Source organism: Salvelinus fontinalis, chromosome 32, assembly GCF_029448725.1.
Source record: "Salvelinus fontinalis isolate EN_2023a chromosome 32, ASM2944872v1, whole genome shotgun sequence".
Classification (NCBI taxonomy): domain Eukaryota; kingdom Metazoa; phylum Chordata; class Actinopteri; order Salmoniformes; family Salmonidae; genus Salvelinus; species Salvelinus fontinalis.
Window position 1 is genome coordinate 39,311,267 of NC_074696.1, and position 72,089 is coordinate 39,383,355.

At 42.5% G+C, this 72,089-nt stretch overlaps 2 protein-coding genes across 3 annotated transcripts in view; one reads left to right on the top strand and one right to left on the bottom strand.

Moving 5' to 3' along the window:
* Positions 1–11,384: 11,384 nt before the first annotated feature.
* LOC129831309 (paraspeckle component 1-like) lies at positions 11,385–31,525 on the bottom strand. Of its 2 annotated transcripts, XR_008755695.1 has the most exons (12): positions 30,416–31,525; positions 29,599–29,787; positions 29,182–29,483; positions 28,976–29,071; positions 27,563–27,759; positions 27,390–27,474; positions 27,193–27,307; positions 26,989–27,031; positions 26,673–26,767; positions 12,455–12,506; positions 11,619–11,695; positions 11,385–11,493 (listed from the first exon to the last, which is right to left on the bottom strand). XR_008755695.1 is itself a non-coding variant. In XM_055894602.1 (10 exons), exons 1-10 carry the CDS (start codon positions 31,361–31,363, stop codon positions 22,083–22,085), a joined length of 2,184 nt encoding a protein of 727 aa, XP_055750577.1. In that variant the 5' UTR covers positions 31,364–31,524; the 3' UTR covers positions 21,695–22,082. The 2 variants fall into 2 exon arrangements, 1 of the variants encoding a protein (XP_055750577.1); XM_055894602.1 differs by lacking the exons at positions 11,385–11,493; positions 11,619–11,695; positions 12,455–12,506 and adding an exon at positions 21,695–22,196 and having other exon boundaries at positions 30,416–31,524.
* Positions 31,526–58,200: 26,675 nt separating this feature from the next.
* The window catches only part of LOC129831308 (golgin subfamily A member 6-like protein 22), a 42,236-nt gene continuing 28,347 nt past the window's right edge, over positions 58,201–72,089 (top strand). The window contains exons 1-4 of the mRNA XM_055894601.1: positions 58,201–58,336; positions 58,830–58,903; positions 59,357–59,605; positions 64,688–68,916. Coding sequence (XP_055750576.1) covers positions 58,882–58,903; positions 59,357–59,605; positions 64,688–68,916 — 4,500 coding nt within the window. The 5' untranslated portion in view covers positions 58,201–58,336; positions 58,830–58,881. The remainder of the gene's footprint in view (positions 58,337–58,829; positions 58,904–59,356; positions 59,606–64,687; positions 68,917–72,089) is intronic.

Here is a 72,089-nt window from a genome sequence, read left to right on the forward strand (position 1 = left end):
CTTTAGTAGTGGTTTCTTCGCAGCAATTCAACCATGAAGGCCTGATTTACGCAGTCTCCTCTGAACAGTTAATGTTGAAATGTGTCTGTTACTTGAACTCTGTCAAGCATTTATTTGGGCTACAATTTCTGAGGCTGGTAACTCTCTAATGAACTTATCCCTCTGCAGCAGAGGTAACTCTGGGTCTTCCTTTCCTGTGGCGGTCCTCATGAGAGCCAGTTTCATCATAGTGCTTGATGGTTTTTGCAACTGCACTTGAAGAAACTTTCAAAGTTCTTGAAATGTTCCGTATTGACGGACGTTCATGTCTTAAAGTAGTGATGGACTGTCGTTTCTCTTTGCTTATTTAAGCTGTTCTTGCCATAATATGGATTTGGTATTTTACCAAATAGGGCTATCTTCTGTATACCACCCCTGCCTTGTCACAACACAAATGATTGGCTCAAACGCATTAAGAAGTTAAAGAAATTCCACAAATAAACTTTTAACAAGGCACACCTGTTAATTGAAATGCATTCTAGGTGACTACCTCATGAAAATGGTTGAGAGAATTCCAAGAGTGTGCAAAGCTGTCATCAAGGTAAAGGGTGGCTACTTTGAAGAATCTCAAATATAAAATATATTTTGGTTTGTTTAACACTTTTTTGGTTACAACACGATTCCATATGTGTTATTTCATAGTTTTGATGTCTTCACTGTTATTGTACAATGTAGAAAATAGTAAAAAATAAAGAAAAACCCTGGAATGAGTACGTGTGTCCAAACTTTTGACTAGTACTGTATGTAATCGTCTTTGTATCTCAATCATTGTAATGTGGTTAACCTTAAAAATCTAAATTGAAAATGATTCAAATCTAAAAGATCAAATTCAATGAGAGAGCACCCTTAGATCATGGGAAATGGCATCACAATGATCGTTGCACTGAAATCATTCCCGCGGTAAATGGCTAGGCCTCATATGCTATGAACCAACACACACCATTGCAGAGACTTTGTTATTACCGGCCGCAATTGATATGGTGAAAACAATGTGTTGGGAGGCAAAGGCACAGAAACTCACATCAATACCTTTGTCAGATAATATTGTTAAATGAAGAATATATGCAATTGCTAGCAATCAAGAGGAAACTCTGAACGATTCAAAAACTCCCCAGCTAATGCTCTCCAAATGGACGTTAGCAGTGAGGGCCGAGATGCCCATGCATTGACTTTTGTTCGCTATACATGTCGTGGGATGCTATTCACAAGGACATATTGTTATATCTCGCGATTCCCGAGCATGAAACGGCACAGGGAATGTTCAGTGTGCTGCGTGGCTATATTGACGGAAAAACAAATTCTGTTTGTATCGAATGGTAGGCTTTTTCACAGATGGGGATCGATCTATGGCGGGACGGCAGGCAGGCCCCTAAACTATGGTCATGAATGCGTTTCCCTCTGCCTTATGGACGCATTGTATGATACACCAAGAGCAACTGCTGGAAAAACAGCTGAGCACAGAACTCAGAGATCTACTGCAGCAGGTAACTTCAATTGTAAACTACATCAAACCACATCCACTGCGCACACGCCTGTTCGCAAAACTACATGGAGATATGGGATCAGAGCATGACACTGTTCTATTTTAGACCAAGGCTTGGTGGTTATTAAGGGGCATAGGCGGAAATCCCAGGGGGGACGGGGGGGACACGACCCCCCCCATCTTGGGAAAAATATGATTTGTCCCCCCCAATATATCACTGTAAACATAACTATGTAATTTCAATAATATTAATAATACGCAATGAAAGGGTTTGTGCTGATTATAGACACTTAATAGCGCATTTAAATTTCAAAAGATTGCGACCCCCCCCCGCCCTTTGCCTCACAATGGTTTGATCCACTGCCAGTTCTTTAGCTGGCAAGGTAATAGAGGGTTCGTATCTACTGTCCGAAAGGGACATGTACGTAACTGACGTGAGGTTAATCCAGTCAATCCATAGCAGGTCCATAGCAATGTTATTTATTTATTTTTATGTTGGCAGGGTTCACACACTAGTTGAATTTGCAGAGCTAGCGCGCAAACTAAAGCAAACATTAACTATCAAGCTAGCTAGTACCTATTCCATTTATGTGGCGTCGTCAAAGATGGAATCTTTGCTATCGTCAGTTTATTCCAAGATCAGCATGCAGCTGTAGTGCTTCGACGTCCCTGTGATAAGGTTAGCAATAAACTGAAGTCCAAACTGAACAGAACAGAACTACACTCTCTTCTACCATTGTCTTAAATATATATAATGGTCTCGTTGCAAAAGATAAATTGTCGCTAGTAAACTTTTTTTATTTAATTTTATTTCACCTTTATTTAACCAGGTAGCAAAGATTATAGCAAACACACAGAAACGGAATTGGTGCTCGCTAGCTTTACAAATTCAGCTATTGTTGGAAGCCAGCCAATATGAAACAAACTATTTAAATTACAAAAGGTTGCAGCATGTGTTGTGTAAATGTGTGTGTGTGCAGCTAGGCCAGCCAGCCAGCCAGGTAGAAAAATGGCAGAAAAAAGTAAGAAGACGGACATCAGAGTATTTGTCAGTACACCAAAACGCATAGTAAGAACTCTAGTATCCTAATATCTCAAAGACTAGTTGATAAAATGTTCATAAGAAAGAAGTGAAATGCTAATGGTAATGTTTCACAATGATGTCATTAGGCAGAGCAGGCAACAGATGGCACACAGACAGCAGAGCTGGGGACAGATATGCAGGGACAGACTGGCAGAGACAGGGAGTCTCAGGTAAGTTTGAGTCTTTGTTTGGCAACATTATGAAAGGTTCTCAATTTTTTTGACTTGTAAAATAGGGACATAATTGGAAAATGCCATGGATACCCCCACTCTCAACTTAAACTGGTGACTAAACTAAGATTTGTTTACGGCAATGGTATTGCTGTTGTGATTAATTGTGTAGTTTTGGGTACCGGTAGTTAGGAGTACAGCAAACACCTTATTTATTTTCTAGGAGACAGGCTGAGTCAGTTAGGGGGGTGAAAGGGAAAGAGCCAGGAAGAGAGACTTCAGAGGACAGTGTCACAGCCACGGCAGGACCAAGTGTCACCCTTTTTGCCAGCAGCACCAGTATAGGGGACAGTGGCACAGCATTGTCCAGTTACCACAGTGATGGCACAAAACCATATCAGCCACACCCACAATTTATAGAACCGCAAACTCTTGCCAACAGAGTGTTGACGTTTCAAGAGAGATGGTTTCGCGATTTCCCCTGGCTACATTATAATCCATCAATAAAAGGAGTGTTGTGTTTTCACTGTAGCCAAGGGTTTTCAAGCCAGCCATCTTTTGGCCAAAGAGCTGATGCTGCCTTCATTAGTGCAGGATTTAGGAACTGGAGAAAAGGCATTGAAAAATTCACAGCACATCAAAATTGCCAAACCCACCGCCACTTTGTAATTGTAACAGCACACCAGCTAAATCCAATCAGTGTCCAGTTATGTCCAGCGCGTGGGTTAAACAGCTGGATGACGCAAGGCATTGCTTGATGAAAATTGTTAGTTCGGTGCGGCATGTAGTAAGACAGGGACAAGCCTTTAGAGGCCACACGGATGACAGTGGGAATTTATACCAGATTTTGAAACTTAGGGCAGAAGAGGATGATCCCATTTTACTGAAGTGGTTAACAGAGCGTACCACAATGTACACAGGCCCCAAAGCACAGAATGAAATTCTGAACATCATGGCCAATAGTCATTCGAGGCATTGCAGCTGAGATTAGGTCTCTTCCGATTGTACAATTTTCATTAATTGTTGATGGTACTCAAGATGTCTCTGGTGCTGAACAGGAGAATGTCTGTCTGCGTTATGTTGACCATGACCATGTCCCTCACAAGGAGTTTATTGGGCTGTACAGGGTGTCGGAGACAACAGGCGAGGGCATTGCGAAAGTGCCAACGGATGTGTTGTTGAGGAAACCCGCAAACATATGCTCGGTTCTTTTGTTCAGTAGTGTGTATAGCAGTGGTTCTCAACCTTTTTGGGGTACTGGAACCCCTGCATATTTTGAGGCAAGGCAGGCAAGGTTTTGAGCAGTCCTCAGGGACCTCCACCCCCTCTATATTATATGTAAACTTACTGGAAACCTTGTGGTACTGACTACATTCATTACACTTTTTTATTTCACGGACCCCTTGCAATTAGTCCATGGACCCCTGTTTGAGAACCCCTGGTGTAATTGATATTTGTTCTTTTGTTTAGTAGTTTTCAGGACACTTACAAATGATTTATTTCATGTTATTTTATTTAAAATGGCCTACTTTGTGCGACATACTTGTCCATAGCTGCTGTTTGAAGAGTTGAGACACTGGCTGAGTTGAGACACTGGCTGAGTTGAGACACTGGCTGAGGTGAGACACTGGCTGAGGTGAGACACTGGCTGAGGTGAGACACTGGCTGAGGTGAGACACTGGCTGAGGTGAGACACTGGCTGAGGTGAGACACTGGCTGAGGTGAGACACTGGCTGAGGTGAGACACTGGCTGAGGTGAGACACTGGCTGAGGTGAGACACTGGCTGAGGTGAGACACTGGCTGAGGTGAGACACTGGCTGAGGTGAGACACTGGCTGAGGTGAGACACTGGCTGAGGTGAGACACTGGCTGAGGTGAGACACAGGCTGAGGTGAGACACTGGCTGAGGTGAGACACTGGCTGAGGTGAGACACTGGCTGAGGTGAGACACTGGCTGAGGTGAGACACTGGCTGAGGTGAGACACTGGCTGAGGTGAGACACTGGCTGAGTTGAGACACTGGCTGAGTTGAGACACTGAAGGATATTTTGTTTGATTTATTTGGGTTTTTCATTGAAGTAGTTATTTTGCTTTTAGAACTACTTATTTTAAGCTTTTGGTTCTTGCACAGATATTGTAGACTCAGGCCAGGTGGACATATTTAATGACTATATAAATGTATCAGAAAAAGTCCAATTAAAAGGTCAATTCAATACGGAGACCAACTTTGTGATGGTTCTCAATGGAGATTCTTTTAGATGTGATCACACCATGTTCATTGTATTTATGAAAACTACACCCATACAGTGTACAGTACCATTGTCACCTACTGACCTTTCTTGATATTGCTGGTTGTAAGTACGAATACCTGCATACATACTGGACTGGTAAGGAGCACTGCTATAACTATTATTAGTAGTAGAATTATAATGATTTAAACATTTGAACAAGTTGGGAAAACCCTTCAGTTAACTACTGTACCTATCAATTATCCAGTTGTAGGAATTATGGTTCCTCAATATACATTTAACAACGTATGCTATGTGTTACAGCACTACTTTTGGTGTCCCCCTCAGGAATTGCTCTTGAGAAAATTTAATGTAATTGTCCCCTCCAAGGTTGATCTCAGATTTTCGCCCCTGTTAAGGGGGAGTGTTGGAAAGATGTTTCGCATTGAGCGTGGAACTGTTGCCAATCACAATTGATGTCAACAACAAAAAACACACACGTGGTTGACTTTCTGTGTAATGAAAATAAAATGTGTCTCTTTGCCTATGTAACAGACATATGGGAAACTGAATGAGCTGAACGCAAGCATGCAGAGGAAATACAAAAACATTCTACAGATGAGATACCGAATCAGTGGATTCAGACTGAAGAATTCTTATTGGGGGAGAGAGTCTTCAAAAGTGAACCGTGCCCCCTTCACTCAGCTGTCCATGTTTCTAACATAAAACAGCATCATTAGGCATAAGTTTCACCACATGAGTGATGACTGCTCACCTCCCACGCTTGGAAGAGTACTTTGGGGTCGACTTCCTAATCCGTTTCGACTGTGATCCAGGTTCAGTCAACTTGCAGGTAAGTTAAATAAACAGCTGATTGAGCTGTCATGTGACCGAATGCTGCAGACAACGCATTCACGGGTCACTACCGAGGAGTTTTGGTTCCTGACTCAAAGGGAATACCGTGCTGTCTCCCTTTTAGCATTAAAACTCATGGTACCCTTCGCCAACTCATATCTGTGTAAAGCTGGATTCAGTGCTCTCGTCTGCATTAAAACCAAATATCGATCCAGGTTGGATGTGACAGCAGAGATTAGTACTGTCGAACCACACCTCTTGACTTTGAGAAACTCCAACGCGACATCCATCAAACACACCCATCTCAATAGTGGTGGTGAGATAAGAGACTAATTTGTAATTGACAGTCTAGCCCCATGTTATAAGAACGGGATGGTGAGTTGAGAAGACAATCAGAAATACTGTTAGAATGTTTTTCAATTGACTACCATAGCCCCAAATAAAAAAGTCAACATTGGCCAGTGGAGACTGGTGTGAGGAGCTATAGGAGGACAGGCTCACTGTAATGGCAGGAATGGAATTAAAGGAACGGAATCAAACGTGGTTTCCATATGTTTGATGTGTTTGCTACCATTACATTTACTCCATTCCAGCCATTACAGTGAGCACGTCCTCCTATAGCTCCTCCCACCAGCCTCCCCTGACATTGGTTGTTAATTACATCAACAAAAAACACATTGTTGCCGTCGCGAGAAATTTCAGATATCTCAGCAGCCTGGATTGTTGCATTCTAGGCAATTTGAATGGATACTTGTGACACATTTGACACAGACACACCTGTCCACCTTATCCTCTCTAAGCCCCTTGGAACTTTTTTAAAGGTTTAAAGGGATTTAAGGGATTTAAAGGGATGAAATAAAAAAAAATGACCCTACAGATCTCTACAACCTACTCCACATTTTTGAAGTGAAAGTAATTATGTCTCCACACCCCTGAGTTGATACTTGGTCGAAGCACCTTTGGCAGCCATTACAGCTGTGAATAATTTTCATTAAGATTCTACCAATTCTGCACAACTCTTAGGGCAACATATAGCCATTGTTTTTGTCAATAATGAGGCGCATTACATTTGGCTGGGAATCATTGATGGACAGCAATATTCAAACCGTGTCTCTGATTTTCAAACAAAGTACCCATAAGGGCCACTAGATGTCATAATATTAGATAGAATAGAAGGGTGTCCTGTATACATGACAGCCCTAGTGGCCTGATACTTCCCCAACAGGTTACCTTAACCTTTATCTAGTTGTTTTCTACATTTCTCCTGGTTCTACATACTTGTGTATATACAATGTATTTGAACACCCACTCAAGTTAGTAGATTTAGCTATTTCAGCCACACTCTTTGCTGACAGGTGTATAAAATCAAGCACACCGCCATGCAATCTCCATTGACAAACATTGGCAGTAGAATGGCCTTACTGAAAAGCTCAGTGACTTTCAAGATGACACTGTCATAGGATGCCACCTTTCCAACAAGTCAGTTTGTCTAATTTCTGCCCTACTAGAGCTGCCCCAGTCAACTGTAAGCGCTGTTATTGTGAAGTGGAAATGTTTAAGAGCAACTAAAGTTTGGTGGAGGAGGAATAATGGTCTGGGGCTGTTTTTCATGGTTCGGGATAGGCCCCTTTGTTCCAGTAAAGGGAAATATTAATGTTACAGCATACAATGACATTCTAGACGATTCTGTGCTTCCAACTTTGTGGCAACAGTTTGGGGAAAATCCTTTCCGGTTTCAGCATGACAATGCTCCCGTGCACAAAGCGAGGTCCAAATAGAAATGGTTTGTTGAGATCGGTGTGAAAGAACTTGACTGGCCTGCACAAAGCCCTGACCTCAACCCCATCGAACACCTTTGGGAAGAATTAGAACCCCGACTGCGAGCCAGGCCTAATCACCCAAAAGCAGTGCCCGACCTCACTAAAGCACTTGTGGCTGAATGGAAACAAATCCCTGCAGCAATGTTCCAACCACTAGTGGAAAGCCTTCCCAGAAGAGTGGAGTCTGTTATAGTAACAAAGGGGAGACAAACTCTATATTAATGCCCGTGATTTTGTAATGAGAAGTTCAATGAGCAGGTGTCCATATAGTGTATGTATATACTGTTGTAACAGTGTTTTACTTTTCTACAACTTTCTAGAACCTTTAACGTTCTTATAAAATTGTTTAATTGAAGGAACTTGTATTTACAGGTACTGCACATTAAAAAGCTCATCAGTGGTTGGATTTATTTATTATTCTGTGACAAATTGCCAGTCCATACTCTATTCTATTCTGAGCCTACACATACACCTTGCCAAAAAAATAACTAGTGATCTAATTTCGAGCCTTTCCAACTTACAGTATTTTCAGGGTAAGAAGATTTGTAACACACTTTGAAAATGTAGACCTATCCAAGGCTCTTTTCAGTCTAAATGCCTGGGATCAACTGAAAGACCACCATACAAAGTGGCTTGCATAACCGAGCAGTCCTCAATCAAGACCTGTTGTTCCTAAACATGAAACTCAGTCCACTTCCTTAGTGGGTCGTGGAAAGTCACTTTATTTTTTTCCAGGGGCCTAATCAGGGTGTATGTGAATCTCCCCCTGCTGGAGTTTCAGGGAAGTGATCTTACTATCCAGCTCGTCCATAAACCCTTCATCCACAGATTCACTGTCCCCCTCCTCCCCCTTTCCAAATCCTTCCGTGGGCAAGAATATGTGAAGCTGTGTGCGTACTGGCATAGGAGCGGCGGGAGGCGAAGGTTGGCTGGGGAGGCTCAGGCAGGGCGTTCCTCTCACTGTTAGACCCTCCCCTTGTGACGACTGGCGGTACTGTATCACCAGAGGACGGAGCTCGCCTTGCTCCGTGGCCAGGGTCAGGCTTTGTGATCTGGGCTTCACCAGCTTTGGGTTGGGTCTGATGGGGTAGGAGAAGTGGGTGTACACTGGTCTGCTGCTCTGGCTTAGGTTATTTCCTACTACTGTGTCACAGGACATGCAGAGGGGCAAAGGTCGTTTCCGCAGAGGGTGACAGCGGTTGCGGGAAAACCCCTCGAACAAGGCTCGTTCTCCCGGGGTGAAGAGGGAGGGCTTGCTGATGCTGTGGGGAGAGCAGTCAGACAGGTGAAGGTGGGACAGAGGCAAAGAGAAACACTGATCAGCAACTACGGGGAAATAACATACATAAAACATACTGTAAAACTAGACATGACGGTGTAAAAGGTGAAATGTTGACACACTTTAAACATCCTTTAATCATTTGTCTATCATGGGCCTGAACAGAAACAAACCAATTACATTCAAACAAGCATTTAAGTCCTACTCGGCCAAAGGAAGCAGTTGACCAGTGATACATTCATATTGTACATTTGTTGTCTTCATTGAGGAAATACAGTATCGAGTCTTGTTGAGATAGTGTGAATTAAGTTGGTTAGTTATTCAAAACCTGCAATCTAGAGATGATTACATTAACTGACTGCAGCAGAACATGTGGAGTCAGGGGATGTGTACTGCTGGGGAGTGTTTCCATTCGTAAGGTATTTAAGAGCCTCACTCAGGTTTCACATCCTATCCCCCAAGACACAAACACAGCATCGTTCCTGCACCACATTGTAGTTAGTGTCCCGAACAGAAACATATCCTCTTACACCTGAGATTTATGGAGGAAGGCTTCTGTTGTCAAAGCAAAGCGAAGTGTATACAGTACCTTACATAATTGCTGGGAACTACACAATTTGCTTTGCTTCTTTCCAACAGATGTTAAGTTGAGGCAATTATATACAATTTCCAGACAAATCACGAATTAATCACCATATCTAATCAATTCACTGTATGATAATGTATTATGCATCAATATCACAATATTTTTCAGATAACAATGTGTCTTTTGAACATTGCACCACGGAGAATACAGCACAAAACTCACGTATAAAGAGTTCCTCCATTATATCTGGTTCGCAATTAAGTCCTCCAATAACAAGAAGAAAGCATTCAGCAGCCAAGGCTATAGTGGTTGCATGGGACCCAGGCTGGTCCTAGAAGTACGCGTATCAACTTACCTGAGCAGAGTCATGGTGGTCTGCCTTTGCGGGGCTTTAACGGCAGCTAGGGAAGGCAGTCGGACAGTGTCCCTTTGCCGTGTCCCATTGGGCTGAGCCAGAGGGGGCACAGAGTTGGACTGGAGGTAGGTTCGGACTCGAGCTCTGCTCCTCTGCATGGCTCTCTGGTTCCATAGCCCACCGGCATCCAGACTAAGGCCAGGACGGGCTCCGGTGGTGCTCATGTCTCCAGCGGACTGCACAGGCCCGTCTCAGTGTGTGCACTGGCACCCCTGGGGGTGCATGCAGCCAGGTGAGGATGATCAATGATTCATGCCCATTAAAGATGCATCGATGAGGAAGGCCAGGTGGATGCCAGCTACTTTATTCCCTCTACCCTTCTTCCAGGGGTCAACTTACACAGGTAGGTGCAAGTGGCTATGATTCACCCATTTATTTTACCAACTTCAGAAGTAGACAAATATTGCAGGGCAGAGTGGAAGTTTTAGTTTTGATGTTTGGAGTTGAGACATTTGGAAGCATTCAAATCAGAGCAAGGACTACTTAAGTCTGCTTCATGTTGAATATGAACAAGTCAAAACCACTGCTTTCAGGTTCTTTAAAATATATATCCCAAGTTAACAGTATTTCCAGCTGAAGTCTTCGGTTGCCCTGTATGAACGCAACAATTACATCAGGGCAGTAATACAATGTGGATTTTTTTTTTTTAAATCAAGTCATGAAATGTCTCCTCTAAGTGACTAGAGCAAGGGCATTAGGGCAGTGTTTCTGCCCAAATAACTATTGCCTTAAGAGACTAGTGCCAGGATGCAACGCAAGTCACACCAAACAAAACCAACCCACATTCCTTCTGGTCCAGCCTGGTGTACCTTCAGCTGGACCATCTCCAGCATTGACAGCCAACCCACAGGATACAAGAGCGATCCAGCACAGGGAAACACTGCACCTTCCCCTTAATTATAACCGGACAATCAGAGGCTTCCCAGACACAGGTGAGAATAAGCATTTCGTGTGTTTGCGAGTTTAAATGCTTTGATATACTGGTAGACAGGGATCACAAGGCCTCAGTCAGAACAAGCTAAATAGGTCAACCAAAATCTACTCATGGCAGATCTATAAACATGTTATACTTGGGGAGGTATGTAAAACATGCACATGAGTTCAATCAGTTCTATTTCATTGTCGAATAAGCAAAGTAAATAGGCAGTACTTTATTTTACACTTACATTTAAGTCATTTAGCAGACTCTCTTATCCAGAGCGACAAATGGCATTGTAATTATGGTCATTTGACAAGCGTAACTAGGCACAATTTAGTACCAATTGTGTTAACTTACTATTTTGCCTGGTAAATTCCAGTGGAAACAGTAGTGTAAAATAAAGTGCTACCAGTTCTATTAAAATGGCCAAAACATCCCTGTGGATAGTAGTCGTCTCTAGAGATGCACTATAACAATTACAGATATATTAAAAACAAAACACAAGTCTCAAAGTTGAACCTTTTATTACAATAGCTTGTAGAAAAAATAAATAATGTCCCGTTGAACTTCTAGCTTCTCTGCTGGTTGGAGCCTGGTGCGGCGTCAGAATTATTCCCTTATGGGAGAGAGAAAAGAAAAATGTAATGAGTCGCTACAAAATGTCATCCATTGGAAATGTGAATCAAGAAATAACACAACCACACTATTTAGACTAACATGTTTAAGAACAGTTCAACCAACCTGCAGAACCATTTCTTTGCTTTAGGAGACCAGAAAGGTCCCTGCTCAGGTTTGTACAGACAGTCTCTTCAGTTAACCTGCCAAAAAAGGTACATAAGTCAACAACTTCCACTAAGAACAAAGCAACATTGTCAAAAACAAAGATTCCCATGTGTTTAATATAAAGTACTTAACCCCGTAAGGTTGATGTCCATGCCCCCCCGGAAATCTAATTACCATAACAAAAATCCTAATGAAAATGTGTCAGTTTAAACTAGAGATAGGATGGGTCTCAATCCACCGCATCCACTTATGGCACACTTGCGCATCTGCAGTTAAAGGTGACAAAGCTAGAGAGGTGTCAGACAGACATCCTGAAAATCTGTAGCGTCAAAAACGAATTGGCCCTATAAACTATTTGACCCTGCTGTGGAAAAGGTGAGACTCAGGAATAAGTTTGTTATTGCGCTAGGACGCCCACAGGGCTCAACTGGTTACCCTGGTACCAGTTGAAAAAAATGATTATAAGTGCATATGGAGACTGTTCTGTATCTGAGAGATACTAAACAGACTTCAGAACAAACTTCTCTTAGATGTGTATGGGCTAATAACAGTAAGGCTAAAAATACTTTAATTTCATACTTAGTCTTAAAATTAAAATAGCTAAATGATCCTTAAATTCCATATAGCTTAGTAGAACCATCCCCCCGGCTTAGCAAGGGCTTAGACTTACGGGTTAAGAGACAAATGCTTCAAAGAGGTACACAATGCCTCTGCAACATTACATCAATTCAGACTAGTATTTGCCCTTTGGTGCAATGACAGTCATCCACCTAGCCACTCGGGAGGTAGCTTACCATATGTTAGACCAGGAGCAGCTCATCAGCCTCCTACAATCACCCGAGGCCCCTGCAGTAAGAGAGAAACAATGAGTTCGAAGCTAGGAACTTGGGAAAGTGACCCTAAGACATTTCTATACAAGTAGCTGTGGAATTGAGTGCTAAACTACATGGATGTAGAGGATGTTTATGGGAATTTAAAATTACTAAAACTATAGTACAGGCATGCACTAGATTTAATTGACTGACATACTGTAAAATGTGAAAATAAAGAACTTGTGCCAAAAAGACATACATAAAAAAAGCGCAAACCCAATAATACGGGTGCATTTTGACAAGTAGTAAGTATATAGCCTAGGTCACTTTATAGCTAATGTTTTTTGTAACTTCTGTGGTAACAGGCAAATGCGTAAAGCCATGACACCCATCATGCAAATACGTGAGAACTGGAAACGGTTACAAAGCAAGGTAAGCTTGACTTGGTTTACACGGGAAAAGTATTGTTATAGCAAATCCCCAAAACGTCAGGAGTTGCACCTATGAAGACGCTTTCACCTTATACATCACGATGGGAATTTGCGATGTCGGTCTTGCAGAACGAGTTTGGAAAGGGCATAGCCCTTCCAGTAGCAGCCCTAAGGCCCTGGAGGGTAGTTCTGGCATCACACTCTGAAGGGGATACGGAGAAGCAGACTGGCCACTCAAAAAGACCTCCGAGGGTAAATGGATCACAGTGCAGACAGACACACTCGACAGCCCTAGGGCTGATTTCACTGCTCATGGTAGTTCTCTACACAAGACGCTTAGTCCAAGATCACCAACACTAAGTTTGCTGCGTGAGACACCGTTTACATACAAGCTGCTACACCAAGGTTGGCACAGTCCTGGTGAACTGTACAGAAGAACCCTTTACAATGGATTGGCTGGCTGGTCACTGGCTTGAGAATGTCACTGATAAGGACAATTGACGATACTTTGACGCATGAAATGCACAACGGGGAAAAAACGGGGAAGAAAAACCGGCGGCCATTTCTTGACAGTGCCACAGATCATTTCAAAACACAGGAGAGAGAAAATGCCTTTATGGCAGCTGCCACACTAAAGTAAAGGTCTCTTTATGCATATCTAGGTCGTAAATGACGCAGATAGACCCAAACCCAGTCTCCTGACTGTCCACCCCACCCAAGAACAGCCCAGTGGATTAACATGTTCTAGTTGAGCTTAGCAATACACCAAACTTACATTCTACATAAGTTAGGCTGTTCCCTAAATCAGTAAGGTGATTATTATTACCATTACTACCTCACAGTAAATAAATTAAAGCTGGGTCGAACAAAAGTCACATTAAACTAAAACCTTCCTAATTTACCTAGGGGAACAAATGAAAGTGTAAGACCATGAGTAAAGAGCAGTACAACCATGAAAATTGGATGTTGCCGATCATGTATGTCCCCCAAAAGAACAGGCTACTGCTACTTGACAAGACAGCATTTCTGCCTATGACGAAGACCCCAAATATTAGTACAATTCACTGCTCTAGTATTTCTACATTGAGAATACTGTGGACATGTCCGAATACCCATACTTGCGTCCTAAATAGGCTAAGTACGCAAAAAAACTATTCAATAGTATGCAACATACTGATAAGTATACTTAAAAAAAAAAACTGATGTCATACTCATTTCAGCTGACCAATTAGATATGGGGATGCACTACCGAAATCAAATAGTGGGAAAGAATACAATCTCACATGACTCGTTCTCAGTGTGAGAAAATAGAATGTTATAACATGTTAATTTTTGTAAATAGTATGGTTTAAATGACAGAATGTTACACAAATTCTGGCTCTTTATTTAGTAGAATTCGATGCACTTTCCCATACTGCATTGGAACAGGTGGACTGCGAGGTATAGGTTCTCTTCAAGTAGTCAAACAAAACTAACCCACTTAATTCGGAAGACGTCAAATAGCGATGCTTCTGCGGTGGTGTTCAAAAAATGTAGGCTAAGTAGTTTGTCCACCTTAAAATGACCAAGTATTGCACCGTAGGCTAAATCTTTGAAACCAAAAGTTGATCTGTTCTCATGGAAAAGTGTATTCTGTTCTTACTAAATACTAAACCATCTTTTTGATTACTGAATGTGTCGGCACCGGGGACTCGGGATGTGTCTGGGTTGACGTCATGTATAATTATTATATATATATATATAAAAAAATTTTTTTAAATCAGGCCTCCTGATTTTAACATTAAACATTTATGATCAAGCTGTTGCAGTCATCATCATCATCATCATCTCGGTCCCAATGAACAGTGCTTTAGTGTATTATGTTGCTGACCAGTGGTGTCAGAAGGTGTCCCAAAAATTGCCAAAGACTGCTGCCACACAAGACAGACTTCACTCTGCTACCGTCCGGCAAACAGTACCGAAGCATCGGCTCGCGGACCAACAGGCTCAGACAGCTTCATTAGACCACTAAATAGTCAATGGTACCCAAACTATCTGCACTGACCCTATGCAGTTACTAGACACATACACCAGAGTTTCCCAAAACACCAAGGGGTGCATGTTTTGGTTTTTGCCCCAGCATTACACAGCTGATTGAAATAATCAACTAATCCTCAAGCTTTGATCATTTAATAAAAAATGTTTTTTTTTTTTAAATAAAATCAGCTGTGTATTGTTGAGGACAGAGTTGTGGAAACGCCAAGATTATTTATTTAGTTGCTCAGTAGCATAAAGTTACACACCTACTCATTCCAGGGGTTTTCCTTTGACTATTGTCTACATTGTAAAATAATAGTGAAGACCTCAAAACTATTAAATAACACAAATGGAATCGTGTAGTAACCAAAGGTGTTAAATCAAAATATGAGATTCTTCAAAGTATCCACACTTTGCCTTGATGAGACTTTGCACACTTGGCATTTTCTCAACCAGTTTCATGAGGTAGTCACCTGGAATGCATTTCAATTCACAGGTGTACCTTGTTAAAAGTTCATTTGTGGAATTTCTTTGACTTCTTAATGCGTTTGAGCCAATCATTTGTGTTGTGAAAAGGCAGGGGTGGTATACAGAAGATAGCCCTATTTGGTAAAAGACAACTCCATATTACGGCAAGAACAGCTCAAATAAGCAAAGAGAAACGACAGTCCAGCATTACTTTAAGACATGAAGGTCAGTCAGTACGGAACATTAAAAACTTTGAGTGCCGTTGCAAAAACCATCAAGCGCTATAATGAAAATGGCTCTGAGGACTGCCACAGGAAAGACCCAGAGTTACCTCTGCTGCAGAGGACAAGTTCATTAGAGTAACCAGCCTCAGAAATTGCAGCCCATATAAAGTGTCCATTTGGAGATCTGATATTATTTCTAAATTGGCTTAACACACCAATGAGCTGTGGAGCTAGTCAAAGTAAACATTTCCTTCAACTCAAACAGCAAGGTAACAAAGGCGGTTTTTATATCCATTGAGAATGACTATAGTTCCTCAATGCATTTAAAAAATATTAACAGAAAAGGCATGCGCTGATCTGGTGGACACATAAGAATTAAAATCAGATAGAATATTTTATCAGTGCTCGACTTGGACTGAAATAGGTTACGGTACTGTTTATTTTTAGGTGCAGGAACTCCACAAAATCTTTTGACCTAATATTCTATAAAAGACAAACGGGAGCTTAAGCAGTAGAACATTTGAGGTGCCGGTACTCAGCTCCTGCCCAAGTCAAGCACTGCTTCTCATCTCTTGCGCAAATAGCCTTCAGCTGTGTCTGTCCTGAGCTCACTGGCACAGGAAACTGAGGGCCCAGAATATTTTGCGCAATGTTCGCTAGTGCAAGTCTCTGGGCCTGACCCAAGTTAAGTTGATACAATGTTTCAAGTTCATTGCAGACAGGCCCATGCATAGCCAATGTGCTTTATAGGATTTAAAATATATGCTCTACCTACAAGTTGCAATGTTTTTGTTGGCTTTCAGTTTGTATCATTTACATAGAATGTTGAGTAGACCATGACAATGATTTGGAAATATGAAGAGATGATTAATGAAATGAAACTGTTAGAGGAAAATATGCATATGAAAACCAAATCTGGCACATAGATCGGTAAAAATATATAGGTATTCCACACAAGGGAGAAAAAAAAAAAAGGTGGCTAACTGTGTAGCCCATTACTGGCAACTTCAGGAGAGTAATGGCAGAATCTGCAAAAGCCAGCAGGAGAATTGTTAAGGTCTTTTTCTGCTGGTTGTCTATATACACAGAAGAATAAAAAAATTCAACATTTAAAAAAAAGTGTCAAATGAACAGACGACTCAGTCAACCAATATTTTTTAAAGTCTGGACAGCCCTAATTAAGATAAATATATTGAATTGGAAATTATCCATTACCAGGCTGGTTAATTCAATGCCTGTCTGTTGAATTAGGAAAAATCCACCCACACTTGGCCCCGCCCACCTACTCAGGAGCCGCATGCATCATACTTTTTACTAAACGGTATGCAACGATGAGTAAAGTATGTAGTACGCTAGTATGGGTATTCAGACAGTCTGAAATATGATAATACATTGACTCGCTAGAGGTCCTTCTGAGTCTTGCCTTAATATTGAAATGGACAGGGAAAATATCGCTAGCCAGTGTTGCATTGCAGACTCCCAAACAAGCCAGTCCATGTAGAGCACACATCAAGTAAAAAAAAGAAAAAAAAAAGAATGTCAAAAGGAAGATTCTCATTTCTCCAGACAAACCACCACCCCCCAGAACAAATGTCAAGCTCTGAATATTGTTTACATCAACACTATCGCTATTGCAAATAACTAGTCCGACTTGAGTCAGAGTCCTGTGCTCGAGTACTACGATACACCTTACTTGCAACATTTTGGCCTAGGTCTAAATGTAGGCTACTGTATCAAGGTTTGCAATATAGGCAAAGTAAATGCTGTTGTCCAGTGTTTCCCTAGTATTACAAAGGAAAAGCTTCACAAATCACTTCTATTACTTGATCAAATAGCATGTCATGAATAGGATAAACAATAAAGCGCCGCCCACCGACAACGATTTCTTGTGACTACCAATTGGTTACGAGTCCCTTCTACAGTGCCAAGGAAGCCATGAATTCAATGCCAAAATCCTAATGCCAGCTAAATCCAACCCCCCCCCCCCCCCCCCCCCCCCCCCCCCGGCAATACGTTTGTGAGAACTTTGCACTTTGTTTCAAAAGGTCATTACAGCTTAAAAGAGAAGTATCTGCAAAAGGAGTTGTGTTGACTGCACTAAAGTAGAGTTGAGGGTATACACCATCATTCACTATTCATTGTTGAGCCAGTGACACAGCCATCCATATACAGCTCGTTTCATACAGAGACCAGCTTTGGTCAAAAAATGAAAGGGAAAATATCAGATACTGCACAGGCTAAAAAACACAAACACTGCCACAAGTTCACATACAGGAGGGAGGAACAAGTACTGCACTGTGATTCCATTTTTCAGAAGTGTGATGCCAGAACCCCTGTATCGTCACATTACGTGACAGAGGAAGTTAGAGCAGTTAAGTTTGGCATTTAAACAAATCATAAAACAGGAACACTTACCTTCTCAGTGGCTCTGTAAGCATACCTCTCGCTGCACACAAGTCCAGGCTCTACTGTCCATTGACTTCTGCAGAACTACTGATCCTCAACGTAACCAACTGCCGGAGCCTCTACTGTGGAATGGGGCAGGCTGGCTGTTGGACTTTATTGCACAGCTACTGCACCCCCATGCACTCAAGACACTTGAAAAAGACAAGCCTCTCTCTCCTTATAGGTACGCAGGTCTCCTGAGTCTGCTGAAGGGTGACGGGGAATAAGGGGAAGGTCTACCAAAGACTTCCATCGGTTATACAAGGTCTTTGATACAAAACTATCAGAGTGGAGTACTTCCATAATCCATACAAAGCCAGGACAACACTATTCTAAAAATAGATATACTGAACAAAAATATAAAACGCAACATGTAAAGTGTTGGTCCCATGAGCTAAAATAAAAGACCCACACGCACCAAAGGCACATCTCAAATTTTGTGCACCAATTTGGTTACATCCCTGTTAGTGAGCATTCCTCCATTGCTAAAACAATCCATCCACCAGGTGTACCATATGAAGTAGCTGATTACACAGGTGCACCTTGTACTGGGGACAATAAGGGGCCAATAAAATACGCAGTTGTCACACCGGCCTCACAACCGCATGTAACCACGCCAGCCCAGGACCTCCACATCTGGCTTCTTCACCTGCGGGATCAGAGACCAGCCACCCGGACAGCTTATGAAACTGACAAGTATGTCTGTAATAAAGCCCTTTTGTAGGGAAAAACTAACTATGCTTGGCCTGGCTCCTAAATGGGTGGGCCTATGCCTTCCCATGGCTTTACCCCTGCAAAGTCATGTGAAATACATACATTAGGGCCTAATTACTTTATTTCTGTTGCCAAAATTTCTTAAGTGACCTAATTCAGTAAAATCTTTGAAATTGTTGCATGTTGAGTTTATATTCTTGTTCAGTATATATATATATATATAAAACACTAATGGTTGGTCTACATCCCCACTACAGGTGCATATAAACAAAGCTAGCAATATATATTTTAACCATTAGTTTGTGTCCTGATCTGTGATTCCATCTGCAAACGTAAGAGTATGATACTATGGCTGCGTTTAGGCAGGCAGCCTAATTCTGATTATTTTCTCACTAATTATTATTTTGACGAATCAGACCAGCTCTGAAAAGATCTGATGTCAAAATACCAATTAGTGGGACAAATAACAGAATTGGTCTGCCTGTAAACGCAGCCCAAGAAGCTAAAATAAAGCAACCCCTGGTAATTCTTTGTTAACATCAGATCTCCACAGATCAAGTCAAAATTCCATTTAAAATGGTCAGATCTTTCTCAGTATATTGCACTACTGGGCCTATATCCAACTGAGTTGCCTGTAGGCCTACATTAGTACGTAAGTTGACCAACTTGGTGAGTAGTCCAGCAAGAGCTGACAAGAGTTCACCTAGAAACACACCCTAACAAACAGTGCCAGATTCAATCATTGGTCTTGTTATTCAGCCAAACTGGATCCCATAGTCTCCCAAATCACCTAGATCCACTGGCAATAACACCCAGTAAGAATATGAGATGGGGTGTCTGTTCCAATCAGTTGTTAAATCAAAACTATTTCACCAACTGGTACCCTGTTACAATACTGAACCTTAACTGCCAACTCTTCACTAAGGCAAGACTGTCTTCATCAGGTTGGTCTGTTTAAGACAAGTCATAGGAGTAAACTGTATTAAGTGCTACTCGGTTAGGCCTATGATCTATTGATTTAGAAAGGTCTCCTTGCACACTGCAACCTTTAATAAGGTGGCGAAACCTGTCAAAGAAGAAATGTACAGAAAACATAGAAACATTGAATGGTTTACATTACTTTTGTCAAGGTACTCAATCAGATATTTGAGTAGACAACGGGTTAGATAAACTGAATGTTTAGTCATTTAATTAACATGCTCCACAACCATGATCGATCTTTTTGCTGTAATTGTTGAGGTAGAAATTTTGCCGAAATTGTAAGAGCCTATTGAGTTTACATTACATTTACATTTAAGTCATTTAGCAGACGCTCTTATCCAGAGCGACTTACAAATTGGTGCATTCACCTACATAGTGACTGTTGGCATTTCCATAACGATGTAAAAAAAAAAAAATATATATATATATCTTTTTGAAAAGGGTGAGAATTTTCTAACTAGGAGGAGCAAGTTCTTCAATAAAGAAATGTTCCTACACGGAAAATGTTACATTCTTTGTAGTCTTCTTGGCAATTTTTTAAATGCTGACATATCTACCCTTTGGTGTGTGTCGCCTTAAGTCTGTTGGAAAATAGATTTAGAGGTATAATCAGACTTTTTTTTTTTTTATTAAAAAATTGTTGCAAAGGGCTGGCACTTTCATAACGCATCTTCGTAAATGTGTGAAAGATAATTAGTTAAAAACTGTCAATCTGCCCTAATCCTAGGGAAAGTCTGAGCCCATTATTTAATTCCCCAGAGTCAGGTGAACTTCTGGCTACCATTGGTCTATGCATCCAGATTGAAGAGGTAGTTTAGCAAGCCAATGCTAAATAGCTTAGCGCAAAGATGGGAAATTCAGGTACAGGTAACATCAAGACTTCCAGTCTTTGCGCTAAGCTAGCACAAACGCTAGCAGTGGCTCCCGAAACTACCCCTTTAACGCTTCCATGATGGTTTGACTTAGTTGTCTAATCTGCATGTGAAAATTCAAAATGACAGTGGTACTCGCTGGAATGAATCAGTTCACACCACTCTTGGTTTATCATCAGTGCTTAGGATAGGAGAGCTACTAAAGAAATCCAGGGAAAGAGCCATAAATAAAAAGGAGGCTGAAAAGTTCTACGTTAGCATTGAGGGCAAAAGCACACGCTACCGGTCCCCCTGACAGTTTCTCGTAACATGACCAGTTGAATTATGACTTGCACACGTCAGACGTGGCTGGAACTAGAATTACTTAGGGTAAGATTCATAGATCCTTTTCATACATTCTCTTGTATGATACATTCATTGGAATGTAACAGATTACATATTGCAATGTCAAGAGACTTATGAAGTGCTGCTTTTAAACATTAGCGCAGGTCAAGGTGGACCTTTGGACCTTGGTTCAATGAGGCCAACAAAACTCCTTTTTATCAACGCCAAAGAAACAGTTGTCAAAAACCATATCACTTAAATTAGGGCTAGACAAAATACGTTTAAAGCAATTGTTAATGAAAGTTGAAAAACTGAACCGAAACTTTCATTTTAACTGAGACTTTCTAAGGGCATTACTAATTCCAGATTATTTTTTTATATATTTTTTTCTTCTAGAAACATTAGTCGCGTTTGACACCAGGACTACTTATTTCCGTTGTCAACATTGGGCCCTACAAGTACAATTTCTACTTGGACTAACTGTGCTGCTCTAAAATGTCAACTTTCTTGGCTTTAGCAATACTGTCTCAGTATGCATATTTGTTCAATTTCATTCACATGGGAACATGGTGATGAATAACATTAAAGTCACCCCCAGGCATTACAACATACTAAATCCAGGGTATGCTAGACAATATATTAGTCAATAATTGACCCACTTAATAGATGACGGCTAGAGCAAAAGGCTTGAAAACTCTTGCTGGGCTTATTTAGTTATCCTAAGGGCTAAAATAAACTTTAAGAGGGTTTGGAGAGAACCAACTGAAGTCTTTATTGTAAAGTTACATGTTTTTACTTCAAATCTTAAATGGCACAAAACACAGCCATTGAGAAAGGTGAGAAGTTGACATTTATCACCATTTACGACACGAGTCACAGAGCATGATACAACTGGAAAGAAAGTTATACATAGGTGAGAAAGCGTTATGATCACTGAGGGTGACCAATGTGTTAATTTCACACTACTCCAAATACAAAATCAAAAAAAGAAAAAACCTAACTTGCCATAAAAATGAATGAGTCTTCAGGCTAAAATGCAAGAACACTTTCAACTTAAATACAACAATTATGACTCAATGTGAAGATGTTCAGAGAATCTACACAAAAACGCTGCTATGAATGACACTGAACAGATTTAGAAGCGGGGCTTCTTGGCAGGCCCATCAAACTCCTCACGGACCCTGCCAAACCCTTGGTTGTTAGGACCCAGTCCCCCCCGGCCTCCCTGAGGGAAGTTTCGCTCATTTCGCTATAGGGATTAACAACCATACCAAGGAGACAGATTGGAGGGGGCGAGGGGAGAGCAGTGCGGTGCACACAGTTCAAGTCCATATTCAGGGGAGGGGGTAGAGAATTGGGTTTGTTTGAGAGCCATGACAAAATAAACAGCAGCAGACATGTCCAAGGGAAACGTTCGTTGAAATAGTTCCAATACGCAGATCCACAGGTGCCACAGGTAACATACAGAGAAGGAAGAAAGGGTAATGTTTTCGTTAGTTAGGTCCTACCATAGTCTGCTGTGCATGCCAAAAGGCTGGGCTACATCATTCACTACTGGCATCATGTGGAGCATTTTGGGGAAGACTGCCAGCTTGCTATGGCCCAACGGTTACATATAATGCCAAAACCTACAGGTAGGCCCGACAATAAAAGCACTTCAGCGCTACAATTCCACCTTAAAATTCTTTGTGTAGAACTATATCAGGCCTATTTAACAATATAGCTGTAAATCTGTTGCTCGCGTTGCCTCTTTTGCTTAAAACACACTAGTAGGATATCACTGCACGACTACAGTATTGATGACCTTTCAAATGGCAGTAAAATAGTGGGAAAAATTTGATTTTAATCAATGAGCCCACATGAAGTCTTACCCATTTGTTAATCTTGAAGCGTTCATGGCTTTAGTGAAACACTGAACCGGGAGGGGGGGGGTAAATTTCACATTACAAACTACAAGTGTAAGCGAGTCTACGGGCTCGCCAATAGGCTAGCACTAATTTAAGTAGATGTTCATTAGCCTAATCCTGCCATGTTATTTGCAGGGTCTTCGCTTTACAGAGTGCCATTTCACCAACCAAACCTTCTACAATTTAATAACCATCACATATTTGGAAATATACCAGTAGGTGACACAAAATAGGTCCATATTGGTTAAGACTCAAAACTGAAGTTTCACAGCGGTTGTGGCAAATCCAGATTATCTACTGCAGTTCCTGGATGAAAAGACAATGTTCCATTTTGCATATACACAAATGTCCACCCTGCTCCCCCAAAAAGTAAATCTCAATGTTTTATGCATATGGAATGTTTTAGAAGGGTCCTTCACTTCCTCACTGCGCAGCATGAGAAATTGCAAAAGACATGAACAAACACAACAAAAAACATGTAATTTTAGAAACAGACAAGCTGTCAGTATATTAACGTAGGTCTTTAGATGTTGTACACATGACATTCCGAACTTTATCCACAACGTTATGTTCCATTTCTTTGACTCAAACCATTTCTTTTACCAGCTGTGTTGCGCGGTCTGTGTCCATGTACTATAGGGAAAGGCTCAGCCTGCAAAGCTGCGTGAGGTAAACAGCACGACTCAAAAATGGATCACAACATTGCGGAAAAAGTTAAGGGAAACAAATTGTGTACAACATTAAAGACCTACATAACTATACTAAATGGATGTGTTTGGGTGCTTTTGTTCATGTCTTTGGCGTGCCCTGATACGACACAAGGAGCACCGAGGAAGTGTATCGCGGCTGGGGTAAATTTTTCAAAACAAGCCACTTCACATTGGGTGTCTGGACTAGAGGTCGACCGATTACGATTTTTCAACGCCGACACCGATTATTGGAGGACCAAAAAAAGCCTTTACCGATTAAATCGGTCTATTTATTTATATAATGACAATTTAAACAATACTGAATGAACAATGAACACTTATTTTTTTACTTAAGTTATGACTCGTCAACTATTTCTCTCTATACCATTTGTATTTCCTATATTTTTGACTATTGGATGTTTTTATAGGCACTTTAGTATTACCAGCCTAATCTCAGGAGTTGATAGGCTTGAAGTCAAAAACAGTGCTGTGTTTCAAGCACTGCTAAGAGCTGCTGGCAAACGCAGTAAAGTGTTGGTTGAATGAATGCTTACGAGCTTGCTACCACCGCTCAGTCAGACTGCTCTATCAAATCATAGACTATAACACAGAAATACAAACCCTTGGACATTAATATGGTCAAATCCGGAAACTATCATTTAGAAAACAAAACGTTTATTCTTCAGTGAAATACGGAACCGCTCCGTATTTTATTGAACAGGTGGCAACCCCAACTTTAAATATCGCTATTACATTGCACAACCTTCAATGTCATGTACTAATTATGTAGAATTCTGGCAACTTAGTTCAGTTTGCAATGAGCCAGGTGGCACAAACTGTTGCGTTCAGTGCAAGCAGAGTCAGGGTATATGCAAGAGATGTGACAATTTCCCTAGTTAAAATAAATGTAATGTTTGCAGGCAATATCAACTAAATATGCAGGTTTAAAAATGAACACTTCTGTGTATTGATCTTACGGCATTGATGTTTATGGTTAGGTACATGTGCAACGATTGTGCTTTTTCGCGAATGCGCTTTTGTTAAATCACCCATTTGGCGAAATTGAAGTAGGCTGTGATTCAATGATAAATTATCAGGCACTGCATTGATTACATGCAACGCAGGACAAGTTAGTTAAACTAGTAATATCAACCATGTGTAGTTAACTAGTGATCATGTGAAGATTGATGTTTTTTTTTTTTTACAAGATAAGTTTAATGCTAGCTAGCAACTTACCTGGCCCCTTGCAACCACAAGGTCCTATTGACGCTGCACTCACGTAACAGGTGGTCAGCTTGCCACGCAGTTTCCTTGTGGATTACAATGTAATCGGCGTCCAAAAAGGCCGCTTACCGATTGTTATGAAAACTTGAAATCGGCCCCAATTGATCTGCCATGCCGATTAATCAGTTGACCTCTAGTCTGGACCCTTCTAGAACATTTCAGTTTTACATCAAAAATAGAGATTTACTTCCGATATAGGAATAATGTCCTTTAATGTGCCCTAAACATTTGTAGACCTTTTACCCCAGTCATATTCAGAAGACTTGTTTGAATTAAGCCATGTTCCACACTTTAAAATGCCTAAACTCTAAAAATGAATGTTCACCTACAAGTATGTTGATCTAGGCACATGGCGTAAAAATTGTATTAACTGTTGATTCCATTTGGACACAATTTGCCTAACAAAAGCAGGCTTAGGTAAGGCCGGCATAGCCATATCAGCCATTTTCTTCAAACTAATAAATGCGTGGTCAATTAATTGTAGTTCTAATGTCAACTTCAATAAATGACATCCCGATGTGTCATTGCGTCCATGTGTGTAGCGGCAAGACCAGACAGTAACATATCTACTAGCCATCTTCCCTTCAGAGTAATCTTACCTTCCCTATGCGATCCCTGCACTATAAAAAGGTGGGTTCATTTTGCATTGCTTGCACTGAAGAACAGAAAAACTGACACGTGGAGCTATCAGTAAGACACATCCAGTATCGAAAAGCAACATCTGCTCACCTATAGCAAAAGTGGCCGACCTGTTGTGCTGTTTTTCCTGCCAGATTGTTTTGCCACCCTTGCGTCAAAGCGGCCGTGTGCCATTACACGAATTGATAGATCCTTGACAGTATAAAAAGTTAACTCATACAAAACAAGCTGTATACCTTCTAAAAATGGACTTAACAGCTTTGCGTCAGACCATTTAAGGAAGTTACCAGATATTTCACTTATTAATTGCATTTAGCCTATAACATAAAAAAGGACATTAATACACCTGCCTGCCATAGGCCTAACGCGGATGCCTTCATCACATTCTGGGCCTTAGAGGGTTTCACCCACAGGGTACAAATAGCACACGGTTCTAAGCAGTCAATGCAATGCCTGTCATCCTCAGTTCTTCATATTCTGTTATGCAAGTTGCACTAAGGAGCTTTCCCATTAGCTTAATGGTATGTCAAGAGACATTTGCTTCATAAAGCAACCTGTACTAAAACCCTTCATTTGAATTGCTTGGACAAGGTGGTGGCTGGGCAAATGTTACAACAACTAGGTAGTCAATCCATGCCACAAGAGAACATTGCAGGAAGTTCACTTTTCACACTGAGGCCCCTAACAATATTTCCAGGTTACACCAAGACAGCATCTGTACCATTTCATGTGATAGCATGAAGTTCAATGAGTGTATGGGAAAGTTCTAAATCCACAAATTGCCACAAAAAAAATGCTGCCGGGTGACATCTTTCCACTTGCCAAGAAAAAGTGCCTGTCTGGCTCACAAGACAGGGCTTGCAACTGGTCCATTACACGAAGTAGCTTTGAGAAAGCACTGGAACACAATTCACCGGGTTTAGTACAGGTTGATTCTTTTCAGCTGAAATACAGGCTGTAAGAATAGAGGAACTGAGGTAACATGCTGTTGCTGAAAACAGCCGTTGAGCACAAATTTAATCTCAACATGGCAGAGACGCCTCAGAAGATGCAAACAAGCTTCATTTCTTCCACACGCTTCCAAACTTGGCCGACCGGAGCGAAACCATCTACTTCACTCTCCCTGATGACAACTACAGCAAGCAGTGGAAAAACCCACACTCAACTGGGCCCTATTAGTGTTGGAATCCATTTGGAATACATTACCATTTCGTTGGGAATCATGGCTCCCCCAGCGCTGGGTCCCCCCATGCCTTGGTGTCCCATGGGGAACTTCTGGTTGGGTGAGCCAAATTGATTTTCTAGTAGGGACAACAGGACTACACGTCATAAATTAAAATGAGAGTCAGGGCAGCCCTTAAGGGGCAATGTTGTCATATGCTTTTATAAAAGCAGTCAAACTCCGTACTCTTGTTTCAAAACACATTTCTGGAACCAGCTGAAATTCAAGATATGGGTTGCAAGAACACAAGACACAAATTACAATTCATGAAAACAAATTGTTATAAGATATACTACTCACCAGCCATGCCCATGGCACCACCCTGAGTCATTCTCATATCCCTCTGAAATCAAGACAGTAAGAAGACGCAGCTCAGTTGCAAATGTCAAGATCTGAATGGTTGTATGATACTCTGCTCAGCTTAACTTACATTTACATTTAAGTCATTTAGCAGACGCTCTTATCCAGAGCGACTTACAAATTGTCCATCTCAGCTTAACTTACATTGTCCATGAAGTTTCCACTTCTGTAGGCCTCCTCACGCTTGCGGCGCATTTGCTCCTCAATCTCCCTCTGGCGAAGCATCTCTTCCTCGCGTAGGCGACGCTCCTCCTCCTGCCTGTTATGCACACTGCCAAGTTTCAGTAACACTCCAATTAATAAATTGTGGAACAAAAAGTGACTCAAACAAGTTTCAATACCTGAGCTGCATCTCTTTCCTCTTCTGCATCTCTGCACTATGCATCTCTTCCATGCGCCGTAGTTCCTCCTCCCGCCTCAGCAGATCTAAACAGAGTGCAAGAACATACATGTAAGACACTGCTAAATGCTTTTCTATTTTGAAAGGTGGTCGTCTGTCCCAAGCTAAACTTGCCTTGGCGGATCATGTTGGCCTGGTGCACATGGAACGCATCGTCCATCTCTCCCTCCAGTTTCTCGCGGGCTTCGCGAATGTTCTTCTCCACCTGCTGCCGCTGCTGCTTCTCCATGTCGTCCAGGGACTTCCAGCGCTTAGAGTACTCAAACTCAAACGTGCCAGGACGGGCAAACCTGGGCGGCTCCTCCCGCTCCCTGCAGCCACAAGTTGTTAGAATAGAAAGTTGTAACCAAGATGTATATAGAGGGGTACTCAACATAGGTAAACATTTTATCAGAAAATCAACTGGAGAGGATTTTAACAGCTGTCTCACCTGCCAACCCAACATCTGGTAAGCACTTTAGCCCAACGAGTCCCACCTTAACGCATGCCCGACTTATAACCCTTCTTAAACATTGTGTTGTTTGACCTACAGACTTGTGGGTTGTGGCATTGGATTTGTCTATTTATGCATCCGTAGATACCAACCATTCGTCTGTGTGATGCGGTGTTGGTGGGAAATGGGCGGATCCCTGCGGGACCCGATTGGTAGTAGTTACAGTCTTGTCTCATCGCTGCAACTCCCGTACGAACTCGGGAGAGGCGAAGGTCGAGAGCCAAGCGTCCTCCGAAACAACCCAACCACACTGCTTCTTGACACAATGCACATCCAACCCGGAAGCCAGCCGCACCAATGTGTCGGAGGAAACACTGTACACCTGGCGACCTGGTCAGCGTGCACTGTGCCCGGGCGCCACAGGAGTCGCTAGTGCGCGATGAGACAAGGATATCCCTTTCGGCCAAACCCTCCCCAACCTGGACAACGCTGGGCCAATTGCGCGCAGCCCCATGTGCCTCCCGGTCACGGCCGGCTGCGACAGAGCCTGGGCTCGAACCCAGCACTGCGCCACCCGGGAGGCTGGGTCCGTGTTTTTAATACAAACTATTAAAAGCGGAGACTCACGAACACGTCACATTTAGCTCTATGATTCGTACAAATTCCTTTGCGGCAGATTTTTGCTTTGGCTGTGCTTATTTTATTAATTTTTTTACATTTGCCAATAAAACCCAGGAATGCAACGGTTTATGTCTAAATGTTTTTTTGTCTACTTGTAGCCCTTGTTGTCCTGAATAGAAAAATGGTATAACACTTCATTGTTTGGGTAAATATGGACATGCAGATAAATGAAAAGCAGATTGCTGGAATCTCGGGAATGATAGGGTTAGCAGCGCAATTTGCATGAAAAGATCCACCCGGGCAGCACCTGGCTACAATAGCTATATTTCCAATTCTCAACTCAAAATGAGCATAAGATCACAAAGGTATACTGTGGGTGTGGTAATAAGAAAACAAAATACGCACACCAATCAAGCACAAAATCCCATATGCTATTGAATTAAAGCCATTTAGTTATATGAAGTGAGGATTACTTATGATAGTTGTGGTTCTTCTGGGCCAGTTTCTCTGGTAGACCATCCTCATCATCATATTGTTCAAGAGGCTCAACGACAATTGGACGAGGTGACCTAAGACATTAAGAGTATCAATTACAGTGCAAAAGCATGAGCCATTAGGAGAAAGCTTCATGTGCATTCATGCTCTACTTAATGTTGCCAAATAGATGTATATAACTTACGTGGTGAGCAAGAAGACACCATCGTTGCAACGATCCAGGGCCTTTCGTGCAGCAGGCTTAGAGGCAAATTCAACAATGCCCTTGCCAGTGGAGCGCCCGCGATCATCTACAATTACCACAGCTCTCTCTACCACTCCAAACTGGGAGAAGGCCTCCTCCAGTAGCTCATTGGAAACAAAAGGTGACAAGTTCTTCACAGACAGTGCAGCAGAGTGAGTTGCAAAGCGCACCCGAAGCGGTCTGCCTTTCATGGGCACATCATCCAGCTCAGCTTTTGCTATCTCAGCCAATGCACGGGATTCCTGGAATGGTAGAAATGCTTTTAAACTGTAACTAGAGGGGGCAATAAACACCAAAAAATGACTTTATGGTAGAGCCAACTACTAAAATCATGCAACCACAGTGTGGTGCACTTACCAGGCGTATGAAGCCAAAGCCTTTGTTTTTGTTGATGAATATCTCACTGGGCTCGCCATACTTCGCAAACAGCTTCTTGAATGTGTCATCTGAGATATCATTGGGAAGATTTCCAATGAAAAGGCGGCATCGTTGAGTGTATGTCTTCTCGCCAGGTCTGCGCAGCGATGACAACGTCGCTCTCAACTCCTACAGAGACAACGTTCAGTTTCCAATACCAAAATATCAATGATAATGTTACTAGAACATTACTTGTAATTAACCTTAACCGTAGTTAAACAAAACCAAAATGTAAAAGTAGTTGGGATAAGATCAGCTATTTGGATTGTATGAAATTATCACGGGGACAAAGGACCCAGTTAGTACTAACTAGCTAGGGTATAGACATGTTACTCAATCGGTTTACACCCCCCACAGTTGAGGAAAAAGGCCCAACTTTTAGTTTGCGTCTTCTCAGTGGCTTCTTCCATGCGCTTGTTAACCGCGTCGTGTGGATGATTATATAGAAATCAGCTTTCAGTCGAAATGTACCCGTGGTTTAAAAAAATATATATCAAAGTATACACATCGTCGTCGCTAAATTCTCACACAAAATGGCCGACGTGTCTCCCATGTAACAGTTAGCCACCTAGCTTAATTAGCTAACGTTCGCTGGATAAATCCGCAGAGTGTTTCGTTTTGAACGGAAAGCTTTACTAGCTCAGTGGATCCACTTGTATTTAACATAACACATCTGCATAGCTAACATTAGCTAAAATACAGTAGCTAGTTAACATACTAATTACGGAATGTTAGTGTGACTGGCGTCCTTACTAACCTTGGGGTGCTGGGCTTCCTCGGCCTCCATTGAAGTATTCTGAGATTCAGGTTTTTTGTTAAAGGGTGCAGATTTATGCCCATTTCCATTGGCGTTGCCTGGTCCTGCTCTTTGCTGGTTCCTATTCATTTGGTTTGGTGGGGGAGATGAAAACGCTGGTTTCTTCATTTGGTTTGGTGGGGGAGATGAAAATGCTGGTTTCTTCATTTGGTTTGGTGGGGGAGATGAGATTGCGGGTTTCGGAGGAACAGGCTTCGGAGGTGGTGACAGCATTTTTGGTTGACCTGACAGCGCTGCTGCTGCGGCCGCCGGAGGTGTAGCTGCGGCTTTCGGAGGTGCTGCAGCGGCGGCTTTCGGAGGTGCTACTGTTGCGGCGGCTTTCGGAGGTGCTACTGTTGCGGCGGCTTTCGGAGGTGCTACTGTTGCGGCGGCTTTCGGAGGTGCTACTGTTGCGGCGGCTTTCGGAGGGGCTGCTGCGGCGGCTTTCGGAGGGGCTGCTGCTGCAACCGCCGGAGGTGCTGCTGCTGCAACCGCCGGAGGTGTTGCCGCCGGTGCTGGAGTCGTTACTGTGGGCGCCGGAGGTGCTGCTGCGGTCGCCGGAGGTCCTACTGCTGCTGCTGCTGCGGCCGCGGCCTGCTGTTGTTGCTGTACGGGGCCCTTCATGGTTAGCGCAGGGCCAGGAGTAGGTGGTGGCCGAATCGGTTGAGCGCCTGGCTGGGAAATAGTAGGTGGCAGAGGCTTCTGAGGGGTTATCGGACGTATCTGGTTGGGTGGTTTTCCAAAGTTACCGGGATGAGGCCCTCTTTGAAAGGGGTGTTGGTTTTGTCTGAAATTATTCAGGTTACCCATTCCACCTCGCATCGGACCACCAGGCCCAGCTCCCCGGCGTTGAAATCCACCCCCACGGTTATTTCCTCTAACGTTAATGTTAAATCTGTCCCGAGACATATCTGCGTTGTAGGATCACTGGATAAAATACAAAGATGTAATATACCGTTAAGCGTAAACAAAGCGTTGAAGTATGTAGCTAACTTACTGCTTTTGTTCCGAACAGCTCTTCTTCTTTTCTAAAATGGCGATTCAAAAACGTCGTCGTAGTGATTTTGAAAGGAATCCCACTTGCGCCTGCGTATCTCCGCCCGGATGTATTTACATACCGGGGGTCTCCATCTGATGTGATATTTTTTTGGGGGAAAACAAGCCTGTTTCTTTTTATATATTTTCTTTATATATATAGAAAATAATATTTTTGATGGAAATCATAATAAGTTCACGGTCCATGTAACGATTATCAGTCTAATAATTGAATGCACTTGTTCAAATGGAATAATATAATATTCGTTTGAATTTCTCAAGTTCTCAATTGTCTGATCCACTCGTTTAAATTGAAAATGTTTTTCAATTTCACATTTTTTTGCACTGTAAAATGTAGATTTCTATATAGTTTTTCACATGTATCAAATGTACCTTTATTTGTTTGAAAATTAAAGTTTAAATATTGGTGTGGCTATGAAAACTGGGTGATTTCTAGTATGTGGCTCAAGTGGAAGCTACCACTTCAGTGCAGGGGGATTAGCCTACAAATAATGTGGTAAATGAATGTTGTCCTTGGAGGCTAAGTCACACACACACACACACACACACACACACACACACACACACACACACACACACACACACACACACACACACACACACACACACACACACCAGATATCCCCAAAGCAATGTTATACCAGTCTAACTGAATGGCTCTTTTGGTGCGGACACTGCGAAGACATGAGCTGTGTTAGAATACCCATACTAACATACTGTAAACTACATACTTAATGAGTATATACTACATACTATATACTATTAGTTCATTTTAGCATACTGTAAAGGAACAGTATCCTTTCAGTTGAGCATACAAGATCTTCCTCTGTCTACCGGAAGTTGATGCTGTTGCTATGCAACCTCTTGCTAGCTAGTTAGCGTAACAAATTATTAGTTAGACATTTTACGACTTCGGGTGTGTTCTTAAATTCAATCTGGAGTGCGTAAATTCAGAGCACTGTCAGATTGTCCATTTGTAAATTCAGAGCTCACTCTGGACTCTCAGCCCGAGGAGTAGGGTTGATTTGAGCGTTCTGACCTTAGCTTGGGTGCTTGACTGCCATTGTAACGTTGGCTAGCTTGCTAGCTACTTCCAGACACAAACGAGACCACTGACCATGTTACTCGCCCTAGTAGAGCTGGTTAGGCAGTTTTCATGTTATCCAGAGCGTTGGTGATGATAACTGTGCTGATGGCAACAATTTAATGATGCTTTTTTGCCGACGTTTAATGACACTGGCCATATTCAACACACTCAGACAAAAGTGATATGAAGGAGTAGATAGCCAGAGCGAATTTACGAAAGCACCCAAATGTCCATTGAGAACGCAGAACGACTATACCATTCCAACATAGCGTGTAAGATAACTTATTTGAAAAGTCATTACTTTATTACATTGCTCAACATTTTCTTAACATTTGTCATAATTAGTTTGTATCCGCTCTCGTTGTACTTCGGCTGCATATTTTCGGCCATTTTCTTCAAATCTGGAAACGATGTGAAGCCACGTACATTTCCTGAAGAATTGCATTATGGGACCTAAAGTACTGCAATAGTGTCCTGTGCGTGTATACTTCATATTTTTTGCGAATTTAGTACGACATTCGAAAACTTTTGCCATGCTAACCATATCCATACAATTAAATTTTTTATATATATTTTTAATTCACCTTTATTTAACCAGGTAGGCCAGTTGAGAACAAGTTCTCATTTACAACTGCGACCTGGCCAAGATAAAGCAAAGCAGTATGACAAAAACAACAACACAGAGTTACACATAAACAAACGTACAGTCAATAACACAATAGAAAAATCTATGTACAGTGTGTGCAAATGTAGAAGAGTAGGGAGGTAGGCAATAAATAGGCCATAGAGCCGAAATAATTACAATTTAGCATTAACACTGGAGTGATAGATGTGCAGATGATGATGTGCAAGTAGAGATACTGGGGTGCAAAAGAGAAAGAGCGTAAGTAATAATATGGGGATGAGATAGTTGGGTGTGCTATTTACAGATTGGCTGAGTACAGGTACAGTGATCGGTAAGCTGCTCTGACAGCTGATGCTTAAAGTTAGAGAGGGACATATAAGACTCCAGTTTCAGTGATTTTTGCAATTCGTTCCAGTCATTGGCAGCAGAGAACTGGAAGGAAATGCGGCCAAAGGAAATTTTTGCTTTGGGGATAACCAGTGAAATATACCTGCTTGAGCGCGTGCTACGGGTGGGTGTTGTTATGGTGACCAGTGAGCTAAGATAAGGCGGGGCTTTACCTAGCAAAGACTTATAGATGACCTGGAGCCAGTGGGTTTGGCGACGAATATGTAGTGAGGGCCAGTCAACGAGAGCATACAGGTCGCAGTGATGGGTAGAATATGGGGCTTTGGTGACAAAACAGATGGCACTGTGATAGACTACATCCAGTTTGCTAAGTAGTGTTGGAGGCTATTTTGTAAATCACATCGCCGAAGTCAAGGATGGGTAGGATAGTTCGTTTTACGAGGGTATGTTTGGCAGCATGAGTGAAGTAGGCTTTGTTGCGAAATAGGAAGCCAATTCTAGATTTAATTTTGGATTGGAGATGCTTGATGTGAGTCTGGAAGGAGAGTTTACAGTCTAACCAGACACCTAGGTATTTGTAGTTGTTCACATATTCTAGGTCAGAACCGTCCAGAGTAGTGATGCTAGTCGGATGGGAGGGTGCGGGCAGTGATCGGTTGAAGAGCATACACTTAGTTTTAATAGCATTTAAAAGCAGTTGTAGGCCATGGAAGGAGTGTTGTATGGTGTTAAAGCTCGTTTGGAGGTTTGTTAGCATGGTGTCCAAAGAAGGGCCAGATGTATACAGAATAGTGTTGTCTGCGTAGAAGTGGATGAGAGAATCACCAGCAGCAAGAGCGACATCATTGATATATACAGAGAAAAGAGTCGGCCCGAGAATTGAACCCTGTGGCACCCCCATAGAGACTGCCAGAGGTCCGGACAACACGCCCTCCGATTTGACACACTGAACTCTGTCTGAGAAGTAGTTGGTGAAACAGGCGAGGCAGTCATTTGAGAAGCCAAGGCTATTGAGTCTGCCGATAAGAATGTGGTGATTGACAGAGTCGAAAGCCTTGGCCAGGTTAATGAAGACGGCTGCACAGTATTGTCTTTTATCGATGGCGGTTATGATATCTTTCAGGACCTTGAGCGTGGCTGAGGTGCACCTATGACCAGCTTGGAAACCAGATTGCATAGTGGAGAAGGTACGGTGGGATTCAAAATGGTCGGTGATCTGTTTGTTAACTTGGCTTTCAAAGATTTTAGAAAGGTAGGGCAGGATGGATATAGGTCTGTAAGAGTTTGGGTCTAGAGTGTCTCCCCCTTTGAAGAGGGGGATGACCGCAGCTGCTTTCCAATCTTTGGGAATCTCAGACGACACGAAAGAGAGGTTGAATAGGGTAGTAATAGGGGTTGCAACAATTTTAGAAAGAGAGGGTCCAGATTGTCTAGCCCAGCTGATTTGTAGGGATCCAGATTTTGCAGCTCTTTCAGAACATCAGCTGTCTGGATTTGGGTGAAGGAGAAGCTGGGGGGGGGGGGCTTGGGCAAGTTGCTGCAGGGGGTGCTGAGATATTGGCCGGGGTAGGGGTAGACAGGTGGAAAGCATGGGCAGCCATAGAAAAATGCTTATTGAAATTATTTGTTTATCTTCGATTTATCGGTGGTGACAGTGTTTCCTATCCTCAGTGCAGTGGGCAGCTGGGAGGAGGTGCTCTTATTCTCCATGGACTTTACATTGTGCTACAGGAAACACATTTCTGTTTGAAAAAGCTAGTCTTAGCTTTCCTAACTGACTGATTATATTTGTTCCTGACTTCCCTGAAAAATTGCATACCGCAGGGGCTATTCGATGCTACTGCAGAACGTGCCACAGGATGTTTTTGTGCTGGTCAAGGACAGTCAAGTCTGGGGTGAACCAAGGGCTACATCTGTTCTTAGTTTTACATTTTTTGAATGGGGCATGCTTATTTAAGATGGCAAGGAAAGCACTTTTAAAGAGCAACAAGGCATCCTCTACTGACGGGATGAGGTCAATATCCTTCCAGGATTGGTCAATGACCAATAAGCATACGATATACACAATTCACGTCACAAATAGTACGGTAGGTCCTGGAGTTCTTGACACTGACTTTTTTTTATTTGAATTTGAGAAGACAGCAGGTGAAGGTACTTAACTGAAAAATGTTAAGATCTCAATTTAAGGTAAGGTTTCTCCCTTTATGATCTAAATTGATATTGTTTCATAGTTGTGCAAATGGCTGTTGTTTGACACTTTCTCACTTTTCAATTTCTAAAACAGAAAATGGACACAATTCAATGGATATAAATCAACAAAGATGTAAGAATATGCCAAATCAGTGTAGGTTCCTCGGAGGAGGAAGGGGAGGACCATCCTCCTCAGTGAATTTCATAAAAATAAAAATGGTAAAACATTTAAAAAGTTATCCTTTTTAGATAAAACTATACTAAATATAATCATGTCACCAAATAGCTGATTAAAACACATTATTTTGCAAAGAAGGTCTACAGTAGCCCCAACAGCATTCTTTAGGGTTGTCACGCCCTGATCTGTTTTACCTGTCCTTGTGATTGTCTCCACCCCTCCAGGTGTCGCTGATTTTTCCCAGTGTATTTATCCCTGTGTTTCCTGTCTCTCTGCCAGTTCGTCTTGTATATTTTTCCAAGTCAACCAGGGTTTTCCCGTTCTCCTGCTTTTTGCTATTCTCCTTTTTCTATTCCTCCCGGTTTTGACCCTTGCCTGTTTCTGGACTCTGCCTCACCATTCTGCCTGCCTTGACCACAAGCCTGTCTGCCACTCTGTACCCTCTGGACTCTGATCTGGTTTTGACCTTTTGCCTGTCCACGACCATTCTCTTACATACTCCTTTTGGATGAATAAACATTGTAAGACTCCAACCATCTGCCTCCTGTGTCTGCATCTGGGTCTCGCCTTGTGTCATGATAAGGGTAGCACCATGGTGTAGCCGGAGAACAGCAAGCTTCTGTCCTCCTCTGGGTACATTGACTTCAATACAAAACCTAGGAGGCTCATGGTTCTCACCCCCTTCCATACACTTACACAGTAATTATGACAACTTCCGGAGGACGTCCTCCAGCCTATCAGAGCTCTTGCAGCATGAACTGACATATTGTCCCCCCAATCAAAGGGTCAGAGAATTAATCTAGTAGTGAAAGCATAAGCTACAGCTAGCTAGGACTGCAGTGTATAACATGTGGTGAGTAGTTGACTCAAAAAGAGAGAAAGATAATAGTTGAACAGTTTTGAACAAATTCATGTCTTCCAAAATGAAGGAGAAGCAAAAGAGAAATAGAGAGAGAGATTTAGTATTTTTTTTCAGTTTCACTAGCAAATGCAGCTCGTTAGTTCAGCCTACTAAAACACCCTGCTCAAACAGAGGGAAGCTATGTTAGCTAGCTCACTATGACTTTCCAACACAACACTGGAACTCTTCCAAGTCAAGGTAAGCTTTTGGTTTTACAAATTTATTGTCACCGGGGCCCACCGGTGTAACTGCTTACTGACTGTACACTAACGTTACTGCATTATTGTAGTGGGTTTATGCATGAGTTCTATTAGCTATGTTGACTATGGCATTACTTTAGCTAATATGGTGACAACGACATAGGCTGTGTGTAGCGGTTTGACTTGGAAAGGTTTTTTCGCCTGGTCACATACAGCTGATGTGTTGTGCATTGAAGTCCACAAGTGAAGGGAAGAAAAGGAATACAACGTGGCTGTTATGAGAGTGAACTCTGTTTACGTGTGATCAGGGGTGAATTCATTCGGTTGATTCTGTTGAAAAACGGAAGCAAACAGAACAAAGCGGGGATAAACATACCTGAATTTGTCCAATAGAAACTCTTGTTTGAAACTGTTGGACTAATGCTTACACCCTGTATCAGCTAGATCAGGGGTGTCAAACTCATTTCGCATCGTGGGCCACATACGGCCTAGGGAGATGTCAAGTGGGCCGGACCATTAAAATTATACCATACTCTGCTATAAATAACCAAAATATCATGTCTTTCCTTTGTTTTGGTGTAAAGAAGCACAAGAACATTAGGAAAATATTGAAATTTAATGAACTATCCTTTTACAAAACATTTCATGAAACACCTCATATTTCCTTAGACAAATGTGCAATTTACTTTTATCATTCACAAATATGCATTGCAACTGATCCCACTGATTGTACAAAGGCACAAAACTTTAATTGGTACTGAAAAATATAGTAATGCACTTTAATTTAACATACAAGTTCAGCCGCCTTCATCATGCATCGTTTAACAAAGTCACCGTCGGAATACGGCTTCGATGCTAATGCTATTTCGCTAGCAATTAGGTAGCTGGCTTTTACCGCTGCTTCACTGACTTCTCGGCTCTGGATGAAAGTTGACTGCTGTTTCCTCAGACCCGCCAGCAATTCGTTAATCTTATCTCTTCTCAGTTGTCCTTGCAAGCCGTCATATTTTTCGCTGTGATGAGTCTCGTAGTGGCGTCGAATATTATATTCCTTCAATACCGAAACTTGTTGCAAACACACCAAGCACAAAGGTTTTCCGTGCATCTCTGTAAATAAATAGGACGTGGTCCATTTTTCTTTGAAAATTCTACACTCCTTATCTACTTTTCTCCGTTTGGATAACGACATTTTGGCTAATGAGGGTGTAGCGGAGAGGTAGAGACCAAGGTATTAACAACGTCGTAACAAGCAGCAGATGGCGCATTGATACCGTCTGCTGTTTTCAGTCTGTCTCAGTGATGCGGCTTGTCTTCTACTCTGATGGAAAGAGTGCGCCCCTTAGCGGATAATCCATGAATTGCAGCGAATTAAAAATATTAATTCCATGTCTTTTATGCATTTTTTCCACTTTCAAATTATCCTGCGGGCCTGATCGAACCTCCTTGGGGGCCGGTTCCGGCCCGCGGGCCGTATGTTTGACACCCCTGAGCTAGATGCATGCAAGAGTGTGGAAGGCTGTATTGCATGTCACTGTCTGTCACCTCAAATTTGTCTCTCGACCTGTGTGCACCTATGTTGGGAACTTTCATTCATAGGCTAGGTTGTAGCAACCTCATGGTGGGTATAGGGAACATTTGAGTATCATGTAGTAGCCTTAACCGATCTCTGTTACATTGAACTGGGTGAATGGAATATGAACGAGAGTCATCCAATATGCTGTAATAGAAATAAGGCCATGCTCATGAAAAAAAGGGTCCTCCCTTATCTTAAATGTGACTGACCGCCACTGGTAATAATATGTTAAAGGATATAGCTTGATTGGGAGTTGGGGCTTTGAGGACTGAACTGTGGAGCCAGATACCTGCCAAAAGGTTGAACGTAGGTATTGTTAGGATCGTAAGAAAAGCCATGCGTGAAACATGAAACATGAAGTTAAAATAGATCTGTAAACTTACAAGCCCTACGACTATGAATGAACATTTAGATATAGAACTTTTACTTTACATCTCCCTTTACTCGGTTACAGATCTTTTTTATGCGTACAAACTTTTGTCAGTAATGTGGCATCTGAAAGTTTCATTTCCAAAATAAAAGTCTAGAGCTTGTTTTCAAACTGCATTCAATAACAAAGTTATACCAGTTGATGACGTAGTATAGGCTTGGGCCTTCAGCAAATGACTTGTGTGAGAATGATAGACACAGAAGAGCCTTGTCTAGAATAACCGCCTGAGCTGCAAAATAGAAAGTAGCCTAAATATGATTTAGGCTTATTCCACTATGTAAATATGCCATGCGGTGTGTTATGTAATGGCCATATAATTGCATAATTATTTTTTGGAACCGTGTGGGGGTATTGGTGTGGTCATGTAACCTAATGAATCACACTTTTTCCAGTATTTGGGAACACGGACTGTAGGCTTTATATTAGGCATTTTGACTGTTGTATTAGTGAATTCCACTTTGTATGTAGGCTTGTTATAGTCATTTGCGTTGCACAATCCCATCACGCAGAGTCTATATCCATATCAATAAATGAGACAAAACAAAATATTGATTAAGTCATGGCTTGAGCGAAATAGCCAAGGGGTCCCATATGGTCAAGACTATCTATAGCCTATTCTTATTGCCAGATCTGTTTTCCCTATCAGCCACTGCATGTGTTTCTTAAACTATTTTCTTTAACATGTATTTAGAGGATATATTCAGAAGCCTGTGAGCTAGGGTCTCTTTTCAAGAAGAGCCCTATAATAAAAACAGTTATAGAGCACAGAGTTCTAAAATTATTCTGCAAGTACCCAAAATGATAGTCTAAATTGCAATGCCTACAAGTTGAACACTTATTTTTTTATTTGTATATGACTTTTCCAAAGGTGTATGGTGCTGTGGTGCTGCATGGAGATCACAAGCTCTTCAACTGGGCAGCAGTGTCATGATGGAGGGAATAGCCTATACGGAGACTACCTAAGACCACTGCAACAGAGTTATTGTAAAGTGTGGGAATAAGCTTATTGTCACGACTTCCGCCGAAGTTGGTCCCTCTCCTTGTTCGGGCAGCGTTCTGCGGTCAACGTCACCGGCTTTCTAGTCAACACCGATCCATGTTTCATTTTCGTTTTGTTTTGTCTTCATTGTACACACCTGGTTTCCATTCCATAATCATGTTCCTTATTTAACCCTCTGGCCTCCCCTTTTGTTTTGTGCGTGATTGTTTTTGTCAAGTGGTTCTGTGTACGTGTTCTGGATTGTTTATGTTTATCCTTGTTGGAATATTGTTGATATTGAGTAAATATCGTGGCTTTACTCATACCTGTGTCCTGCGCCTGACTCCGCTTTATTCCATTCACCTGGAACACTGACAGAATCACGCACCGAAAGAATGGAGTCAGCAGGTGCACCCAGCCATCCTCACCAGTGGAGGAGCGCGTCCAGCAGCACGCTACTATGTTGCAGAGTCTCGGTACTGCCATGGATCGCGTGCTGCAAACTATGGAGAGATGGGAGAGAGGGAGTTTTCCAGCAACCCCATCATCATCATCCCCGCTCCCACAACAACCTCCCTCGATGTCCACCCCTCCTTCACCAGGATCCAGTGGAATTCGGCTATCGCTCCTGGGGGTATATGACGGAACGGCTGCCGGGTGCCAGGGGTTCCTTCTCCAGCTGGAGCTCTACCTGGCAACCGTTCGGCCGGCTCCTTCGGGACGCGAGAGTGTGAACGCCCTCATCTCCTGTCTGACGGGTAAAGCACTGGAATGGGCCAACGGCATCTGGGGAAGGGAAGGACCGGCGTTGGACGATTATGAAGATTTCACCCGCCGCTTCCGGGCGGTTTTCGATCATACACCTGAAGGGAGAGCGGCGGGGGAACGACTATATCATCTCAGACAGGGGATTAGGAGCGCACAAGAGTTCGCGTTGGACTTTCGCACTCTGGCCGCCGGCGTGGGATGGAATGAGCGACCACTACAGGTGTAGTTTACGCGAGGACGTTCGCAGGGAGCTAGCCTGCAGGGACACCACCCTTAACCTTGACCAGCTGGTGGACCTATCCATCCGGCTGGATAACCTGTTGGCCTCCACGGACGTCCGGATCGGGGTCCGTCAGTTCCATCCCCCAGCACTTCCGATCCAACGCCGATGGAGCTGGGAGGTATTGCTATGAGGGGGACCGGAGGGGGGACCGTTTCCTGCACCACCTGTGGCCGCAGAGGGCACACTGCTGGTCGGTGCTGGGGAGGTTCCCCAGGGAGTTGAGGTAGCAGGCGGAGCGCTGGTGGATCATCCCAGGTGAGTAGGCACCCGACTCACCCAGAGCTCCCTGTTGCGCACATGTGGTTGTTAATAGAATTTCCTGAGTTTTCCCCGCATTCCCAGCATAAGGCGCTAGTCGATTCAGGCGCGGCTGGGAACTTTATTGACCGTTCCTTTGCACGTAGATTAGGGATCCCTATTGTTCCTGTTGATGTTCCCTTCCCTGTACATGCCTTAGATAGTCGTCCTTTGGGGTCGGGGCTAATTAGGGAGGTCACAGCTCCACTCTGTATGATAATGCAGGAGGGTCATGAGGATCTTTCTGATTGACTCTCCTGCGTTTCCTGTTGTGTTGGGCCTTCCCTGGTTGGCCTCACATGACCCCACTGTTTCGTGGCAACAGAGGGCTCTCAATGGATGGTCCCGTCAGTGCTCAGGGAGGTGTGTAGGTGTTTCCTTAGGTGCAACTACGGTGGAGAGTCCAAACCAGGTCTCTACCATGCACATTCCCCCTGAATATGCCGATTTGGCACTCGCCTTCTGTAAAAAGAAGGCGACTCAATTACCACCCCATCGACGGGGGGATTGTGCGATAAATCTCTTGGTAGACGCAGCACCTCCCAGGAGTCACGTGTATCCTCTGTCACAGGAGGAGACGGCGGCTATGGAAACATATGTCACCGAATCTCTGGGACAGGGATACATTCGGCCTTCCATTTCACCTGCCTCCTCGAGTTTCTTTTTTGTGAAGAAGAAGGATGGAGGTTTACGCCCGTGTATTGATTATCGAGGTCTTAATCAGATCACGGTAATGTACAGTTACCCGTTACCTCTCATAGCCAGTGTGACAGAGTCATTGCACGGGGCGCGCTTCTTCACAAAATTGGATCTCAGGAGCGCTTACAACCTGGTGCGTATCCGGGCGGGGGATGAGTGGAAGACGGCATTTAGTACCCCTTCTGGGCACTATGAGTACCTCGCCATGCTGTACGGGTTGATGAATGCTCCATCAGTCTTCCAATCCTTTGTAGATTAGATTTTCAGGGACCTGCACTGGCAGGGTGTGGTGGTGTATATAGATGACATTCTAATATACTCTGCCACACGCGCCGAGCATGTGTCCCTGGTACGCAGGGTGTTTGGTCGACTGTTGGAGCATGACCTGTACGTCAAGGCTGAGAAATGTCTGTTATTCCAACAGTCCGTCTCCTTCCTAGGGTACCGCCTTTCCGCTTCAGGGGTGGAGATGGAGAATGACCGCATTTCAGCATTGCGTAATTGGCCGATTCCAACCACGGTAAAGGAGGTGCAGCGGTTCTTAGGGTTTGCCAACTACTACCGGAGATTTATCCGGGGCTTTGGTCAGGTAGCGGCTCCCATTACCTCCTTGCTGAAGGGGGGACCGGTGCGACTGCAGTGGTCAGCTGGGGCGGACAGGGCTTTTAGTCACCTGAAGGCTCTGTTTACCTTGGCTCCCGTGCTGGCTCGTCCTGATCCCTCTTTGGCATTCATAGTAGAGGTGGACGAGTCCGAGGCTGGGATAGGAGCTGTGCTGTCTCAGCGCTCGGGTACGCCACTAAAGCTCCGCCCCTGTGCTTTCTTTTCGAAGAAGCTCAGTCCGGCGGAGCGAAACTATGATGTGGGGGACCGGGAGCTGTTGGCTGTTGTCAGGGCTCTGAAGGCGTGGAGACATTGGCTTGAGGGGGCTAGACACCCTTTCCTCATTTGGACCGATCACCGCAATCTGGAGTACAACCAGGCGGCGAGGAGACTGAACCCTCGCCAGGCGAGGTGGGCCATGTTTTTCACCCGCTTTGTTTTCACCCTATCATACAGACCAGGTTCCCAGAACGTGAAGGCAGACGCGCTGTCCTGGATGTATGACAGAGAGGAGCGGTCCGCGGATCCCACTCCCATAATTCCGGCTTCTTGCCTGGTGGCACCGGTGGTATGGAAGGTGGACGCGGACATCGAGCGGGCGTCACGTACAGAGCCCACTCCCGCACAGTGTCCAGTTGGGCGTCTGTACGTTCCGTCTGATGTCCGCGATCGTTTGATCTGTTGGGCCCACACGTCACCCTCCTCTGGTCATCCTGGCATCGGTCAGACAGTGCGCTGTCTTACTGGGAAGTACTGGTGGCCCACGTTAGCTAAGGACGTGAGGGTTTATGTTTCCTTCTGCTCGGTGTGCGCCCAGTGCAAGGCACCCAGACACCTACCCAGAGGGAAATTACAACCCCTTCCCGTTCCACAACGGCCATGGTCACACCTATCGGTGGATTTCGTGACGGATCTTCCCCCGTCACGGGGTAACAGCACGATCCTGGTGGTTGTGGATTGGTTTTCTAAGTCCTGCCGTCTCCTTCCTTTTCCCGGTCTCCCTACAGCTCTACAGACTGCGGAGGCCCTGTTCACCCACGTCTTCTGGCACTACGGGGTGCCTGAGGATATAGTTTCTGATCGGGGTCCCCAATTCACGTCTAAAGTCTGGAGGGCGTTTACGGAACGCCTAGGGGTCTCGGTCAGACTCACCTCAGGTTTCACCCCGAGAATAACGGGCAGGTGGAGAGAGTTAACCAGGATGTGGGTAGGTTTCTGTGGTCCTATTGCCAGGACCGGCCGGGGGAGTGGGCGGTGTTCATCCCCTGGGTGGAGATGGCCCATAACTCCCTTCGCCACTCTTCCACTAACCTATCACCTTTTCAGTGTGTGCTAGGTTATCAGCCGGTCCTGGCACCGTGGCATCAGAGCCAGATCGAGGCTCCTGCGGTAGATGAATGGTTTCGGCACTCGGAGGAGACATGGGACGCTGCCCATGTGCGTTTACAACGGGCCATCAGGCGGCAGAAGGCGAGTGCCGACCGCCACCGCAGTGAGGCCCCGGTGTATGCACCAGGGGACCGGGTCTGTCTCTCGACCCAAAACCTGCCCCTTCGCCTGCCCTGCCGGAAGCTGGGTCCGCGGTTTGTGGGGCCATTTAAATTCCTGAGGAGACTGAACGAGGTTTGTTATAGGTTACAACTCCCCCCTGATTACCGTATTAACCCCTTGTTCCATGTGTTTCTCCTCAGGCCGTGGTGGCTGTTCCGCTCCAGTAGTCTGAGGTGCGGGAGGTTTCTCCGCCCCCTCTGGACATCGAGGGGGCCCCGGCGTATACTGTGCGAGTCATCATGGACTCAAGGCGTAGGGCGAGAGACCTTCAGTACCTTGTGGGGTGGGAGGGGTACGGTCCGGAGGAGACATGCTGGGTGCCGGTGGAGGACATCCTGGATCCATCCTTACTGCAGGAATTTCACCGGCTCCATCCGGATCGCCCTGCGTCTCGTCCTCCAGGTCGTCCCCGAGGCTGGTGTCGGCGCGCTGCTGGAGCCGCGCGTCAAGGGGGGGTACTGTCATGACTTCCGCCGAAGTTGGTCCCTCTCCTTGTTCGGACAGCGTTCGGTGGTCGACGTCACCGGCTTCCTAGTCACCACCGATCCATGTTTCATTTTCGATTTGTTTTGTCTTCATTGTACACACCTGGTTTCCATTCCATAATCATGTTCTTTATTTAACCCTCTGGCTTCCCCTTTTGTTTTGTGCGTGATTGTTTTTGTCAAGTGGTTCCGTGTACGTGTTCTGGATTGTTTATGTTTATCCTTGTTGGATTATTGTTGATATTGAGTAAATATCGTGGCTTTACTCATACCCATGTCCCGCGTCTGACTCCGATTTATTCCATTCACCTGGAACACTGACACTTATGCCAGACTTAGCCTACGCTTAACCTCTCCCTTGTTAATTTCAAAGTCCATATGTTCATCACCCGATGTGTTTTCTCAATAGGTAGTTCATCACAAGCCCATACTCCACAAAATTGTTTTCCAATCAAGCGGCTCATGAGACCTTGTAGCTCTTGGGTCTTCATGTTTTGCTCAATGTTCCTTAATATCTTAATGAATAATAATCCACTAAGACTTGTCTTCGGGCATTCACCAACATTGAATCAGAGCATGCATAAACAATCATACTAACTGTACGATCTAAAGGTGTACGGAAACGCATTTCCAGCCTGAGGTTACCTTGGGACACGACAGACAGATTTCCTGAGGTGTCATCATCAGGTGCTTAATTGAACACATACAATGTGTAACCCTCTGCAAAATCATTTCTGTCAATAGGTAAAGAGAGATCTTTTAGATGCCTCCCTGTAGCGAGGATATGTTGTTATTGAATTGTGGTTGGAAAGCCTTAGCAGGGACCTGACGTCCGTCCTGACAGAACACAACTGTTACGGGATTTTTGTGTTTAATGACTAATATATGTATACATTTGACTTAGAATTATAACTCATAAATGTTGAATGTTATGTGTTCCTTGTTAGAAAGAATGGGTTTATCTTCAGACAGGCTAGAATGATGTCTCTACCCAGGGAGGGGAAAGACCTTGAGTTGGTTGTAGATAGTTGAACAGGTGGCAGACAGTAATGAGAACTCGAACTGTATTGCCTTGTATCCGAGAGGAGGTTGGACATTAAAACCTATGACATCATCTTTATTATATAACCTGATGTAAAATGTATTATGATCAGTACTCTCAAGAATAAACGCTACTGATTGATTGATTTTAAGACTGGTATCTGTCCATTTTATGCAGATAATTATCTTACAAATTCTTATTTATGGGCAGAGTGTTTTAATTGAATTGGTTAATAAACAGAAATCAAAATTCCTTTAACAGCAACATACTCTGCATTGAAATGCTGAAAATGTAAAGTTTATTTTAATGTAAGCTGCCTGTATTAGAGGTGTGATCAACCAATCTTATAGCGATGTAGAGGGGTAACGTGCCTAAAAACAGGTTTTCTTGACTGCAGATTCTACTCCCCACAGCTGTACTGAATGTTTTCATGGTAATTCCTTGGAGAGCGTAAAGGGCATAGCCTTCCATCAAAGCCTGTGAACGATCCAGACAAACTGCTGGAGATAGACACTTTTTAAAATAAAAAGCCGAGCACCCAACACTTTTAAACTAAAGTCACCGTCTCGGGCAGCCATCAGACAAAACTCATCCTTGGCCATTGTTAATTTTATCCTTAAATCAACCGAATTTAAGAGTAAACGTTCTTGAAAGAAAAAGAGTGTATAGGACCTAGCAGATGAAACTCTCGAGAGGCTGCACAGTAGAGAGCATGAGTCTCCAGTCCTTTGTTTTCACCAGTAGTGGGGTCTATGGCTTCCACAGAAGCTCCTGCAGTATCCTTACTAAACAGCCCAGCGCTGAATTGTCTCTTCAAAGTGTCTTCGGAGTAGTTTAGTAAACATTCCATGATGGCCCTATAAGGATAGATAGCACTGCTTTGACTGATAAGGCGTTCACCCAAAGGCACATCCACTTGGGAGAAGATGGTAGCCAAGGGGTAATTAATGACACTCACTTTGGCATCATTTGCAATATTGGTACCATCTCTTTTGGTCACTTTGAGACGTAAATGCAATAAGGTGTTGTTGAGGTCCAGGTAGTTGTCACCATGGCCTGGGATGAAAAACTCTATAGGTCCATTGTCTGTAATGGCAGAGAGTGGGGCTATCTCCACATAACTGGACCTCTCTATTGAAAATTGTGTTAAGGGGGCCGTGAAAAGATCGAGCTCTGTCTTTTATAGCTTCAGAGCACATGCGGTGTAAAAGAGACATGTTGCTTGTTCTTTTAGAAAAGGTTTCTGAGTGTTCTCTTAAATAAATCATTCTCTCTCCTATTATTCTGACATTTCACATTCTTAAAATTAAGTGGTGATCCTAACTGACCTAAGACAGGGAATTTTTACTAGGATTAAATGTCATAAATTGTGAAACACAGAGTTGAAATGTATTTGGCTAAGGTGTAAGTAAATTCCCGACTTTAACTGTATCTATGGGTGTTGTGAGCCGTAAAGTATTTCCACAGTCTGTCCTTCAAAGTCATGTTAAAGCGTTCAATAACTGAAGCTTTCAAATCCGAACCTGTAGCAAAATGTACGATATTGTGCTTCTTCATTAGTTTCTGAAAAGTTTTATTAAAATAGTATTTACCGCCGTCAGTCTGCACTTTCTTGGGAGCCCCTCCTTCCTCCAAGATAGTCAAAGGCCCGGATCACCTCTGCCCCACTCTTATTTTTAAAGACCCTTACAAATGCTATTTTAGAGAAAATGTCTACAACCGTTAGTATGTATCGATTTCCATAATTTTTATCATTAAGTTTCTGCATGTCACATAGATCCGCCTGAAACTGGGACAAGGGATGAGTAGAAAAAACTATATTTCGAGGAAATTGCTTTCGCACAGGTTTATGCAGAGTGTAAGCATCCTGCTCTGCAAGCCATCATTCACTTGAGCATCGCTTAACCTGCTACCTGTTTCTTCAGCTATATCTCTCTGGAACCTCTCCTTCCCCCATAAGACCCTGAGTTAGAGGGGGTATAATACATGTTTTGCAACATCTGCTCAGCCATCCTTCTTGCCTCTTTGATGGACAATAACAATAATGAACCCATTGCATTTTTTTTTTTTTTTTTTTTTTTTTTTTAAATTTTTATCCCATTTTCTCCCCAATTTTCGGGGTATCCAATCGCTAGTAATTACTACCTTGTCTCTTCGCTACAACTCCCGTAGGGGCTCGGGAGAGACGAAGGTCGAAAGCCATGCGTCCTCCGAAGCACAACCCACCCAGCCGTACTGCTTCTTAACACAGCGCGCCTCCAACCCGGAAGCCAGCCGCACCAATGTGTCGGAGGAAACACCGTGTACCTGGCCCCCTTGGCTGGCGCGCACTGCGCCCGGCCCGCCACAGGAGTCGCTGGAGCGTGATGAGACAAGGATATCCCTACCGGCCAAACCCTCCTTACCCCGGACGACGCTATGCCAATTGTGCGTCGCCCCACGGACCTCCCGGTCGCGGCCGGCTGCGACAGAGCCTGGGCGCGAACCCAGAGACTCTGGTGGCGCAGTTAGCACTGCGATGCAGTGCCCTAGACCACTGCCCCACCCAGGAGGCCACCCCATTGCATTTTCATTTAGCATTTTATTTTTGCATACATTTTTAAGTATTACGTATCCATACAATTTGGGATACGTAGCAAGATATTATTACCCTTTTTCTCAATGACCCAGGCATGCAACACATGGTATACTTTTAACACATACATTCGTTATATAAGTATATACACAAAAAATATGATACATGTTACAATTAAATGATGGCTCAAACAAATAAACTAAAATCTTAGACAAGGATGTTTCTAGTTCTTCAGAATCATCCACAAGACGGGATACCAGTTGTGACCATTGTAGAGTCTCCCCGTATGTCTTACATGACTCATGATTTGTTCCATTTTTAACACACGCTCTGCATTAACCCCTGTATTGTTGGCTGTGTAGAACGAGACATTGTCCACTTTATTTTCAATAATTTGTTGCATAAGAGTTGTAAATTATCTCAAAAGAAAAAATCTAGTTATTCCCTCTAACATGGTATGCAAATAGATACCCATTTCTTTATATCTAATTTAAAAAATATATAATAATCGTACTCGCTTTCTTGGGGTTCATTGAGCCAGAAAGTAACCACATCAGCCACCAAAGCTTCCTTTTATTTGTTGTCGTCCCTCAGTGTGATTGCCTGATTACTTTGAGTTTCTCGTGGATGTAGATCGCCTCCTTCAGGTCATGTAGGAAAGCCTCTGTTACACCATAAACCTTAGGAATAGATGGCACAAGACCCATAGACTCCAGGGCTCTGACCATTGATGTTAGAAAACGGCCGGACCACAGTCTTTTCACCAGTTCATCAAAGTGGTTGAAGAAGAAGTACTTGGGTGGGTCATATAGACAAGGATGTCGTCACTGGCTGGGATGATAAATCTCACAACCGTGGCATTTTTCTCTTATATACTCTCCAATCACCACATCTAAAAGTGCGGCGACAGAGGCCTTGATGGTATCCACAAAAATAGTACTGACCACCCCATCAAACACATCCTCATGCTGTGTATATGTAGGGGGTGTTGGAGGGCATGACTAGGGGGAGTAGAAAGGAGGGCTGTGAGGCATAGAGTCTTCAGGGTCTGGTACCCACACGTATCCTCATATGGCATATGAATATCCATGGTATATGCTGAAATGAAGAACCATAGGACTTAGGGTCGCCCCTTTTATTGTTGAACCATTCCTTTGGGATCGGGGCGTGGTTAACGTAACACCAGCATACTTAGTTTTTTCAGGGGTTGACCCTTCTGGGGGTTCCTTTGAATCAACATCCTTAGTACTCATATGTATAATGCACTGGCTCTGTAAAAAGAGAGCATCCACTAACTCAAACAATTTCAATTCCATTATATCCCAACCTTTAAAAGAAATAAGCATCTGTAACCTAAAATCCCCTGTCAGCCCACCACACGGAAGTTCCCGTTGTGTATTTTCTCATGGCTGATATAGAACTCCACGAGTCCACAAGGAAGTCCATTCATTCTTTGTATTTTCACCCTATGAAATATTCTTCCTGAGGAGGCAGGGGCGACTAGCCCGTGTACACGTTATAACCGTTTGAGCTAACTCTCAGTTCAGGACACACCACCTTGCGAAACACATGCCAGTCTTCAAACCTGTAGTCCACTCCTAAGATCTGGTCTGTATATTCTTCTCCTTCGGCTAAGGTATAGAGTTTCACTTTACAGGCAGGGTAATTAAACACATACCTCCACAGTTGTTCATTAGACATCAACACTTGATCTTTCAGTCCAGTTACGGGAGGTATTTGGGTTCTATACAAATTTTGAAAATGCTTTTTTGACGCATCATATATTGCTGATTTATACTCAACGAGTTTTCTGAAGTTTATCTCTCTTGAGGTTTCTTGTCGCTCGTAGTGTTCACAGGTCTTACTCATACTCAGGCATACCTACCCCGGAAATAACTTTTTTTTTTCATTCTACAGGGGCTCACAAGCTCACTCCATAAGTTCACTACAAACATTTCCAACTGTTTAAACTTTTCAAACACATTCAACAGTTCAACAAGGTCACTACACATCAATCAACATTACATTTTTATTGCAAACATATGCTTTACTTCAAAGGAACAGCTGCACTATCATGTTACATAAGCACTCACTCAATAGCGTGAGAACATCCGGACAGGATGTCCATAAAAGGGCCTAAACACATGACACTAAAAATAGATCATCAATCACTTTTGGACAATTGCCATCTACTATATTCTCTCTGTCATACATAATTCATAGATTCACCAAACATCTATTGATTCATTATTCCTGGTAGATACTACTGGTTATGATTAATTATTCCTGGTAGATACTGCTGGTTATTATTCATTATTCCTGGTAGATACTACTGGTTATGATTCATTAATCCTGGTAGATACTACTGGTTACGATTAAGTATTCCTGGTAGATACTACTGGTTATGATTCATTATTCCTGGTAGATACTACTGGTTATGATTAATTATTCCTGGTAGATACTACTGGTTATGATTCATTATTCCTGGTAGATACTACTGGTTATGATAAATTATTCCTGATAGATACTACTGGTTATGATTAATTATTCCTGGTAGATACTACTGGTTATAATTCATTATTCCTGGTAGATACAACTGGTTATGATTCATTAATCCTGGTAGATTCTACTGGTTATGATTAAGTATTCCTGGTAGATACTACTGGTTATGATTAATTATTCCTGGTAGGTACTACTGGTTATGATTAATTATTCCTGGTAGATACTACTGGTTATGATTCATTATTCCTGGTAGATACTACTGGTTCTGATTGCAGACAGAGCCCAGAGAATAGGATGGTGTAATATTTAATTAGTCATATTTTGATAAGGTGCATGCATGGTGATGTCCACGTCAGCCAGAGATATACCCATGATGTAGAGATACACCTAGCGGACTGAAACTTCACTGCTGTAGGCATAATACAGCTAGTGCTATCTAGACTTGCGCTGGCAAACAAATCCATTACATTAGTTAACTAAATGTGAAGTAAACAGAACTGAGTAATGGAGACTTTTAACTTGAAAACGTGCAGGATACCTCTTTCCGTTTACCCACAGGAGGATTCAGGAGCCTGCTCTCAATGAGACAGGCTGCTACTGCCTGCTGCCTTTAGTTGTTCGTCAGATGGGGAGGAGAAGAGGTGTTAGGGGAGACAAGTGGGTAAATGGGGGGCCCTGCATGGATTGGGTAACTACACTGAACAAAAATATAAACACAACATGTAATGAATTGGTCCCATGTTTCCTGAGCTGAAATAAAAGATCCCAGAAATGTTCCATACGCACAAAAAGCTTATATTTCTCAGATTTTATGCACAAATGTGTTTACATCTCTGTTAGTGAGCATTTTTCCTTTGTCAAGAGAATCCATCCACCTGACAGGTGTGGCATATCAAGAAGATGATTAAACAGCGTGATCATTACCCAGGTGCACCTTGTGATAAGTACAATATAAGTTAACTCTAAAATGTGTAGTTTTGTCATACAACACAAAGCCACAGATGTCTCAAGTTTTAAGGGAGCGTACAATTGGCATGCTGACTGCAGGTATGTCGACCAGAGCTGTTGCCAGAGAATTTAATGTTAATGTCTCTACCATAAGACGCCTCCAACGTCATTTTAGAGAGTTTGGCAGTATGTCCAACCAGCCTCACAACCGCAGACCACAACTGTCACCATACCAGACCAGGATCTCCACATCCCGCGTCTTCATCTGTGGGATCGTCTGAGACCAGCCACCCGGACAGCTGAAGAAACATGTGAGTTTGCGAAACCAAATAATTTCTGCACAAACTATCAGAAACAGTCTCAGGGAAGCTCATCTGCGTGCTCATCGTCCTCACCAGGGTCTTGACCTGATTGCAGTTCGACGTCGTAACTGACTTCAGTGGGCAAATGCTCACCTTCGATGACCACTGGCACGCTGGAGAAGTGTGCTCTTCACAGATTAATCCTCGTTTCAACTGCACCGGACAGATGTCAGAGTGGTACTCGTGTGGGCGAGCAGTTTGCTGATGTCAACGTTGTGAACAGAGTGCCCCATGGTGGCGATGAGGTTCTGTTATGGGCAGGCATAAACTAGTGACAACGAACACAATTGCATTTTATCAAAGGCAATTTGAATGCAACGAGATCCTGAGGCCCATTGTCGTGCCATTCACTCGCCACCATCACCTCGTGTTTCAGCATGATATTGCACGGCCCCATGTCACAAGGATCTGTAGACAATTCCAGGAAGCTGAAAATGTCCCAGTTCTTCCATGGCCTGCATACTCAACAGACATGTCATTGAGCATGTTTGGGATGCTCTGGATCGACATGTATGACAGAGTGTTTCAGTTCCCGCCAATATCCAGCAACTTCGCACAGCCATTGAAGAGGAGTGGGACAACATTCCACAGGCCACAATCAACAGCCTGATCAACTTTATGTGAAGTAGATGTGTTGCGCTGCATGAGGCATATGGTAGTCACACCAGATACTACCTGGTTTTCTGATCCACGCCCCTACCTTTTTTAAAGGCACAGTGAATTCGGGAAAGTATTCAGACCCCTTGACTTTTTACACATTTTGTTACGTTACAGCCTTATTCTAAAATGTATTAAATAAAAGAAATCCTCGTCAATCTACGCACAATTCCCAAAAAATGACAAAGTTAAAACCGTTTCATATAAAAAATGTTTTGGCAAATACCTTATTTACATAAGTATTCAGACCATTTGCGATGAGACTCGAAATTGAGCTCAGGTTCATCTGTTTTCCATTGATCATCCTTGATATTTCGACAACTTGATTGGAGTCCACCCGTGGTAAGTTCAATTGATTGGACATGATTTGGAAAGGTGCATACGCCTGTCTATATAAGTCCCACAGATGACTGTGCATGTCAGAGCAAAAACCAAGCCAAGAGGTCGAAGGAATTGTCCGTAGAGCTCCGGGACAGGATTGTGTCGAGGCACAGATCTGGGGCAGGGTACCAAAACATTTCTGCAGCATTGAAGGTCACCAAGAACCCCATGGCCTCCATTATTCGTAAATGGAAGAAGTTTTGAACCACCAAGACACTTTCTAGAGCTGGCCGCCCGGCCAAACTGAGCAATCTGGGGAGAAGGGCCTTGATCAGGGAGGTGACCAAGAACCGATGGCCACTCTGGCAGAGCTCCAGAGTTCCTCTGTGGAGATGGGAGAACCTTCCAGAAGGACAACCATCTCCGCAGTGCTCCACCAATCAGGCCTTTATGGTAGAGTAGCCAGATGGAAGCCACTCCTCAGTAAAATGCACATGACAGGCCGCTTGGAGTTTGCCAAAAGGCACCTAAAAGGACTCTCAGACCATGAGAAACAAAATTCTCTGGTCTGATGAAACCAAGATTGAACTCTTTGGCCTAAATGACAAGCGTCATTCAGAAAACCTGCTCCAGAGCACTCAGGACCTCAGACTGGGGCAAAGGTTCCAACAGGACAACGACCCTAAGCACACAGCCAAGACAACAAAGGAGTGGCTTCGGGACAAGTCTCTGAGTGTCCTTGAGTAGGCCGGACTTGAACCCGATCGAACATCTCTGGAGAGACCTGAAAATAGCTGTGCAGCAACGATCTCCACCCAACCTCAGAGAGCTTGGGAGGATCTGCAGAGAATAATTGGAAAAACTCGCCAAATACAGGTGTGCCAAACTTCGAGGCTGTAATCGCTGCCAAAGGTGCTTCAACAAAGAACTGAGTAAAGGGTCTGAATACTTATGTAAATGTGATATTTCATTTGGTTCTGTATATACATACATAAATTAGCAAACATTTCTAAACCTGTTTTTGCTTTGTTATTATGGGGTATTGTGTGTAGATTGATGAGGGGGGGAAAAACTATTTAATACATTTTAAAACAAGGCTGTACGTAACAAAATGTGGAAAAAGTCAAGGGCTCTGAATTCAAATGCACTGTAAATGTCAATGGAAAACAGCTAAAACATATTGAAAGCGAATGTTCGCTGTCATTTCAGAGTTTGATGTGACTGAGTTAGCTTTTGTTAGCTATTCATTTCTAAAATCCCTATTACACTCTGGGGTAGGGATAGAACCCTCACGGTTCTTTGCCTTCACTGGGTATATATAGTGTATACGTACAGTGGGGCAAAAAAGTATTTAGTCAGCCACCAATTGTGCAAGTTCTCCCACTTAAAAAGATGAGAGAGGCCTGTAATTTTCATCATAGGTACACTTCAACTATGACAGACAAAATTAGAAAAAAAATCCAGAAAATCACATTGTAGGATTTTTTATGAATTTATTTTCAAATTATGGTGGAAAAAAAGTATTTGATCACCTACAAACAAGCAAGATTTCTGGCTCTCACAGACCTGTAACTTCTTCTTTAAGAGGCTCCTCTGTCCTCCACTCGTTACCTGTATTAATGGCACCTGTTTGAACTTGTTATCAGTATAAAAGACACCTGTCCACAACCTCAAACAGTCACACTCCAAACTCCACTATGGCCAAGACCAAAAAGCTGTCAAAGGACACCAGAAACAAAATTGTAGACCTGCACCAGGCTGGGAAGACTGAATCTGCAATAGGTAAGCAGCTTGGTTTGAAGAAATCAACTGTGGGAGCAATTATTAGGAAATGGAAGACATACAAGACCACTGATAATCTCCCTCGATCTGGGGCTCCACGCAAGATCTCACCCCGTGGGGTCAAATTGATCGCAAAAATCCCAGAACCACACGGGGGGACCTAGTGAATGACCTGCAGAGAGCTGGGACCAAAGTAACAAAGCCTACCATCAGTAACACACTATGTCACCAGGGACTCAAATCCTGCAGTGCCAGACGTGTCCCCCTGCTTAAGCCAGTACATGTCCAGGCCCGTTTGAAGTTTGACAGAGAGCATTTGGATGATCCAGAAGAAGATTGGGAGAATGTCATATGGTCAGATGAAACCAAAATAGAACTTTGTGGTAAAAAATCAACTCGTCGTGTTTGGAGGACAAAGAATGCTGAGTTGCATCCAAAGAACACCATACCTACTGTGAAGCATGGGGGTGGAAACATCATGCTTTGGGGCTGTTTTTCTGCAAAGTGACCAGGACGACTGATCCGTGTAAAGGAAAGAATGAATGGGGCCATGTATGGTGATATTTTGAGTGAAAACCTCCTTCCATCAGCAAGGGCATTGAAGATGAAACGTGGCTGGGTCTTTCAGCATGACAATGATCCCAAACACACCGCCCGGGCAACGAAGGAGTGGCTTCGTAAGAAGCATTTCAAGGTCCTGGAGTGGCCTAGCCAGTCTCCAGATCTCAACCCCATAGAAAATCTTTGGAGGGAGTTGAAAGTCTGTGTTGCCCAGCAACAGCCCCAAAACATCACTGCTCTAGAGGAGATCTGCATGGAGGAATGGGCCAAAATACCAGCAACAGTGTGTGAAAACCTTGTGAAGATTTACAGAAAACATTTGACCTCTGTCATTGCCAACAAAGGGTATATAACAAAGTATTGAGATAAACTTTTGTTGTTGACTAAATACTTATTTTCCACCATAATTTGCAAAAAATCCTACAATGTGATTTTCTGGAATTTTTTTTCTCATTTTGTCTGTCATAGTTGAAGTGATGAAAATTACAGGCCTCTCTCATCTTTTTAAGTGGGAGAACTTGCACAATTGGTGGCTGACTAAATACTTTTTTGCCCCACTGTATATAGCCTTTTTTAGTAAAGGGTCCTTTAATCTCGTCCAAAGAACCTAACGATTATAAAGAACCCTAAAAACAATGTGTAAGCACTTCACGATCAAGGGATACTACAGTGTGGAGTATAGGATACTACAGAATTCTATAGTAAACTAGTATTTGTGGGTAGTGATTCAGTTACCTCTGTCCCTTATTTTAATGTCAACCCTGTTACGTGAACTGAACTCTCCTTTTAATATGGTGAAACTATTTAAAAATATATTTTACAATGAAACATTGAACATCTAATAATCAAAATAGTGTAAAAGCAGGTGAGCTGGTTCTACTATTTTCGGACATTTTCTGTTTTTTTGGTGGTTGAAAACTGAGCAGGTCGAACAACACGTCAACCCTGGCTCATGTAGATAGACAGGCTAAAATGTTTTAACAATACAAATGTTTTGTGAAGCTTGCATTCAATTGCCGCTTCCTGTTGCACACAAGTTTCCATTCACCCTGTCACAATGGGATTTATGGCTGATTTAAGATGAAATTGTCAACCCTGTTACCTTATATGGCACTTAATAGGCACTTACTATGGTATTTTTTTATTTAACCTCTTGAGATGGGAAAACATGTTTTTTTATGAAGTTGGACATGTGCTTATGACAGACTGTTAAAATCCCCACTTTATTTTAAGAATGTGAAATGTCAGAATAATAGTAGAGAGAATTATTTATTTCAGCTTTTATTTATTTATTCACATTTTTGTCCCCATGATCAGTTGCAAACCGTAGTCTGGATTTTTTATGGTGGTTTTGGAGCGTTGGCTTCTTCCTTGCGGAGCGGCCTTTCAGGCTATGTTGATATAGGACTCGTTTTACTGTGGATATAGATACTTTTGTACCTGTTTCCTCCAGGTACAAGGAAACAGGTTGTTCTGGGATTGATTTGTACTTTTCGCACCAAAGTACGTTCATCTCTAGGAGACAGAACGCGTCTCCTTTCTGAGCGGTATGACGGGTGTGCGGTCCCATGGTGTATATACTTGCGTACTATTGTTTGTACAGATGAACGTGGTACCTTCAGGCGTTTGGAAATTGCTCCCAAGGATGAACCAGACTTGTGGAGGTCTACAATTTTATTTCTGAGGTCTTGGCTGATTTCTTTTGATTTTCCCATGATGTCAAGCAAAGAGGCACTGAGTTTGAAGGTAGGCCTTGAAAAACATCCATAGGTACACCTCCAATTGACTCAAATGATGTCAATTATCCTAACAGAAGCTTCTAAAGCCATGACATAATTTACTGGAATTTTCCAAGCTGTTTAAAGGCACAGTCAACTTAGTGTATGTAAACTCCTGACCCACTGGAATTGTGATACAGTGAATTATAAGTTAAATAATCTGTCTGTAAACAATTGTTGGAAAAAATACTTGTGTCATGCACAAAGTAGATGTCCTAACCGACTGGCCAAAACTCTAGTTTGTTAACAAGAAATGTGTGGAGTGGTTGAAAAACGAGTTTTAATGACTCCAACCTAAGTGTATGTAAACTTCCGACTTCAACTGTATATTGACTACATCCGTCTTAGCTCGCTCATGAAGGTCTTAATTGAAATTACAGATTGCCTCTTTTCTGCTCGTCATCCCCTTATGCCATAGTCTGTACATCGCAATTGTCAGTAGAAACCACATTTTTAAGCAAGTCAGCCATATCAGTTATTTTTTTTTCAGTAAATGAGGCTGAATGAACTGTTTCGCTGCCAGACAAGGCTCCGCTGATAGCCAGGTGTAGCAGTGGTAGGATTCACTCCATGGTGCTGAAAAGAAAGACAGCTTTATGTATTGCCCTAACAGTTTGTGTGCACCGTTGTTCACCGTTATAGTGCAATTCATTTAAAGTTTAGTGTTGTGTTGTGGCTTTGCTGGCATGCATCTAAAAAACAAATGTTTGAGTTTGTCCCACCAAGAATTAAATGCTAAAATCGTGTTCACATGATTCTTTTGCAAGTTCTGGGTTGGGGACTTCGGGTTGTCTGGCACCATGTCAATCAAAGTGCAGAGATGGACCCCACCCTTATCAGAGAGAGCCAGACTAAGGGCAAGATGCGTATTAAGATATTTTACCACGCCTGCGTTGCCTTTCAACCAATCAAATGGAAGCTCACTTTCTGTTACATTTATCCACCTTCAAATTAAGTGTGGAAAGAGAAGATATCAAATGTTTATGAAACCTCTGCCTATTTTCTTTCTCTACTGATCTGGTACGACTGCAAAACCTACACCAACACCACATCGGACAAGCAAACGGAATAAATTCTACTCACAGATCGGTCACTACTAAGGTGAGTTGTTGTTTTAATAACTGACTCAGATAAGATACTATATACTTTATTGGTACATTCTAGATGGAAATGTGTCTTCTGCTTTTTCCCCAAGATTATCTACCAATACACCAATATATTAGATATTATTTTCTATAAAAAATGTGTACTACAAAAAAGAACTGAACCAAAACCGTATAGAGAAAATCCAGGGACATACAGTAGGGAAGACAGAAGTGAGAAAGTTGTTATTTGAAAAAAAGAAACAGTCGAAAACGCAAGGTCTCTAAATGTGTTATTTGTTGGCATATCAATATGTTTTGTAAATGTGAAATTTGAAACCTATTTCTCATCTTGTCGTGATATTTTTTTGTGAATCATACTTATGTCTATATGAGTAATAAATATTTGGTGTGTATGGACGCGCGCACATGCGCGTGTGCCTGCCTGCGTGCGTGCGTGCGTGCTCAAACTGAGTTTGATAACATAAAGCCACCTTATCTATTTCAACCAGGCCAGTGATCTCATGGACAGCAGCCCCCTAAGGAACATTGGAAGAGGCAAACATGGCAAAATCAAGAAACCACGGTACCTCTTGCGTTCTGTAAAACAGTATACACCCTTTTGCTCTTCAGGTTTGAGTTCTTCTTAAAAATAATATAATACTATAATTAAAATTATGTCTGAATATATATCTATATATATAAAATTATTCAGACATAATTTTAATTATAGTATTATATTATTTTCAATGATTAAAAATGAAACTATAATTCTATTTTGTGACATTTTTCGATATGTGTTTGTGATTGACAGTTCACCCATGGCATGTGTGTGCATTGAATCATAAAATAATGACATATTGAGCAAGTAAAAATGACAATTTATTCCGTTTGTACTTATCAGGAGTCGCCTGTAACTATATAAAATTGTATAGAATCTTACAAAAATCTTAGCCAGTTATACTTCAAATAAAGCTACATGATAATTAATTAATTAATACATTCAGCAACTCATTGAAATTAATTTATTAAATCCTAGTGGGGGACTTCTTGGAGGAGTTCAGAGAGCAGATCATTGCGCAGGTGAGATTATCTGGGCCCATAGCAGACGCTGTGATCTCACAACATCTTATCCCAGAAGAGCTGGCACACAGCGTCCGTGCAGCCCAGACCACACAAGACCAGATGAGGGCGCTGTTTGAAGCCGTAGAGAGAGAGACACCTCAAACCAAACGTGCATTCCATCTGATATTGAAACGGAAAGAGCCTGAACTCATGGACAAGCTAGGTAAGATTAATTCATATTTCTGATCTTCGGTCCACTTTATTATACAATTGTTGGAACATTCTAGATATGCTCTTCACCATAAATATATTCGTTGTTATTTACATTTACATTTAAGTCATTTAGCAGACGCTCTTATCCAGAGCGACTTACAAGTACATACATTCATACTTTTTTTGTACTGTTATTAAATGAACGACACTGTTTCTTTTTATGAAGACGAACAAGATTTTGTTGACAGAGATAGTTTTTTCCCTGCAATTATAAACTTTTTGTCATGAGGTGTAAAGAAAATATTGCTGTTTTACAGAACGTGTTTGAAATTTCTGAAACATTTATACAAATTTCATGCAATTCTACAAATTTTGCCATGGGTCACAGAGAATTTTTTTTAGCTGTTTTACAGCTAATCTCCTGCAATTCTACCCATTTTGCCATAGGGTGTAGAGAAATCTTTGCAGTTTTAAACAGGGGTTGGAACCGGTTCAGGGAACAGAACCTAAAACCGGAAAATAGTAAACATTTTCGAGGAACGGAAACAGAACCGGGCATGAAAGTGATCTCTGGTGTTCCGGAACAGAAACATTATTTTAAAAACATAGGAACTGGTTAATAATGTTCCAAGCATTTTTTTCAGTCCCTCAAAAAACGTAATCAAAGCACCTATACAAAGCACTCATTCTGTCGCTCAGAAACGTCTCCTCCTTCAGTGTCTGCCTACTAGTTTTCTAGGCTAGTTAAGGATACCACAGTTATCACGTTTCACATTGGATTTATTACCTACAAAAAGGTAAGACGTGTTTTGAATTCCAGTGTTGCTGGGTACACAAACTTGTTAGCTATCTCTGGACCAGGGCGTTGATCTAGCCTTAGCGTTGAGCCAACTCTCAGACGTTCAAAGTTCCTCCATATTAGCTGCTCCTCCGTAGGTATCTAGCTAGTATATAATTCAGTGAAGTAATGATAGGCCTACTAATATCCTAAACACATTATAATGAACGTCAAATCATTTTTATTCATTTATTTTATTTCACCTTTTTTTAACCAGGTAGGCTAGTTGAGAACAAGTTCTCATTTGCAACTGCGACCTGGCCAAGATAAAGCATAGCAATTCGACACATACAAGAACACAGAGTTACACATGGAATAAACAAAACATACAGTCAATAATACAGTAGAAAAAAGAAAACAAAAAGTCTATATACAGTGAGTGCAAGTGAGGTAAGATAAGGGAGTTAAGGCAATAAATAGGCCTTGGTGGCGAAGTAATTACAATATAGCAATTAAACACTGGAATGGTAGACGTGCAGAAGATGAATGTGCAAGTAGAGATACTGGGGTGCAAAGGAGCAAGATAAATAAATAAATACAATATGGGGATGAGGTAGATATATGGGGTGTTTACAGATGGGCTATGTACAGGTACAGTGATCTGTGAGCTGCTCTGACAGCTGGTGCTTAAAGCTAGTGAGGGAGATATGAGTCTCCAGCTTCAGTGATTTTTGCAGTTTGTTCCAGTCATTGGCAGCAGAGAACTGAAAGGAAAGGCGACCAAAGGAAGAATTGGCTTTGGGGGTGACCAGTGAAATATACCTGCTGGAGCGTGTGCTACGAGTGGGTGCTGCTATGGTGACCAGAGAGCTGAGAGATAAGGCGAGGCTTTACCTAGTAGAGACCTGTAGATAACCTGTAGCCAGTGGGTTTGGCTGAAGGCTATATGAACTGGCTGTCTAGCACGTTCGGAACAGAGAGTAAAAGGAGCAGGTTTCTGGGCACGATAGCATAGATTCAAGGCATAGTGTACAGACAAAGGTAAGGTAGGATGTGAGTACATTGGAGGTAAACCTAGGCATTGAGTAATGATGAGAAAGATATAGTCTCTAGAGACGTTTAAACCAGGTGATGTCCTCGCATATGTAGGAGGTGGGACAACATGGCTGGTTAAGGCATATTGAGCAGGGCTAGAGGCTCTACAGTGAAATAAGACAGTAATCACTAACCAGGACAGTAATGGATGAGGCATATTGATATTAGAGAGAAGCATGCGTAGCCAAGTGATCATATTGGTCCAGTGAGTGGTTGGGCTGGCTGGGGACACGGAGATTCAGACAATTAGCAGGCCGGGGCTAATAAGCTAGCAGTTAGTAGGCCGCGGCTAATAAGCTAGCAGTTAGTAGGCCGTGGCTAACAAGCTAGCAGTTAGCAGACCGGGGTTAGCAAGCAAACAGTTAGCAGACCGGGGTTAGCAAGCAAGCAATTAGCAGACCGGTGGAAGCAAGCTAGCAGTTAGCAGACCGGGGCTAGCAGTTAGCAGACCGGGTCTAGCAAGTTAGTAGACTGGGGCTAGCAAGATAGCAGAGGGGCCTTTGGGGGACGTCGCGATGGAGGTAAGTCTGTTTATGCCTCTTCGTGCGGTGACATCGATAGACCAGTCGTGGATTAGTAGGGTTCCAAGTAGCTCTAGGTAGCTAGCAGGCCGCGGTTAGCAGAATGGGCCTTCATCGGACGTCACGCCTGAGGGGCCTGTTGGAATCCTCGGGCAGATTATGTCGGTATTCCAGTCGTAGAGGATCGGAACGGGGTTCCGTGCCCCGTACTGGCAGTAGGAGGGGTCCGGATATTGTAGCCCAGGAGTGGGCTTCGGTGGTAGCCCAGGATCCCTAGCCGGGCTAGCTTCAGGCTAATTGGTGCTTGCTCCGGGATGGAAACGCTAGCCAGGAGTAGTCACCCGGGATTGCGGTTAGCTAGTTGCGAAGATCCAGGTGAAAATGTTCAGAGTTTGCGGTAGGAATCCGGGGATATGGAGAGAAAACAGTAGGTCTGTTATGCTCTGGTCATGATGTCCAGCGCTTCAAGCCAAGCCTCAACCATTTCAGTTACATCTCGCGCCCTACACTTGTCTGTCCATCAAGAATGTAAAGAACTACCTTGCCCGTCCATAGAAAGCTGCTCTATCTGCACTGACTGGTGGAATAATATAATGAGCTAAATGTAAAAACAATGTCGATTTCACAAATATTGGTTCCTTGTCAGAATGAAACGATAGGAAAATTATTTTGGTTCCAGCCGCTGGACAATATCCTGCAATTCTACACATTTTTCCATGACTTATGCCATGTAATATTATATCTGAATGAGAGTGACTAACAAAATCAATGGAGGCCCCCTGGAGGTCAGGGCCCCTGGTCACATGCCCTGTGTGCCTGGTCAGTATTCGGCCATGATTACTACAAGTTTCGAAAGATGGCTAGACTAAATTAGGAATAAAAAAATTGTTAACTGACACGGCTAATTGAGTGACTGTCAGTGACTGCTATAACAAGAGACAAACTTCTCATGCACAACCATATTTCGAAATTGCACCTTATATTCTACTATGCTAACTCTAAACAGTAAATTTGAGACCTCAATATGTCATTGTCATGAATCAAGCTAACAATCTACTGGAAAATCCTTTTCAATCCTTGTAATATGAAGAGAAATAAGGAAGAGAAATAATAGATAAAACGTATCGGTGCTCATCGGCCATTGGACATAAACAACAAGTCGGAAATCGCAAATTCAACAATGAGTAGTTTGGATGGAATCAGTGGCTAACTGCAAGCATTCCAATGCAATCACTAGCCTTAAAGGTCTCATTTCCAAGTTTAAATGATAAACATTCAACATTGGCCATGTTCTCAATCCAGCATGATTTCTGCCGTGCTCAAAACAACTGTTAACTTGGAACTGGGAAATCTGACTTCAGTGAGCTCAAGACAACTGGGAACTCGGGGGAAAAACGCACTCCGACTGGGAAAATACATTTTGAACGGTCATCCAACTCGGAATTGTAAGTCGGGAACTCGAGCCTCTTTCTAGAGCCAAGACTTGTTTTTTCCCCCAGTTCCCAGTTGTCTTGAAAGCATCATAAATCCAGAAAATGCCAGACTTTGATGACAAAATTTGTCCACGAAAGACCGTCACGCCACCTTCCTGTTCAAGTGAGTCCAAAAATGTATTGTATACTGCTGCATAAATGATGTAATATGCCAGAGAGATATGTATACTTTAGCTAAGAAGGTAATACTAAATGTATGTTGTGTAGCAAGCTGTTAGTAGCCCATGTGCCTCACCCTAATAATTTGGAATATTTTCACCTCTTAATTTCGCCTACTGTTCTGACTTGGTGGTGCACATGTAGTCTAGAACCTCTTTTAGAGAAATATAATCATCGAATATTGTAAGAGCTTTCATTGTCTTCTTATATACCACCTTTATTTATCCTGACTTGGTCTGACTTGGTGTACATGGAGAATACTGTAAGAACGGCCCATGTTCTGAATTCTGTCGCTGTACATTTAAAAAGTGCTGAACAAATACTTATATTGACTACATCTGTCCTAGCTCGCTCATTAATGTCTTAATCGAAATTACAGATTGCCTCTTATCCACTTGTCGTCCCCTTATGCCATAGTTTGTACATCTCAATTGTCAGTAGAAACAACATTTGTTTAAGAAAGTCAGCCATATCAGCTATGTTTTTTTAAGGCAGTAAATGAGGCTGAATTAACTGTTTCGCTGCCAGAAAAGGCTTGGCTGGTGTAGCAGTGGTAAGGTATTGGGACTATTGTTGGGGCTCTGCGGTTGGGACAGCTTTAGGCCCTAACGGTTTGTGGACACCGTTTGTCACCGTTATAGTGTAATTAATGTATTGTTTAGTGTTGTGTAGTGTATTGGCTTTGCTGGCATGCATCCCAATTTTTTTATTTTTGTTTGCCCCACCAAGATTTACGTGCTAAAACCACCACTGTGGTTAGAATAATGGTAGGGACGTCCCAAGGATCCCGGATAGCACTAACCTCTCTACCATGTTACAGGATAACTGTGTGCACGGGGGGATATTTGAAATGCCTAGTTGTTGTTGCAATTCATCTAGCTTCCACATGGGTGAGACATTCTACATGTAGCACCTTTAAGAAAGGCTGCTTTAAAGTATGGCCAAGTGTTCTTTATCTGAAAAAGTGCTCACCTTTTAATAAATGCTATGCTCACTGGTTTGCTTTGAGAAAACTCTGATGTATTCCTCTTCCTCACCCACAACAGAGAAGAGACAACGAAACAGTAAGATGACACAGACAGGATTGGATCAAAGGTATGGAGATACCACAACATTAGAGGACAAGACAACACCAAAACTTGGCATACAGACAAAAAAGGAATCTCTTAAGAGACGAAGACAAGAAACAATGCAAGCAATTGAGGAGATTGAAAAACTTTGGGAGGGGTCAAGATGGGAGAGAAATGAAACGAACTACATGAAAGCAAAGATTAAGCAACAACAAGATGAAATAGAAAGGCTAATGGCTGAGAAACAAGAGCAAAACACAATGATGGAGCTGATGAGGATGGAGATACAGAATGTGAATGAAAAACTGAAACAGAACATGGAGCAATTAAATGTAGAGAAAGACAGAATACGACAATTGTGGGCTGATGTCCAAACAGAGAAAGACATTCTGGAGAGAAGACACAATGAGACCATTAACGAGAGACAGAGTTTGGAATTGATCAAGTATGAGACATTGAGAGCAAAAGAGGAGATGGAGCACTGCAAGGAAACTACAAAACAAGAGCAGGAGAAAATGGAACAGATTAAGGCTGACATTCAGGGACAGATAGAGGACATGGAAATCAGAATTGCAGAAACCAATCAAGTAAAAGAAAAAATGGAAGCGATGAAAGCCGATGTACACCGGGAGCAAGGTCAGCTGGAGACAAAAAGAGAGGACATTAAAAGACAAAAAGAACAATTTGAGCAGATTAAATGTGAGATAGACAAAGTAAAAGAAGAGATGGATCGAAGGTGGTATGAAACTGAGCAAGAAGAGCTTGAGCAGAGAGCTAGGATCCAGCAAGAGAAAGAGGAACTTGCAAATGTAAAAGCTGAGCTGCAGAGAGCTAAAGAGGAGGTTGATCAACACAGGGAGAAGACGAAGCAAGAGAAGGACCTGGTCAACAAAATGAAAGCAGAGATTCTTCGAGACAAGGATTCACTTGAGAAGGACAAACAAGAAACATTAAGAAAACAAAAGGAGTTGGAGCAGATCAAGTATACGATTCAAATGGACAAAGAGGAGATTGAGCAAAACAGAGAGGAAGCAAAGCGAGAGAATGATAAGATGGAACAGAGGGAAGCTGAACTGCAGAGACAAGTGGAAAAGATCGAGAGAAAAATTGAGGAGACAAAGCAAGAACATGACCGAATGGAAAACGTAAAAGCAGAGATACAGAGGACGAAAGAAGCACTGGAGAAACAAAAAGATGACACCAGGAGAGTGAAGGAGGAAATGGAAAAAAGAAGGTATGAGACTGTCAAGGAGGAGCTGGAGCAGAGAGCTGAAATACAGAGACAGAGAGAAGAAGTGGAAATGCTAAAGTCTGAAATGCAGAAAGCCAAGGGCGTTGAAAAAATACGAGAAAACCGAGCGAGAGAGGAAGCCAAAAAGTGGAGTGAAGAAGTAAAGCGACAGAGAGATGGGATCAAACAATTGAGAGCTGAAGTTCAGAAGGAAAAAGACAACGTGGAGAGGAAAAAGCAAGAGACAATGAGAGAGAGACAAGAATTGGAGAGGATTCATTTTGAAACACTGAGAATGAAAGAGGAGAATGAGCAAAGCAGGGAGATCACAAAACGAGAAAAGGACCAAATGGAGCAGATGAAAGTTAATATACAGAGACAGATAGAAGATATCGAAGATAAAGTTACAGAGACGAAACGAGCAAAAGACAAAATTGAAGAAGTTAAAGCAGAGATACAGAGACAACGTGAAGATCTGGAGAGTAGAAGGGAAAAGACAGAGAAAGAGAGAGAGCATTATGAAGAGGTTAAGTATGAGATAACTCAATTGAAAGAGGACATGGAAAGGAAATGGTGTGAAACAGAGAAAGAAGAGGTGGAACAGAGAGCAAGAGCACAGCAAGAGAAGGAAACACTTGAAAGGTTGACGAAGGAAAAACAGGAAGTGCGAGAGGAAATAGAAAGAAACAAGGTGGAAACGCAACGAGAAAGAGAAAACCTGGAAAAAATGAAAGCCAGTGTAAAAGACGAGAAAAACATTGCAGAGAAAATATCCGAAGAGGCCAAACTAAAGAATGAGGACTTAATGGAAATGGAGCGTAAACTTCAGGAAGAAAGGGAAGAGATCAAGAGGAGCACGCAAGTCACAAAGCAAGAGAAGGAAGAGATCGTAGAGATGAAGGCTGAACTCCAAAGACAGATGGCAGAAATAGAGAACCGTGTGAAGGAGGCAAACAGAGCAAAATATGAGGTGGATCAGGCAAAGGTGGTCGTACAAAAAGTGGAGTCCCAGCTGAAAAAGCAAAGAGATGAGGCTGGAAGAGTAAAAGATGAAATTGAGAAACAGAGATATGAAGCAGTGAAAGAACAGCTTGAACAACGAGCTGAAATCCAAAGGGAAAGAGAAATGTTGGAGAAAATAAGAGATGAGTTAGAGAGAGCTAAAGAAGATTCCGAAGAAATACAGCTTCAGAATGAAAAAGGGGACTTACAAAAGAAGATGGATGAAACAAAGCAAGAGAGGGAGATGCTTGAGCAAATAAAAACGGAGGTTTTGTCAGAAAGGGCCATATTGAAAAGACAAATCCATGAAAGCGCAAGAGAAAGAAAGGACTTGCAATTGCTTCGGTGTGAGACCCTGAAGAAAAAGCAGGAGTTTGAGAAAAAGAAGGATGAAGCTGTCATGGAAGAGCTTGAAGGGAGAGCTGAAATGCAGAGAGATAGAGAGGAGATAGAGAGAACCAAGAAGAAAATAGAGAGGGAGTTAAAACAAGGCAGGGATGCCACGAGTCTAGAGAGAGACGAAGTCGAACGGATGAAGGTTGAAATACAGAACCAGCACGAGGAAATGACAAGATCCATTGAGAGGACAAAGCAAGCCAGAGACGTGATGGAACAGATGAAAGATGAAATTCAGAGAGAAAAACAACTTTTGGAGAGAATAAGGGAAGAAACAATAAGAGAGAAAGAACCCTATGAAAAGGTCAAGTATGAGCTAAACAGAGTAAAAGAAGAGATGGAAAAACTCTGGGACGAGGTACAGAGGGACGAACAGCAAGACAGAGCCAAACTGCAGAGAGAAAATGTGGAGTTGAATAAGAGAATGGAGGAAATTAACAAAGAGATTAACCAGATTGAAACAATTAAATTTGACCTAGAGAGACAGAGAGAGGAGATTGAAGCAAGGATGGAGAAGACAAAGAGAGAGATGGACAAGCTGGAACAGACGAAGGCTGAAATACAAAGACAGAAAGAGGACATTGAAAACAAGATGGCAAAAACAAAGAGCGAGAAAAAGGAGATGGAAAGGATCAAATCTGAGATACAGAAGCAGAAAGAGGAAATTGAAAACAAAATGCAACAGGCAAAGACAGAAATGGATGAGATGAAAAGTGTGAGGGAAGATATTCAGAGACAGAGACAAGAGATCGAGAACATGATGCAAAAGGCCAAGAGAGAGATTGGAGAGATGGAACTAGTGAAGACTGAGATGCAAAGGAAGAAAAAGGACCTTGAACAGATGATGAGAAAGACTACGAGAAGAAAGGAAGAAATGGAAAAGATGAAGGATGAAATAGAGAGAGCGGAAGAAGATATGGAACAAAGAAGGGAAGAGACCAAAAGGGAGAGAGATGCAATTGAACAGGCGAAGGCTGAAATAGAAAGAGCAAAAGAGGAACTGGAGATTCGTCTGGAAGAGAGCTTTAGAGATATTGACGAGAAGGAACAGATGAACGCTGAGATACAGAGATTAATCCAAGAGGTAGAGCGAACCAGAGAAATGGTACGACAAACAAAAGTGGCAATGGAAAACAGGATGGAAGAAAGCAATATGGAGATGGGTGACAAAGACAGACTGAATGCTGTAATCCAGAGATTGATTCTAGAGGTGGAACAAACCAGAGAGGTGTTAAGAAGGGTGAAAGAAGAAATGGAACAGAGCAAGGAGGAGTTAAAAGGGGAAAAGGACAAAATCAGACTGATGAAGACGGAGACACAAAAAAGAAAAAAAGAGCTGGAGCAAAGGATGGAGAAGATCATGCGAGAGAGGGATGAGTTAGAACTGGTGAAGTCAAAGATACAGAGACAAAAGGAAGAGCTGAAACAGAAGATGGAAGATGTAAAGGCTGAGAGTGAAAAGATGGAACAGATGAAAGATGAAATACAGAGAGCGGTTGCAGAGATAGACCTGGCAAGGGAGGAGATACAAAGAGAAAAAAGGAAGATTAAAGAGGACAATGCAAGGAAAAATAAGGTATGTACCGAATTATTGTGTTACATATTTTTTTACAAGACTTTAAGGGCCAACATCCCAAAGATTGGTTGTCAAATTTGTTGTGGAAAGATTCACACACAAAAATCTCTGATTCATTCACAAAAAATGCAGGCCTGCTAACTCAAAATAAATCAACACAGGAATTGAAGTAAACAGAAACTTGCCATTTTTTTTATAATGCCATCAATAAAATATACTGAAAAAAAATATGAACGCAACATGTTGGACAAAAAATGTATTTCTCTCAAATGTTGTTCACATCCCTGTTTATGAGCATTTATCTTTTGCCAAGATAATCCAAGAAGCTGATTAAACAGCATGATCATTACATAGGTGCACCTTGTGCTGGGGACAATAAAAGGCCACTCTAAAATGTGCAGTTTTGTCACACAAGACAATGCCACAGATGTCTCAAGTTTTGAGGGAGCGTGCAATTGGCATGCTCACTGCAGGAATGTCCACCAGAGTTGTGGCCAGATAATTGAATGTTAATATCTCATAAGCTGCATCCAACGTCATTTTAGAGAATTTGGCAGTACATCCAACCGGCCTCACAACCGCAGACCACGTGTAACCATGCCAGCCCAGGACCTCCACATCCGGTTATTCACCTGCGGGTTGGTCGGACAGCCATCCGGACAGCTGATAAAATTGTGGGTTTGCACAACCGAAGAATTTCTGCCCACATTGTCAGAAACCGCATCAGGGAAGCTAATCTGCAGGCTCGTCATCCTCACCAGGGTCTTGACTTGACTGCAATTTGGCGTCATAACCAACTTCAGTGGGCAAAGGCTCACTGTTGATGGACACTGGCACGCTGGAGAAGTGTGCTCTTTACGGTTTCAACTGTACCGGGCAGATGACAGAGTGGTACTCGTGTGGGCGAGCGGTTTGCTGAGGTCAATGTTGTGAACAAAGTGGTCCATGGTGGCGATGGGGTTATGGTATGGGAAGGCAAACACAATTGCATTTTATCGATGGCAATTTGAATGCACAGAGATACCGTGCCGAAATCCTGAGGCCCATTGTCATGCCATTCATCCGCCACCATCACCTCATGTTTCAGCATGATAATGCACGGCCCCATGTAGCAAGGATCTGTAAAAAAAAAAAATCCTGGAAGTTGAAAATGTCCAAGTTCTTCCATGGCCTGCATACTCACAAGACATGTCACCCATTGAGCATGTTTGGGATGCTCTGGATCTACGTGTACGACAGCTTTTTCCAGTTTACGCTAATATCGGTTAATATCCAGAAACTTTGCACAGCCATTAAAGAGGAGTGGGACAACATTCCACAGGCCACAATCAACAGCCTGATCACCTCTATGTGAAGGAGATGTGTCGCGCTGCATGAGGCAAATCGTGGTCACACCAGATACTGACTGGTTTTCTGATCCACACCCCTACCTTTTTTTAAGGTATCTTTGACCAACAGATGCAAATCTGTATTCCCAGTCATGTGAAATTCATAGATTAGGACCTAATGAATGTATTTAAATTGACTAATTTCCTAATATGAACTGAACTGAAATTGTTGCATGTTGCTTTTATATTTTTGTTCAATGTATATTTCAAAATGAATCAGAGAAGTAACTTTAAGTAACTATGTATATGGAGCTCTCCATCCTCATTACCGTTATCCACAGGGTGAATGTCAAACTGTGAAATTGATTCATTAAGACATAATGTAGTTTCTATGTAAAGTGCCCAGAAGGCAAGTTTCTAAGCTCAAATCAATTTTCTGCTTTGGAAAGGATATGATGGAGTCTATGAAAGCTGAGCTTGACAGACAGAAAGAGGAAAAAAACAGAATGAAAAAGGAAATGCCAATGATGAAGACCATGGTCCAGAGACCACAGGATGAAACAGAAAGGACCTATCTTGGAGATATGACAACTGAGATCCCATTTGAGTCACGAGAGCTAAGAAACGCCATTGAAAAAGAAAGACGAGACTTGGAGCGCAGAGAGAAAATGATTATGAGAGAGAAGTATGACCTGGAAAAGTCAAAAGCCGAGTTTGAGAAGGAAAAGGCTGAGATGGAAAACATGATCACAAAACAACGAGAGGAGGACAGACAAATGATTGAGGACATAGAAAAGAAAAAAGAAAATCTCAAGCAAATGGATGCAGAGATGCAAAGAAAAATACAGGTAATCGTGAGGGAGGTGCAATATAAAAAACAAAAGATGCAGCACTTTAAAAAAGCCAAAGATAAGTTTAAACAAACGCAGGTTAAATTTAGCAAAGAGAAAATTGAAATGGGAAACATCAAAAAGGCTACCGTGGCGGAAAGAAATAAATTAGCAGTAGAGCGAGCTTACATAGAGAAACGTAAGGAGGAGATGGAAGCCATCCTTGAAAGGACAAAGAAGGAGAAGGAAGATCTGCTGAACTTAAAAGCTCAAATAGAGGGACGGAAAGAAGACAGAGACGAATGGGGTGAAAGCCTGAACAGGGAAAGAAAGGAACTAGAATATCTGAAAAGTAAGATGCAAAAAGAAAAAGAGGATACGATAAGAAACAGGAAGATTTCTGAAAAAGAGAAAAAGGACTTGGAGCTGATGAGATCTGAGACGCAGAAAGAAAAGGGGAAGGTGGAACAAGAGAAGCTTAAGGTACAAGTGGAGAGAGAAAAGCTTGAACAAATGAAACTGGAGTTACAGAGGAAGTCCAACGACCTAGATATGATCATAGAAGACACAAAGAGGGAGAAAGTCAGCGCATCACCAATTCCTGTCCAAATACAACAACAAAAGAACGAAATTGATTGTTTGGTGGAGGAGACAAAGAGGAGTAAAATCGAAGAAGAATTGATGAGCGCTGAAATAAAAAGACAGAAAGAGGAGATAGACGGCAAACAAGACATTCTATCGAAGGAGAGAGAAGATCTGAATAAACTCAGAACAGAGGTAAACAATCAAAGAGAAGAGATTGAAAATATCATGAAAGAGCAAATTAAAGAAAGGTCTCTAATTAATCAGACAAAGGCAGAGATGGAACAAGAGAGATGTGAGTTGGACGGAAAAAAGAAAATGATAGAGCAGAATATGGATGAGCTAGAGCAGAGAAAGTGTGAGATGAGAAAAGTAGAAAACATAATTGTCGAACTTAGAAAAGAAGAAGAGAGTATAACGAATGAGATGAACA

Excerpts from the sequence above, each read along its gene's own strand:
- LOC129831309 (XM_055894602.1), bottom strand. The coding sequence starts at position 31,363 with ATGTCTCGGGACAGATTTAACATTAACGTTAGAGGAAATAACCGTGGG. Across the intron at positions 29,072-29,181 it reads GGTGTCTTCTTGCTCACCAC|GTCACCTCGTCCAATTGTCG; the intron begins GTAAGTTATATA and ends TTAATGTCTTAG. Across the intron at positions 26,768-26,988 it reads TGGTGCCATGGGCATGGCTG|AAAATCAATTTGGCTCACCC; the intron begins GTGAGTAGTATA and ends TGTCCCTACTAG.